The following is a 72,089-nucleotide window of genomic DNA, read 5'->3' as shown; positions in this document are numbered from 1 at the left end:
CTTAACAATGTGGAATAACCTCTTTAAGTAGGTTTTATATTATTTACCTAAAACCTGGTAAATTACTGAACAAACTTGTCATAGAGATTGATAGGTTTCTAAAAAGAAATGAGAAATAAAACAATAGCTTTATTTGAAAAACTAAAATCATAATTTTTATTTCCTGAAATCCTACTGATGTAACTTGCATAATAATTTGTAACACAGTGTATATATACAGATGTAATGATACAGATAAAAGATTTAGACACATTATTTTTTTCCATATTTTTTTAGTTGTTAAAAGTCAAAAAGAAAGTAACCAATCAGGTATTATTAAAGAAAGTAAAAGAAAAAAATGATGTTCTAACAAAATTAATTATTTGCACAGATCGCAAGCCCAGTTAAGAGTGTTTTGCCTTCTCAAAGTCAGGAGGACTCATGTTAAGGCATTTCACATGAAACCAGCGTTGGCATGCATGACATTCAATCTAAAAAAATAAAAAAATAATTGTTTTATATATATATATATATATATATATATATATATATATATATATATATACTTTTATATATATATATATATATATATATATATATATATATATATATACTTTTATATATATATATATATATATATATATATATATATATAAAATGATCGAACATTTGGTATATATAAAAGTATATATATATATATAAAAGTATATATATATATATATACTTATATATATATATATATATATACTTTTATATATACCAAGGGGTTGTGTCAAACCGCAAAAAGCACAACACTCATCCTTTCTGAAAACTAAAAAGTGTATAAATATTAAAATAGTAACAGGGTTAGAGAAGACAATAACAGTTTCATGGTGTCTTTTTTTCCCCATTCATGTCCATTCACCTGACACTGTCAGGATTTCCCCAGCCATCTTCTGACGCAGTTCCTTCATGTTGGTCATAGAAGAATCAATGTCCAAGTGGGAGGGAACTTTAGGGAAACTATTGATAATCTCCCATGCCATCTTTGAACAATAGTTGTAAGTGTAAAAATGAATGGTATTTAGTGTCTCAACTATAAGGTTGATTTTCGAAAATCATTTTATAAAAAAGAAATACCTGCATAAAACACACCACAGCTGTATCCATCCTGCTGGATTGTATGCTTCATTGTGGCCCCTCTCCACTCAATTTCCACCCACTCTCTTTTTTTCCTAGCCTCATTTTGAAGTATTGACTTGATAAATATATGACACAGTTAGAGGTAATACAGTTAAAGTGATTGGAAGTAATTAGAGCTTGGCTTAATTTGACCGATTGCAGCTTGCTCAGAGTCCTTCTCTTCATCAGTTCCTTGTGGATTAATAATAAAAATCTGACTGGAAGATGCATGTAGATACTGGAAAAAAGAGAGAAACCCATTTAACATTTCAGTTCAGCTTTGACCACATAGCCATAATAAAGGACTTATTGGTATTTTGAAAGCTTTCACCAAAAACTTCCAGTGGTTATCATCCACATTCAGGAAACTGATAACTGCATCATACTTTCCAAAGTCCACCTGAAATGTTCGATCATTTCACATTAGTAAATCTTTTTAAACGTGTTTTCAAATATTCAATGTATAACAGTACAATGATACCTTCCGCAGACTCGGTCTACATACTGCATCTCTCTCTTTTGTCATGATCACTTGAGTATAATGGTTGAGGAGGTAAATGCTACTGTCTTTTCCCATTAAGTTGAGTACGGTTTGAAAGTAGCATTCAATTATCTTGATGAAAAGAGCAAATATATGAAACATGCATATTAGACAAAGGTAACTGACAGCTTTTCAGATGTGCACAATATTTATGGTGTACTTTGGTGATTTAAATCATGCCAATTTTAAATGATAATAGCTCATGAATATTCTTGCCTCTCCCACAAGCCACATGTGAGGTTGCAGAGTTTTGAACTCTGAGTGATGGACGGTGTACGTGGTGGTCTTTTCTGCCGACGACACAACAGCAACCACCACTTCAGTGTCTTTTTTGGACCAAAGGTATTCGATCTGCAAATAATATTTTTATTGTAAGAAAGATGTTAAATTCATTACAATTATTTTACAAAATATAATATGAAGTAATACCTCAGTAGTTATGTCCTCAGATGTTTGTTCGGGTTTATCAGGCTCAGTATTGTCCTTGTATTTTGGCTCATGTTTTCCTTTGGTTGACAGGTCCATTGGTGTATCTGGAATGACTTTGATGTTTTGGCTGGTATTGATGCTGATGTCTTTGTTTTTTGGACTTAGTGATGGCTTTGGCAGTATATAAGGTGGGTCAAAGTATTTTGTCCTACATTTGTGATGTTTTCTAGATGTTTTCTTTGCCCATTCTTCTTTCTGGCAGAAGTTTTGGATTGTTGGCTGACTGTGCTGATTTTAGAAAACCCGGCTTAGATCCCCCAGAAGCACTCCACTCCAGAGGGGGAAAATGCTCATGTAGGTGTTCATGAGGACGTCGATAAGCTCTGGACAGTGTTGCTACCAAGGTTTAGGCTCTTGACCCTTTCCAAAATGGCACTAAACACTGATTTGAATGGTGATGTATCACACACAGAGGTTGCAATTTGTGGTGTTTCTGTGGCCTCTTGCATTGTTTCTGACTCATTGATTTTTATTGTTGTCTTCATTATTCTCAGGTCCAGCGAAGCTTTGGCTGCATTCACCACATCGGTTTCCTCTGACGATGTTAAGAGCACACACATATCCTCAAATACTGCCATTGCCTCCTCTAGATGTGTGCTGTTTAACAAGGCAAAGCAGTAGGTAGCGTACTCTTTTACAGCCTTGCTGTCTGTCTTTTTTGAAAATGCCTGGCACATATTTGCCTTCGTAATATGTGAAGAGCAAAGATGTAAAACACTGAATTGATGATCACCACTGTTTACTGTGTTTGAAACAATTCGGTGTGCTCTCAGCAGATAAGTCAAAATGCTTTCTTTGTTGAATGCCAGAAGGACACTTGACCAAGGGCCCTTAATGTTTCCATTAGCCAATATGTCAAGGTAGGAATTGAGTGCTGATTTGTTAGGAGCTCACTCACAGGAAGTGGTGGCATGTTTTTTTCCCATTCCCGGCAGTACAAGAGCATAGTAGAGCACTTTCTTGGGCTGACCAGGAATGCGTGAGGTGACACTACCAGTGGCATCCAAGTGAAGCGTTACTGTTTTTCAATGTGCAAACCACATTGTGTGTACATGTGTACAACAAATGGGTCCACCTGCAGTTGTTGTAGGTAACCAGCAGTCTCAGCACCTTCAGATGTAGCACATTCTTTAATTATTATTTGTGTAAGCACCAGCTCCATGATTATATCATCATGTAGCCTGGTGCTTTTTTTTAATTCACTGGATATAACCCTTAACACGTCTTTAGTAAAGCATCTCGAGATATTGCCTGCCACAATCTCTTCTGATGGTGATTTTCTTAGGGCTTGATAGTAGTAATTGCTCACACCATGTTGAATGCTTTTAGCAATTTTTCCCCTTAGGAAATATTTGGCCTGTCTGAATTTTTTGTCACTTGTTTTGTGTGTTATGTCTCCTTTACGGGCTACAAAGACAGTAATTGTCTTTTTTAATTTTTTGGGAGAGTTTTTTATTGTAAAAGTAAAGACTGCTGCACAGCCTTTAAAGGTGCAGGTGGCACGTGCTCTAAAAAAAGGCAGGGATCGTTTCCGACTATTTTTGCATTTAACATGTTGGTACTTAAAGCACAGCACACAACAAGGACTGATCTTTGTGAATTCTTTGTACAGGATATTTGTCCGTGGTCTCTGGAGTTGGTTTGAACCATGCAGTGGCTTTATTTTTTCCCACCTCTCCCATTTTATTTCGAAACTGATTTTTTTTGGGCCAGGTGTTGTGGCCCTCCACTCTTTGTTGTTTCTGTCATGTTCATGTTCATTTTTATTTTCATGTTCATTTTCCAGTTCCTGTTTTTCTTCCTCTTAATTTTCAGAATATGTGAACACTGAAACCAAGTCACTCTCCTTACCTTCTGACTTAAAATCCACACCATTTGTATTTATTTCGGAGTTACATGTATGTTCATCATCATTTTCAGTACACTTTTGTTCTTCTAAAACAATGTGTACTTCTGTCTGGTCATTTTGTTGTTGTCTTGTCTCATCCTGCTGATGGACATCTTGTCCATCTAAAAATGTAATCATTATTATTAGTAGTAGTAGTATTTCAGTATAATTCTACCAATTGTAATGTTTTAAACCTACACTACCATTCAAAAGTTTGGGGTTAGTAGGAATTTGTATTTTTTTTATTGTTTACACAACTGTTTTCAACATAATAATAAATGTTTCTTGAGCTGTATATTAGAATGGTTTTCTGAAGGATGATGTGACACTGAAGACTGGAGTTATGATGCTGAAAATTCAGATTTGATCTTATAAATCAAATAAATGCAGCCTTAGTGAGCATAAGAGACTTAAGCGAGACATAAGAGAGCATAAAATCTTAGCAATCCCAAACTTTTGAAAGGCAGTGGATGTAGTTGCATTATATTTGCTGCATTAAGGAAAGTACACATCATATTACTTGTAAATGGGTATTTCACACAAAAATGAAAATTGTAAACATTTAATAGTAGGGAAAAAAATATGGAAGTCATTGCCAACAACTGTGGTTACCAACATTCTTCAAAATATCTTCTTTTGTTTTCAACAGAAGAAATAAACTCATACAGGTCTGGAACAACTTAAGATTGAGTAAATGATGACAGTCATTTTTGGCAGAACTAGCCCTTTAACATTGGATAAATAAAGGGCATTTCTGAGTTGGTAAATGTATACAAAATGCGAGTGATAGAGTGGATCTATGTTTGTCAATCCATCTGAAGTGCTTCAACCAAGATTGCTGCTTTTTTCCATTTAATTTGAACATCCATTTGTGTTGGAAATGCAAAACCACCAGTTTTGTATTTATATTTGGCTTGGTGTAACCACAGTGGCCATGTTTGTGTCGTGATGCACAACACATTTTAGTTACAAACACATTTATGGAAACCACAGTATCTTACAAAAACAGATCTCTACAGCAGTGGCGTGCACAGACGTGGAGTGGGGGTGCTGGGTTTCCCGCCCAGTGGAAATTGTTGGAAGTTTACAGCAAATTGCAGTTGTTGCAGATAGCCAGCAGTCTCTGGACAATCAGTAGTAGTACATTCTTTACCTTCCCCCTAGGTTTAAATCGTGTACGGCATTGTGACTGAAAGGGCACTTTTTACTATTAGTGATTAAAGGGAGGGATTCAAGTTTCTGTCCTGAAATGGTCTGCTTACAAACTATATAGTATGCTTCCTCATCCTAAAAACATAGAAACCCTCACATTATAAATTGACATTAAAAGTCACTTTTGATCAATTAATTTGGATATAATGTCTAAGTAACAACACTGCAAGTTCTTGTACCGGTATGCTGTATTTTTTTAAGTGTTTGGGACTATCCTGAGCTGCAGGTTTACCTTACATTGAGATATACCTAAAATGTGTTGTGTGTCATGACACAAAGTCAGCCACTGGGGTTAAACAAAGTAAAACACTGGTGGTTCTGCAATACCAAATACATAGAGGTAATTGTGCAACACACTTTACAATTTTGGACCTCTTGATTAACAATGACCCATATACAAGTATTTGCCAATAAAATAGCCTCAAGCTCACCACACCTGTAATACCCCTAGTCATTCTTTCAAAACTTGCTTTCATTATTTTACTTTTTTATATATACATACATACTCATTGTTTCTCAACACAAGAATATTGTAACTTGTAATGAGAAAATTTGATTTAATCACACACGATCATGGTTAAAATTAATGTATTTGTAGTAAGTTTATGTATAAGACAATGATGGTAACACTTGATTATAAAAAACTATCGGCAAAGCAATTTAACTCTCACTTACCTTTACAAAGGACTTCAGTACGTATACCTCGCCTGTTGCTCTTCCATATCATGCTCAACCATTTGCACAGTTTGTCATTTGTCTTTTGAAAAATATCTATAGCCAGGTTTGACCAGGTTTCTGAACAGATTTTTTCTTTTTTGCTGATTTTGTTCAATATAAATGCTTTGATAATAGCATCTCTCCCACCAGCATCTGTCCATACATCTTTGTTTTTTAATTTGCTTCCTTTTTTATATCTACCCATGTTTGTTACAGAGCATGTGTGACAACAAAAGCTTATCCTTTTAACATTTCAATTTATATGTGCTATTATGACATACTGCCTCCTACAGGTGTGGGGAACAATGTAATTCCAATTTGATATATATATATATATATATATATATATATATATATATATATACATACACTGTTACTAAAACCAATATCCAGATATTCTTGTAGAATCCAGTTACAACACACACCCTTTGAAGTTGAGTTAAAACACTTTATTTATTTTCAATGAGCTTATGTATTTGTTTGAATATCAATAGCATACCTTGTGCTGTGATTCTGTAAATAAATACAACATCAAAATGTTCTTGTAGAACAACACACACCCTTTGAAGAAAACTGTCTGAATTTTGAAATAAATGTATTATCAGGTTTGAGTTTAATTCAATAGCATTTATCCTGGATTTCAAATGAAAAAGCCGCCTGTGTGTAAATCATCTTTATGGTCCAAGCAACAAGTCACACCCTTTGAAGTTGAGATAGAAAACTTTATGAATTTTCAAAAGAATGAATTTTTAAATTTGAATATCAAACTCGGTCAAAACAACTGCAACATGTTCCTCTAGGGGGCAGTAATACCACACACTCTTTAGGAGGCTTTGCGAGATTTTGTACCATTTTTGCTGTCAATAACACGTGTTGTGCTGTAGTTTTATGAATAACAAAAACACACATTTGTTCTTCTATTAACCAGTAACAACACACACCCTTTGAAGTTGAGTTAAAACACTTTATTTATTGTCAATGAGCTTATGTCTTTCTTTGAATATCAGTATAGCATATATTGTGCTGTGATGTGAATGTTCAAAATGTTCTTCTAGGAACCAGCAACAACATACACAATCTATATTCAGAAAAAGGTCTATATGTATTTTACACAAATTTATTTGCACATCTGAATCTCAGTAGCATTGTATTTGCATCATTTATAACAGCTAAACCAACTGAAAGCAGTTATTTAGTTATTTTAACAAAACACACTATTTGAATTGAATTTTGGGATTGAATATTAAGGTTTATACTCAATTTAAAACCTCTTTGTCTTAATAACATTAGGCTACTATTACAACACATTCTATTCTTCCCAATGTATAACATTTACGGTGTTTTTACCTGGTAAGATTGTGTGTGTGTGTAGTTTAAACACAGTTTTTAAGAGTAAGGCATGGATGGAACAATTGAGCGTTTTTCCTCTTCGTTTTGTACTTTGTAGATGGTCCCTATCTGCTGTTTTACATTACAAAATGTATAGGTTGTGATACAGTAAAGCCGATTAAAACACATAAACTACACTGCGTGTTCTCGTCTACGTTTTAAAACAGTTCGAACACAAACTGTTTCATTCTTATGCCAAATCGTTATTGATGTATTGAATTGTTTCGGAGCTGAATCTCTGACAAATGTCAAACATCAAAACAACTTTAGATCGGTATTTCATGAGCCTGTAAAAACTTGATTTATTGACACACTATTTATGGTGTAGCCATTTAGATTGCAAATGTGTATTTGTTAGTTTATATGTTAATGGACATTTGTATACAATTTGCAGTCACATGTCTAATGTTTATTTGTTTGTTTGCTTTATTCAGCTCTTACGGTGTTTTGGAAATTAAATTCTTTAACATCAGTTCCTGAGAGTCAATTGCATCTGTTCAGCCGGGAATGCTACAGCGCTATATAAATGAAGAAGACTTGACTTGACAACCAGTAACTGACTTACATGTACATACTGGTACCGCAGCTCTTTCACTCAATCAGAGTTCCTCTCAAATGGTACCCTGTAAATTTGCTTCATTGTCATCTGATGCTTCTTCAATATCCGTTCTATTGTGGAGACGCTTATAGAGCTGACATTTTGGAATATGGCATTGTCTTGTAGGATAGCAGCGTTGATCTGTCTCAATGTAATGGCATTATTTGGCAACACCATGTTACAGATCTCTTGTTCTTGTTGTTCATTGAGAAGTTTTCCTCTGCCACCCGTGCAAGGTTGTCGTCCAATCCTAGACATAGAATTCAAAGGACAACACTCCATTCGTATTGTATACCTTATATATTCCTTACAGAATTAGTTACCCATGTAATTGTATTGTTTTACTTACTAAAATTTACAAGAAAGAATTGTGGTAAAGTTACTGTATCATAACATCCCATTGAGGTTAGATATTACTGTAGGCCTATCTCTCTCTCTCTCTCTCTCTCTCTCTCTCTCTCTCACACACACACACACACACACACACACACACACACACACACAACTAAATTAATAGGTAAATGTGTAAATAAATATATTTCTTGCTCTATGCAGTGTCCTGTCCTATACAACATATAATTCCATCATTGACTGACTACATACCTGTTTTCCCTGCGAAAGGTTTGGATGATGGAGGAGACTGTAGAGCGAGGCACATTAGGCTGCACTCAGTGACCTGACTCCGCCATTGTGAGGCCATGGTTGATGACATGGTCTATAATTGTGGCCCGAATTGAATCCGGGACAGCATGGTGTCTTTGTGCTCCTCGGCCTCTTCCCCCTATTCCACCATCCAGGTGCCTCCATGTTCAGAAATTGTACTGGTCCTGTGTAACCCCTCCACCCGGGTCCTACTCGCCCCGCTCTGTGCGGGCCTCGAACCCGGGTCTCCGGTGTGAGAGTCAGGCACTCTAACAAGGAGGCTAAAGACTGCAGCCTCTAGTGCCTATTGAGATCAGAGGAGTGAGGTTTACTCCCACAGCCACTACTAGCTGGCCTCTGTTACACTCACCCCCCTAAACCTCACTCCCATCCGGGTCACGGCACCAATGTAACGGTCCTCTATGGATCGTTCTCACTGTGTTGTGTATGTGGATCTGCATCTGCACATGGGGAAACCAAGCTGAATCAGGATAGACATGTCAACATCACGGACAGAGACGTAAACAGCCCACAGCAGTTATCAGGAGTTCTGCTCTTTTTTTTATTACACTTATTCAACTGTGATCGTATAGTGGAATGGTTATTTTTTTAACAACGTGAAGTACAGTGCTATTTCACAGTAAAATGTTAAATAAAATAAATTAAATTCAATCTTCAGCTTAAGGCATTTTTGCTGAAAACACAGTATATAAAACAGTACAGTGTCTTCAACACCGGAATATTAACATTTATACATTTTTCACTTAACAAAAGATAACATCATATTCAATATCAGTTACCTGCACATGGGGAAACCAAGCTAAATCAGGATAGGCATGTCGACATCACAGACAGAGACATAAACAGCCCTACACAACGCACAGTAAGTCGGACGGAGGAATAGCATTAGAAGCCATGCAAAATAAGCTACATTTAGCAATCAGCTCTCAGCCTTAAAGGAGAACTCCGGCACAAAATGATCCTTTGGTCTAATTACACATTGTTACCTAGTCAACCGTTATCTGAGATTTGTTTTCATGATTATCGATTGTAAATAGTTTTATCTCTAAAAACAGTTTAGCCTATAACGCTTGTACATAGGGCATAGAGTAATGACAAATAAAAATCGCTTGTTAATACCACTAACAAGACTCAAAATAGCCCCACACTAACACAGTAGCATAATGAGGGTCCCTACCTTCAAACCGAAGCATTGAGAACTTTGACAGTGTCCAGACAGTTTAATAAGAAGATATTTTATACATACAGTCAACTTCGCGTATACAGGCAGAAGCCATCTTTGAAAAACAGTCTCTACCAGTCGATCCAAGTGCGCTGAACTGTGTAGAATCTCACATCGCACCATTAGTTTTTGATGCACTTCCTCGATTGGATAGCACAACCCCAGCTAACGCTGCTCTTCCATGGTGCACCTGTGGGAACTGCAGGGAAATGGCCACAGATGCTGAAAGGAAATGCTGTGGCCAGGGGCCGGACTACTGCATCAGTAAATTGGCACATTTTGATCTGTATTGTCTGGAAGATGGTTATTTGCATATCCACAGAGTTTTCAGAAATGATGTGTTGATGGTAGCTGAAGTTAGAGAGCCAGGAGATGATAATAGACAATTTAGGTATGCTGCTTATCGTCAATACATCTTTTGGCAGCATGGGTCACTGGGTCAGGGTAACCGTCGTGTTATTCCCAGCTGCTGTATATGGAGAATAAGGGAAAAATACCCCGACCCCCAGGGCCAGTACACTGGCTTTGTACACGTTAGAGTGGTATCAAATGGTGGGTACAGTTTACTTCCAGTAATTTATTGTTGTATATATGGTTTTACAAATAGTTTTTTTATTTGTTCTGTTTTTTTATTTGTTTGTTTGTAAAGAGCCTTCCTTCTTTTTTTCAATAAAAAAAAGTTTATTCAGAATAACAATGCTATGCTTTTTACGATGTAGAGAAACAGTAACATAAATGGTATAATTGTGGAAGTTTGAGTTTAAATTAAGTCCGACTACGCCACCCGGAAATGGTCCGGGAACCCACAGAGAAATTCAGGTACACAAAGCATGCAGATACGTAGTGGCTGAGTCCGATAACAGACAATGATGATGGTATAAAACAATTTATTCAGAAACACCATTTAATAAAATACAACACAATCTTTACTAATAAATCACTAAATCGTATAAGCATCACCCACACACACACACCTACCACTTCAGAACCTGGGGAATTTGTCCTAACTATCAGATCAACACAGCAACCACTCGTGCTCTCTCACAACACTCCACTCGCTGTGAACACTGCAGACTGTCAATCAAACCACCACCACACCCAAAAGACTTCAGGTACCACGGGAACCCCAGATCCTGAAGGGAGAAGACAAGAACAATCAATATAACAGAAATAAACAAAAGCACACACTTTCCACATGAAACTGTCACATTGAAGCGTATAATCACACACGGCCAAAAAGGCCTGTCCTTCTCTCAATGACAACACCAGCTAATCGGTTGATGTTCGTGGACCGTGATCAGCACAATAGCGGGCGATAGTTGGTCATTCTCCCCATTTCTTGACAAACATACAAAACCAAAAATAACAAAAAAAAGAAAATCAATTAAACAAAAAGACAGAAAATGCAAAACCCAAACGAAACACTCATAATAACATACAAATATAAGGGCGACACATAGATCTTCGTCACTGTAAGGTTACCCCCAGCCCACTATCACAGCAGCAATTTATATTGGATCCTGGCCGGCTGGGTTTCTCGGTAAAATAAAAAATAACTCACGCCGCGCAGTGCACTCAATGACGTGCAAAAAGGCTCGCAATGATAGCGTTCACTCCCCGTGTCTGTCGTTCTCCTCAGCCACACTGCAAGTTAAGCGAGTCCCAAATCACCCTTCCTGATCCAAACATTCAAGATGCACTTGCCACCAAAAAGCCCTTACCTCCTGAACCAAAACAGGCGCCCCAGAATGACGTCACTTCCCGGACCCGGAATAGCACGCTTGCCTAGATGTCCGTCGCATCTCTTTTTATATACACGGACACTCCATATTTGGGAATTAACCCTATGATGGCTGATTACATCACCACATAATGATAAAGGTTACACAGTATAAATAGATAACTAGACTCAGCTACTCTGTACTGTTGAAACTGTTTAGTCTGAAATTGTTGATCAGCAGCTTGTGACACAAAAGGTTACATGGCAATGAACATGGTCAGGGTTGTGAGGCTCTGGGAAATGGGCTTCACGGGTCTTCAGTCTGGAATGCTGATACTGAGGAGAGCAAAATAACTTAAGTTAGTTTATTTAAAACTTGGATGTGTTATGCATGACATCTGACTTGGTGTGTGGCATATAGCCCAAGGTGCAAAATAAATAAATTGCCATTCAACCTACCAAGACCTCTCCTGACTTGGGTGTGCAGGAGTTCCTCAATGGTTGGTGCCGACACAGGGGGAAGTGGGCTGGACCTTCTGGGGTCATCAGGTCGTAGTGTCCTCCGTCTGGGCATCCCCTTACCAGCTAATCTCTTTTGAAGGATCATAGTAGTAATGGGCGATAGAAACGATATGCAATATAAACGATACAAAATTGGCCTATTTTGTATAGATTTTAATTCTATCGCGATAATGCATGTTGATGACGCAATCTACCCGCGAAATTTAGAGCCACAAGCTGCAACGCATCATCGTATTGTTATCTTGAGTAAATATGGCTAAAATTTAAATTAAGCTGGTGAAAAAAACCGGTGCAACATCCATTATTTGGACTTGGTTTTAAGCTGGATTTAAGCCGTCCGACGAACAGCAGCAAACTCTGTAGAGTGTGTGGGGCAACAGTTCCAGCTACGTCTGTTTCACATAACGTTATTCTGTTTGCAGTGCGTACATTTTTCCACACCCATGTTAACAGGTTAGAGCTTTCACACGCGGATGCGGTCCATCAATGCGTTCCAGGGGCAGTGCGTATACGGCAGTGCAGCGATCGTCTATTTCTGCTGTGCTGCACACGCTGAATTAAAGTGACAGCGCATGCTTCGTGGTCAGAATGAACACGGATTGACCTGAAAATATAGTAATCTCATATAAATGCATTTAATACAATTTTACTACTATTTTTCACAGTCATTTCCACAGCCAAAAAGACACCAGTTTTTCCTGTTCTCTGCATCTTGGGTGGCATTTAAGAACCAAGGACTTGCTAACTAACTAGGCCTAAGTGTAGTGCCTTTTAGAATGGTTTGCTTTGCACTAAAGGAAAGAAACCCAATACTTTAAGCTTTTTCTTTGTTAAAGTCTCTGCAGCTAGTGTACTTGAAACATAATGTAGCGTTTATGCCTCGGACTTTGGGTCCGGATGAATTAACTCAAATGATCTATAGGGAATTTTAATAACTAATCATGAATATGATTAATATTTGCATATTACAGTTACATTAAATTATCGAAATTGAAAATGTATAGATTCTATGAATATATGAATAATCGATCACAACGTCTTATAATTCCTCATTCATATATCAATAATCTAATTTAACTTCGAGTATGAGATAACCTTTAAGGGAAACCCATGTAATGATCAAAGAGGTGTTTGTCCTGCAAAACCATCAAAGATCAACCCATCAATCTCTCAACAAAGTTATCCCTTATTATAAACTCCAAGAAATATTAACCTTCTGGTCGTGAACATTAATTTTCCGGGGTTTATAAAATTAAACTACTTAATGTAGTTAATAGCGCGGTAGCTCTTAGTTCGTAAACCTCATTGACTCGTATTTTTACAAGCACTTTCACAGAAACAGTTGAATATATTGTTTTAATAAATGCAAACTACAGAATATAACGGAATACACATAGTGATTATAGGTTTTATACGTCTATGTACAGTTACTTACATGTAGACAAACAAGACGAATAACAGATGATGAGAGAAGGAGAGTTATAGAGAGTTGGGGAGGGGCGCGCGCCGGTGCACGCGCTGAGATTGTAAGGTGAGAGAAAATGATCAGAGTTGACCATTATAGAACAACAACATTCACAGACCTTTGAGAGAGAGCCAACACGAAACAAACCTTAAAACATTAAAACTCATTAGAGTTGATACTTGCAAAGTTCGTTGTGTGAGTGTGGCTGAGACCAGCCCGCGTGTGCTCGCGGAGCAGAGCGCGCGTTCTCGTGCTGAGGCGCGTTTCCTCGTGAAGCTTCGGAGCAAGGCGCGTGCTCGTTGCCAGAGCACGTTTTCGTGGGAGCTTTGAAGGCTAGTTGAAAGTGAAGTTGCTGAAGGAATTCAGGCTTCGTTCGAAACGAACCAAGGAGAATTTGTAAATGAAACAAAAGAAACTGAGTAAAGAAAATAAAAGCAGGGAACTCCGTGAGGGAGTTTAGATCGGAGACGTCACATGATGAGCAGTGATGAAGGCAGGGAGCAGAGAGCAAGAGAGAGCAGGAAGAGCTTTGCTCTTTCCTTTAAAGACTGTATGGGTCACTCCTTCGTTCGGCGCGTTGTCCAATCACCTTCAGTGATCTGGGAGCGGGAGAATCTTCTTTGTCCTGCCAGAAGACCCCAGTCTGTGTAGTTTATGACAGAGCTTTGCCTTAGTCATTTCTATGACTAAAAAGGATTCATCTAGTAATAATCATATCATTGCAGTCTATTATCGAGATTCAACTCCGTTAGGTCTCAAGATTTAAAATGGTATCAAACACATTCAGGTTGGATTATATGATAACGAAGTTACATAAGATATACAGATTAGAAGCATTTAGATTTTGATTAATACACATTAAAACTTACATTAAATCCCAAACTGTCATGACATATAAATGGCAGCACATAATACATTTGGTAATGTTTTAAATATGATTCGTTTGAAGAAAAGTCTCTTGTGTGTGTGTGCGTATCTCTCTGGAGACGTGGGTGTTCTGTCACGTGTGTTCCTTGGAATTTTTGGGGTGTCGTGTTACGTGTCTCTTTGTGTGTGTGTAATGGAGAAAGAGACAGAGACCTCTTGTTTGTTCACACAACGAATGAAGTGTTTGCAAGAAATCACGATTCACTAAATTTGATAAGCACCTGTCCGGATGTCAATGTTGCTACAATAATCTGCGACATTATGTTGTATAATTACAGTTTTCCACAATAAATGTTCTCAAAACTACATACAACGTTTCTTTCTTTCTTTAAAAAAAAAAAAATCCATGTTCTGAAATGGTTCTATTATAGTTGATATATCGTGATATATATCGTTATCGCAAGAGCTGCAATGTATATCGTAATATGGATTTTAGGCCATATCGCCCAGCCCTAGATCATAGCTTGCAGTTCTGGGATGTAGCCATACATCTTGGATGCCTTCAGAGTGTAAAGCATATACCTGCGAGCATTCTTCTTGTACAGCCTCCTGTACCTGAAATAAAGGCAGAAAGGGGAGGGAAGAAGACATTTACATTCCAAGGGCCATGCTTTATAGTGTTTCAATGGTGTTGTATAATTGTTCAAAACAATAGCATGTAGAAATGAGCAAGTGACTTACTGTTTGCTTCCATCAGATTTGCACAACTTTGGGCAACTTTCCTTGTGGTAATTATAGTCCATCGCTGCAAGGAGCATCCTGGCCTCAAAGACAGGAGGGCTAAATGCTGTGCGCTTGCTAGTGTACATTAAAATATGGTTCTGGAAGGACTCCAGATCAGCAGTGGACCTGTGGGGGGTGGGTGAGAAGAGACATTTTGTGGGATTTTGAAAATCACTTTCTATCTACAGTATGTGTACATACTCATTAAATTACCTAAAGTTTAGATATTTGTGGACCTCATTAAGCCACAGCTTGTTTGTAACGATGCTCTTCAGGGCCTAATGTGCCATGGAGCCTCACTCAAGCCACTGTTGAGTTCCACCAGATTCCAAGTCTGCATGCTGGCAGCCTCCCAGCACCCACCTGTGTTCATTTGTCACATGATGTAGGAGCCCAAGCCACAGCTCCTAGAAATAATATAAAAATATAATGTACATACAAAAACAAGCATGCACATTGTACATAACTCATTATTATGCTGTTTATAATTCATAATATGCATCATATTATGCATATGATGATGCTGTTTGTAAGTACTGTAATCTAAGTGGGTCACATGATTGACCACAATGACACCTCTGGGTAGCTACCTGATGAATAAGCCAATATCCAACATCAAGGAACCACCCTAACTTATTCTCTTTGCCAACAAGCCATGTCTAATAAGACTCCATGTTAGTTTCAGACAATATTCTTTTTAGATGACAACTATTTTCCAAATCATAACAACTTACAATGAACTCTTGGTAAGAATCTGCTGTTTTGCAGCACCACCAAAAGTGGTTGACAACATCTTTCAGCCAACTGCTCAAACTGGACTGACCCTTGACCTGTGAAGCCTGGGATAGACATAACACTAATCATTATTACATAGCTCAAATTAGGGTAGATTGCCATGCAGAAAATCAAGCAATAGAAATGACAGCTGAACTTACAGCATGGATCCTTTCTTGGCCCCATGCCACATATCCAAGCTGTGCTGCAGCCCAAGGTCTTTGTACTTTCCTTTGTCTTATTTGGAAAAATAACATGTACAATTAGTACAGTAATGCCCCCCCACAAGGGGTGGAACGGTACACAGAAGTCACGGTTCGGTTCATACCTCGGTTCAGACATCATGGTTCGGTACGAGTTCGGTACAATGGAGGGAAAAGCAAAACAAAAATGCAGAATTGTTGTTATTGTGCATGTCTCAGTCTGTACCACCTACAGTCTCTCTCCCCTGAGCAGCTGCAACAGCCTGAAGTGTGTAAAGTAAGATGTAAATGTCACGGGGTGACAAATAATCCCCGGAACTGATTCCACCAGAGAAGTGTTCCCGCCGGGGCACTTTCAGTGTAACACTGTCCCCGGGCCGGTGTGTGTGTCTGTAGTCATGACAACTAAACGGCAGATTGGCAACAGGTGTGGGGACTTCACTTTGAGTGCCTGATTGAGGTGGTGCCAGTGTTTGGAGAGGATAAAACACAAGGGGAAGAGAAGGCTAGGTGTTCTCTCTCCGTGTTGGTTTGTTGTTTCTTTGTCTTCCCCCGTCGATCTGGTGTGGTTCTCTCCCGTTGGGAAATGTTTGTAGAGTGTTGCAGCTGAAGGATTATCGTGAAAGAAGAGGAGTGTCGCTTGTGGGATCCGAGGGCAGTTTTGAAGAGTGGAATTCGTCGCCTGGACTGGAAAAGAGTGAGATGAGTGATTGACAAATTGAATCTCATAAACGCATGTTTTCTACACTAAATTGGATACTGGTTTGGAGTGCTCGGATCACGTTGTATACATTGCACTGAGTGAAATATACTGATTCCTTGTCGATCTCTTGCCTCCTCCTTGACCATTGGAAACCGCGAAGTGAAGCCCGCTTGTAGTGGTGAGGAAATTATTCACCACATCTGTCCCAACTCTGACGATCATCGGCTCTTCAGATCGAGACCTCTGGGTGAGTGTTGGCCTTATTTTGCACTTGAAGAGTGGATTTGTAGTGCTGGAATTGACGTTTCCCATCATGTTGCATGTTTGGAGTTGGACTGTTGTGTTTGTGTGGATGATTTATCCTTTATCGCCGTGCACTCCCCATGTGTCATGCTGGTCTACCGTTCATCATAAGAGCCTAGTAAGATCGATCGTAGTCACCTGTTGGATGTCAGAAGGAAAAGCCCCCGTGTGCACACTACACGTGAGAACTGTTTATCTCTGCTTGAAGTTTTATGCTGTCTGTTCCAGTGAAAGCCCCGCTCAGCTTGTGACTCTGTCTCCTGCCGCCCATGTGAGAGCTGTTCACCTCTATTTGAAGTGTTGATTCCGTCTGTTCCAGTGAAGGCCCGCTCAGCTTGTGACTCTGTCCCGGCAGCACACGTAAGAACTGTTTACCTCTGCTTGAAGTTGTTATGCTGTCTGCCCCAGCGAAAGCCCTGCTCAGCTGGTGACTCCGTCTCCTGCCACCCATGTGAGAGTTGTTCATCTCTATTTTACGTGTTGATTCTGTCTGTCCCAGTGGAAGCCCCGCTCAGCTTGTGACTCTGTCTCCTGCCACCCATGTGAGAGCGTTCACCTCGATTTGAAGTGTTGATTCTGTCTGTTCCAGTGAAGGCCCGCTCAGCTCGTGACTCTGTCCCTGCAACACACGTGAGAACGGTTTACCTCTGCTTGAAGTGTTATGCTGTCAGCCCCAGCGAAAGCCCTGCTCAGCTTGTGACTTGAGTCTGTTGCAGCCCTGAAACCCACCTGTATGGTGTGAAGTGCCCGCCCGTTACAACCCAGGTGAGAACCGTACGTCTCTGCTGGAGGTTCTGATCCGGCCTGTTCAAAAACAGTTCTGCTCCGCCGACGACCCTGAGGTTGCTGTGGCCCGGAGGCCCTTGTGTGGTGTTCGTCCTTTACCACTGTGAGTCTGGCACCAGTGCCAGAAGGAAGTGAGCTCCGACCGTCTACTCACCTGGGATACCCACCTGTTCGTCACTCACCACTGTGAGTCTGGCACCAGCGCCAGAAGGAAGTGAGCCCTGTCCTACCTACTCACCTGCGATACCTACCTGTCCATAACTTACCACGGTGTTGCCTTGGATTCCTGGGAAGAGGAAGGAAGAGGATTTTAGATAGGATTTTCAAATTGCTTTTAGACATTAAATAAAGTTGTTATTCTTTTATTCCTGTCTCCTGCCTCCTCCTTTGACGCGCTCCTCAGGGTGATCCTGGTCCAGGGGTGGCCCACCTCGACCTGTGACATAAACATTAACCCCCTGGGGTCGGCAATCACGCCGGCGTGATTTGGGCGATTTTTTTTTTTTTTACATAGCAGCTAAATAAACTTAAAATACTCCGTCAAATATGGTCATACAGACTTAATAAATATGAAAAAATAATCTGTGAGATGTCTACTTTTGTATGTGTCCACTTACAATCAAAACAAAACGTGCTTTTGTAAAATAAAGAAATTAAACAGGGTGTGCTTTCTGCCTCTCCGTCTCGTGAACTTTTTTTTTTTCTTGAGCACGTCTCTAAACAAAACTCAGCGAATACTTGTCACACATTTGTGAGCTCTATATATTTATAAACATTTAAGTGTGTAGTTTTAAATTATCTGATTCAAAACGAAAACAAATATTCTCTGTTTAAGTAATTTGTATAAAACCAACAAGATATCCAAGTTATCTAATCCTTCCTCATTAGTTTTAATGTGACCACACCCACACGCGCAAAACATATAGAGATGCAAATCGTCCACGCGTCGCGCGAACGCCCCCATTACCTCAACAACAAAGCGCCGCCAAAATTCATCAGTCCTGCAGTCGTCGAGTTTGGAAGACATGCTGTGAGATTATTGGATTTACTGAAGAAGAACGCGATTTGAAGACAAGAAAGATTTTAAGGTAAGAAATCATTCTGAATTATATTAGTTTGTATTGTTGCATAAACTTCACATTGCAGTCGAACTGTTGCTCGATGCTTCAGTGAATGCTCTGTCGCGGCATTGAACATTTTATCTTATTATGTAGGTAGCCAATGTGCCTGATGCTTTCACTTGATGCAACGTTCGTTTTTGTGATTAAAATACATGTAAAATATTACCATAACATCTGTCTCCCTGTGTGCGGAAATTTGTTTATGTAGCCGTGACAACGAGACACGTGCATGCGCGCCAAGAGCCTTGTTGCTCTGCGCGCTGATGCGCTCATCTGTTGACATTTCCGAATAATTTCCACACAAACAAACGTACATGTGTAATTAGTATGAGAAAAATATATATTTATGCCTATCGGACGCGGGCCGGGCTCGGACAGAAAAATCCGCAAAACGCCCCAAACATAGGCTTCATGTTTTTACTCCAATCTCATTTCATAACGTCATATCGATGTAAACATTTGAAGTAACATATGATAATAAATATATTTTTCTCTAGTGTAGTGTTACTGAAGTGTTCCTTTTTAACGATGCCTGCTATAGCCTACTATTGTTATTATTTTATGCAGTCCTGCACGTATGCCTGGTGTTCATTTTATATATATATATGTATATATATATATATATATATATATATATGTGTGTGTGTGTGTGTGTGTGTATATGTGTGTGTGTATTTTATAAATTTTAAAAAGCAATTTTAACCAGAATAAATCTAAAATGTATTCCCAAAATCGTGCAGCCCTAGTTTCTCTTGATATCAGCATGTTCACAGGTTGTTGTTTTTTTTTTTTTAGGTATAGTCCTGCTGACTTCAACATGAGCAGAACATGGTAAAGTGAAAAATCAAACATCTGGGAAATTACAGGTATGTAGGCTACTATGTTTCAGGAATGGCACAAAGGTGTGTGACTGGTTAAAGGTATAGCGGAGGATTTTCTTCTTCCGGGTGGGTAGTGTATACTATTGGTCCACCTAAGTGTCAATCATTCTGGTGATATGTTTACGTAAGGCCGTTCACACGCTGGCGTGCGCTAAAAGCACATGTTGGGCTTCCCACTGATGCCGCAGTCGCGAAGATTCTACTAGACAGGTAAAGTTTGTCATGCTATTTGGAGAAATCGATTTAAAATCACTGCTAGTAGGCGTTCCCTCTCGGTCGGGAGCAAATAGAAATTGGAGAGGGCGGGTCTTTTCTAAAAGTAGGAAAGATCCTCCGCAATACCTTTAAGTCTCTGTCTTTAGTTCAGTGTGTTAAATAATGTGCTTTTTTGCATTTGTTGTGTATCTTTGGATTATGTTGTGTTGTAAATAAATCCAAACAATCAAAAAGCCGTTCTTTTTAAAATCTCCTCATTCTTTGTTCACAGTTCCTCATAGGCCCTGAGAGCTCCTAATAGGGCCATTATGGGAGGCTCTTTGTCTCTCTCAAGTGTGAAACACTCAATATTCATGGGTGGTTAACGCCTACTCGCATAAAGCTTTCTTACACAAGTCATGTCATACAAATTTTAAATCAATATATTGTCTGATCTGAATGAGTAGTCAGGATGATTTTCACATAGTTTTGGAGCAAATATTCTAGGCTACGTGATACAATTTTCAAAAGTCTTGTGAATAAATAATCAGTTTGGGTTTCATAACCTCATTTCAGTTACTTTTTTTTTTGTCATTTTCACAAACCACGCATAAATGTTATCATCTCAAATCTACAAACTTTTACATACATGCTGCTGACATATTATTGTAGCAGAGTTTGTGCTGAATGCAGTGTAATAAGATTTTAGCCATGAAAATGTCACAAGTAACAGAAATAAGCACAATTATCAGAGCATGTCAGAACACCTCCAGGACCCACAAAACCCCTCAGACCCCTGAGGGTTAAACAATAAGTACCCCAGATCATCTCCAGACTCCATCTGTAACTTGTAAACAAAATTAGACAATCAGCCATAAAACTGAAAATACAGCATCTCTTATTTATGTGCGGATGCACGAGTGCGAAGGTGCGCAAAAATGTCATTGCGGTGTGGGCGGGCTTTTTTGTAACAGCGCGCGCGGCTCCGCATATTTTATTTTTTAAGTTATAAGGTTTGAACAAAGCAAACGAGGAACTAAAGAAAAAAATATTTGGAGTTTATTATTATTTAAAGAGTTAAGTATCTTTAAATCTGTTTTGTTCCAATGATTCTCACATACAGTAGCCTAATTGGTTAAAATCATTCTGTTGACGTGTGTCCAGTTATAAATCTGAAGGGGTTGTTTCGCCTCATATTATGTCTGTTGTGATGCATTCATAATAAATTAATGCTGCTGTTTATGCTTCATTTGTTGTTTGCTCATCTGGATATAATTGTATATATGTATGTACATATGTTCGTTTAGTTTAATTAGGTTGGAGTGCCGTGGAAAAAAAAACACTACAAAGGGGTGCCATGCTTTCAAAAAGTTTGGGAACCACTGGTTTAGAGGACAATTACACCGAGTCGCACCCTGTCGTTTCAGAGAATAGTACACCGGCGAGCGTGAAGTAAATGCCTCGTCCATTTGGGGAGGCGCGCGCGCAGTCATCGTAGGCTCGCGCTGCGGATGCAGGCGAAAGTATAAACAAACCTAGCTTAAAGGAGAACTCCAGCCCCACACTAACACAGTAGCATAATGAGGGTCCCTACATGCAAACCGAAGCATTGAGAACTGTGTAAGTGTCCAGACAGTTTAATAAGAAGATATTTTATACATACAGTCAACTTCACGTATATAAGCAGAATCCATCTTTGAAAAACAGACTCTATCAATCGATCTACGAACCACCGATCCAAATGCGCTGGACCATATGAGATTCTACACAGTTCAGCGCATTTTGATCGGCGGTTCGTAGATCGATTGATAGAGTCTGTTTTTCAAAGATGGATTCTGCTTATATACGTGAAGTTGACTGTATGTATAAAATATCTTCTTATTAAACTGTCTGGACACTTACACAGTTCTCAATGCTTCGGTTTGCATGTAGGGACCCTCATTATGCTACCGTGTTAGTGTGGGGCTATTTTAAGCCTTGTTAGTGGTATTAACAAGCGATTTTTATTTGTCATTACTCCATGCCCCATATACTAGCGTTATACTAGCTTTATAGGCTAAACTGTTTTTAGAGATAAAACTATTTACATTCGATAATCATGAAAACAAATCTCAGATAACGGTTGACTAGGTAACAATGTGTAATTAGACCAAAGGTTCATTTTGCACCGGAGTTCTCCTTTAAGGCGGGGCTACAGATTAGGTGTCCATAAAGAACCAGTGTATGTAACAGTAGTTCCGCATTACATTCATTAATTTGCACGCAAGTTTTATTTATTTTTATACCGTGTATTCTCAGTGTAAATTCATGCACCGAACCGTGACGCCCGTACCGTTTCGGTTCAATACGAATACATGTACCGTTCCACCCCTACCCCCCACCCCTCCAAAAAAGTTGTTCTAATTCTACAAGTAACGCACAATTTCAGTGCCAACTTACTCAATAGTGCAGAGATCTGGACATGGGCATCAGTGCAGACCTCCACTAGTTTCACTTCATTCAAAAGAGTGTCGACTGTCCGCACAAATGCCTCTCTCTCCATGATCACAGAATTTCGCCCAGTCTCCCTTTTGTCCACAGTGATGACAGAGATGATTTCCCTGGATTCGTTCTCCATGGCAGTGTATGTACAGTACTGGGCGCAATGTCCAGGGCTGTCCATTCTTCCATCCGCTATTCAATTTGTAAACAAGAATCAATGATTTTCACAGAACATCAAATTGACATATCAACATACTATTCTAGCCTAAATTAATAAAACGTGTACATTACCTACTATTACCACATCTCTGTCTGTTAGGCGATGTATTGCCTCAGCCCTCCTCTCCTTCCAAAAGTCCTTCACAGTGTCTACAACGTACGTTTCCTGAATTTTGAAAAAGGAACTACGGTCCACCATCCCCATGTTCATAAACTGAAACAGAAGCGAGACTTTGGCGTTGTTGCTTCCTGAGAGTAGGATGTTGCTTGCCACCATGAAGTCCCCTGCCAGCATCCCGTACCTCACAGTGGGCTGTGAGCTCTATCTCCATACAGCGTGGCCAACAGGGCAGGTCTGACAATAAATGGGACACAACTTAGGCTATTTAGCGTGATCAAATACAAACATAGAATTGCTTCCACTAAGTGGAACTACAACTCTGGTAGCTTAATTGAGTTTCACAAAACCACTGTCAACGTATTACCATTGCCTCCAACACCAATCTACACTTATTTGCAATGTAGTATGATTATAACACCTACCCATTCCATGATGCTTGCTGTACCCCTGCGCGTAATGGAAACTTCAAATGGAGGGCGACACTGACACTCCACTTGGCTGACGTCAAGTGTATGGGAATTTTTGGACCGGAAGCACAAGGAATGTTGCAAGCTGCTTCAAACAGTCCTCATAAGTGATGGAGGTAAGGTTAGGGTTAATGGAGGCTCTACATCCGGGATGTCATGTACTGTCTCACTGGCATCTATCACAGGCAGATTGTCAAGGCATGGTGGTGTCTGCAATGCTCCACCCAACCTAAAGACATGAAAGATATATTTCTCAATTACAGATAGAAAGCCAATCAGATGAATAAAATAAAAATGGCAAATACAGAGAGGGGGTTATCTTTGAGATACTACAGGGACCAGGAATTCTCTAAAACACTCACATCTTTTATCTTTATGTGTTTACGTATTTCATTGAATTAATGTCCGAAGATGTATTGTGAACAATCTTTGAGGATCCAATGGTAACGAGGGACATAGTAATGATGAGGAGATTGAAGCAGATGACAGACTAACACCTTCACTGTCACCCCAATCAATTCTGGCAAATTTGATAGAAAATTATATTGGTTAACCCTCTGGGGTCGGCAAACGCGCGGGTGCGTTTTGCTGTTTTTTTTTTTTACATAGCAGCAACTTAGACTTAAAATACTCCGCCATATATGGCCATACAGACTTAATAAATATGAAAAAATAATCTGTGAGATGTCTACTTTTGTATGTGTCCACTTACAATCTAAACAAAACGTTGTGCTTTTGTAAAATAAAGAAAATAAACAGGGTGTGCTTTCTGCCTCTCCGTCTCGTGAACTTTTTTTTCTTGAGCACGTCCCTAAACATAAACAAAACTCAGCGAATACTTGTCACACATTTATGAGCTCTATATCTTTATAATCATTTAAGTGTGTAGTTTTAAATGACCTGATTCAAAAAGAAAACAAATATTCTCTGTTTAAGTCATTTGTATAAAACCAACAAGATATCCAGTTTCTCAAACCCCTGCGCACTTCTCTTATACTGTGTTTATTCTTACAGTGATTTTCTGCAGTTAAACTAACGCTTCATTTTTTGTGTGATGTACAATAAACTTAATTGAGCTCATCAGTATATTTTGGTCATCATTTAGACGGGGTCTACTACAGCAGGCTTGTGTTAATAGTGGAGCAGATGGCAATGACATATAAGTTATAAACGTAATTCAAATAAACATTTATATCTCTATTCAGCATATATTCTCTAGCTCTGTGGGCATTATTGTCCGACTCGAACACAGTTACTGTGAGTTTCTGTTTTAATATTATCATCTTTCTGTGAGATGAGATTGTCCTGGCTCTGAGGGCGCTGGTTAGGCTCCGCCCCCTGTGCGTGGAACCGCATCTCATTAACTTTTAAAGGAGACCAGCTAAAACGGTGGGTTTTTCTCAGCCCAAAAAAAATTACAATTTAAACATGCTGTAAAAAATGATCTGTGCGGTATTTTGAGCTAAAACTTCACATACACAGTCTGGGGACATCAGAGACTTATTTTACATCTTGTGAAAAGGGGCATAATAGGGCTTTAACTCACTTGATGTGGCGCTGCTGTGTTGTTCATTCGAAACATTGCAGAAACAGAAGCTCAGTGTCAAGAAGATCTTGGTTAAGTTAAAACAGTAACCAACCTGCCCACAAAGAATGTCAAGTCAAGGTCAAGGTAACTTTATTATCCCCGAGGGGCAATTTCAGGGAGTTAATGTATTTTCAGAAAATGTATTTTCAGAAAATGTATTTTCAGAAAATGTATTTTCTGCGCTGCTTTTCCATTATGTTCTATGTAAACATTGGCTGGACAGACATATTTGACCGTTTATTTACCAGGATTTATAAACACAAACACAGCTGAACAAGAAAATTAAAGGTTTCAGAATGACTTGAAAAGTGCAGCCAGGTGAGTTGGATTTAACAGGACAGTGGGTCTCCAGGAGCCTTGGTGTCAAGCAACTGAAATGAAAGCTGACCATGACTGCAACAATAAATAAGAACAAATAAGTGATTTTGTTACAAAGAAAATTATAATATAAATGAAGTTCCAAGTGCCAAACCAAAGTGAATAACCTACATTTTATGGAATCAACATCAATTTATAAAGTCACCTTCTATGATGCTCTCAACTTACAAGTTGTATTTAACAACATTCAAGATGACTTAAGGAAATTAGGGAATTCAATAAAAAATTATGTTAAGATTGCCACACCTCAGAATATCTTTTTATGCTTGACAAAATGGTGCTCGAACAAATAATTTTATCTTAACCAAGGTTTACAGAGTAACAATTGCATAGTATGTAAATAGTACAGTTATTTATAAACCATACAGTTAATCAAAATGATTCAACCCCTATTGCAAATCAGTTTTATTGGTACTTTCAGCTGTTTGCAATGAACAAATCAAACTAAATTAATTAAAATAGCTCAACATAATTAATGTTTCAAGTGGTTTCCCCAAATTCAACAGAAAATTCTACTTTTATTGACTTCTGCGGTCTCAAACTTATTTAACTCCCTGAATAGAATCCCACACAACAGCACAAGTTTTCACAGCACAGTTTTCTCACTGCTTTTATTTTGTTACTGAAAGGAAAATGCACTGCACAAATTTACATATTCATTTAAAAGCCACTGGGGATGTTCACCAAGTCTGCTGCCACTAAGCAAAGACCGGAAAATAACTTTGCCATGAGTATATCACCGTTATGAATGCCAGTGCGGACGTGAGCATTTTACGTTCATTTTGAAATTAGCGATTTAAGAGCTCCAAACGGTGATACCGGCTGATTAACCGGTTGGAAAATATCCTCACTGTCACATTCACAACATGTCTGAAACTCATTCCACACTGATGACATACAAAAACGTTCTCTCATGAGTGTTTGCTCATACTTCAAGGTTACATATCTGAAACTCTTTGAACAGAGATCCTATATGAACGGCTTTCTCCAGTGTGAGTTTTCATGTGCATGTTAAAGTTTCCTTTTCGGTTGAAACTTTGTCCACACTGTTGGCAGGTGAAAGGCTTCTCTCCAGTGTGAATCCCCATGTGCCTTTTAAAGTTTCCTTTTACAGTGAAACTTATTCCACACTCTTCACAGGTGTAAGGGCTTTCTCCAGTGTGAACTACCATGTGCATGTTAAGGTTTCCTTTTCGGTTGAAACTCTTTCCACACTGTTTGCAGGTGAAAGGCTTCTCTCCAGTGTGAACAACCATGTGGACTTCTAGGTTTCCATGTTGACTGAAACACTTTCCACACTGAGGGCATGTGTAGGGTTTCTCTCCAGAGTGAGATCTCATGTGGACTTTAAGATCTCCATGTTGATCAAAACTCTTTCCACACTGTTTGCAGGTGTAAGGGTTCTCTGCAGTGTGAACTCTCATGTGGACTTCAAGGTTTTCATGTTGACTGAAACTCTTTCTACACTGAGGGCATGTGTAGGGTTTCTCTCCAGAGTGAGATCTCATGTGGTCTTTAAGGTTTCCATGTTGATCAAAACTATTTCCACATTGTTTGCCGGTGTAAGGCTTCTCTCCAATGTGAATTCTCACGTGGTTTTTAAGGTTTCCTTTTCGGTTGAATTGCTTTCCACACTGTTGGCAGGTGTACGGCTTCTTTCCCATGTGAACTTCCATGTGAACTTCAAGGTTTTTATGCTGACTGAAACTCTTTCCACACAGTTCACAGGTGTAATGCTTCCCTTTATTGTGAATACCCATGTGGTTATTGAGGTGTCCTTTTTGGCGGAATCTCATTCCACACAGTGGGCAGATGCATGGCTTATTTCCCTTGTGATCTTCCATGTGGACTTTAAGGTCATGAAGTTGATCAAAACTCTTTTCACAATGATAGCAGCTGTAACCCTTCTCTTTATTGTGAATGCTCATGTGACTGTTAAGGCTTGCTTTTCGAGTGAATCTGTCTCCACAGTGTTGGCAGATGAAATTACTTTTAGATTCTGTCTTTTGAGCTTTTTCTTGTGATGGAATCGTTTCAGTCTGTGAGCAACTAAAAGACTTTATTTCAGTTGTGAAATCATGAAGATTCTCAAATTGATCTTTCTCTTCCGTTTCATTCAGTACTTGATTCTCCTCTTTCAGCGCCATCAGGTCTAAGGCAAACAAGACAAATAAAAGTTAACGGCAGTTTAATGGCACAAAGCAACCGACATTAAAACATGTAAAACATTAAATCCAACATTTAACTAGATTCTATACCCACTTAAAAAAGGTTTTAAATGTGTAGTGACAGATAGATTAGACACAATTATTTACTATATTTGATAAACAACCCACAATACCCCTCACCCGACAAGCACACTACAAGTTAGACTTCAACTCCGTAAACCCCAAACCAGGTACTGGCTACCAGGTACAGGTACAAAAAAAAAAATATCATAATTTCTACACTTGAGAAATGGATAAATATATCCAAGTTTTCCATCTCTAGATTTTTCTTTTGTATAGTTTTTGCCTATGAATTGATTCACACTCTTTTGAAATGTTTTAGAATTGCTTTCCGTAGTTAAAATATCACATGTAAAGCATGTTTAGCATTTATGAGCTGCAATTTTCATTTTCTGAATGTGCATTTACATAGTAATGAATAACAGAGTTATCAAAATACAATTATAAGATTCTTGAAAGTTTTTTCCTCAACTAATCCAACTTATGCAAAACACCCACTAGAAGACAAAGGATCACTAATATTCCTTTTAAAAGTATAATTTCTTATTCACTTACTGCCTAAGGGAGTCGCACCTTCACTCTTAAAAGGTTGACTGAGTACGAGATCAATGAGCTTTTGGGAATTCAGGGGAAAAATTTTCCAGGCTGCGGCCTTGTCTTTTTCAATCATCAAAGACCTGTATTAACCTGGTTCTCTTTCTCAGCAATACAACATCAGCGAAGGTCAACGGAAGCCTGAAGAACTTGTTTTAGGACACTCTTTTAAAGGGGTCATGACATGTTTTTTTTAATTTTATTATTATGTTCCCTTAGGTGCAATTATAGTATTACTATAGTTTTTTTTTTACAAAAAACTTTTAAAATGTAGGGATTTATGACCTTTTCCCACCCTGTTTCTCATCCTCTGATTCAAACAGTCTGTTTTGGGGGTGTTTCCCCTTTAAGAGTTCAGTGTTAACGCCCACTGTTATGATTGGCTAACGTCAGTGCCTATGCATCAATTATTAACGCCCCCAGCCAGAACATTTGCGGATTCAGCGTATTTAAAAAGTAGTTTAAAGTTTTAAATACATTACTTACAGTTTGCGTCGTTGTTGTTGAGCCCAGAATAGTCGGAACGAACTTATCTTTGAGCAACAGTTTTCTGGCAAAGCCAGCATCATTTTGGGATTTGTTCTCAAAACAGTCATCCTTCAAATGTATAGAACAAAAGCTTAAACTAACACTGCCGTGACTGAGACGTCCGCAAAAAATAAAGTGCATCCATTTTTCCCTGATGTCTGGATCTTTCGCAGCGTATTCAAAGATGTTGTTTGTCCAGAGCCAGGAACAGCACATCTGCGTGGCATCGTAATTTCCCTGTACACAGACCCACGTACTCGCTGTCCGTCGACTGAACACTTGTGAGGCGCGGCAAAGATACGAAATGAGCGTAGTTGTCTTGCGCTTAAAGCGTAGTTGTCTTGTGCCTGGAGGCGGTCTGTCTATATGCAAACGCTGGTACGTCACTTCGTACCGTGACGTCACTTCTTACCATGGATCCAGAACGAGCTGTATTTAGAGCTTGATTAAATAAATGATTCGTTTATAATGGGGAGGAAGTCTTAAGCTATGAAACTTGCAGGACGTTTTAATGGTACAAAGACCTCTTATATACCAAAAGATCAAGGCAAATTTGGTTTCTCATGTCATGACCCCTTTAACACTTGAGACATGCAAGTATCAGACTATATCTTATTATTTGATCCATTAAGTATCACCTACCTCTTTTAACAAAGGTGTTAGAATGAAGAAACTGTTGTTTTCTTAAGTCTGTTGGTTTGCTGAATATCAAATACTGTCTTAACTTCACTCTTTTATTCTTTACTCTACTTCAGTCTAAACCGTCCTACACTAAACCCAAACTGTATGCTTGTGTATTTATGTTAGAAAAGTTTAATGTTTAGTGCAGTTAATAAAGTCTTTGTTTGAATCACTTTAGGTTGTTCATTGGTTTGCACCTAAATGGTGTCCCTAACCATGCTGCTCAACGTTTAATGTATTAATTTTGTCGTTGCTTGCTATATCCAGCAAACTAAACTATCAGATTGAATGGGGATCTTTCTTTTCTCAAAGTAAATTTAGTTATCTTAACAAAAAAAAATAAGGAAGAAAATGAATGCCAAATGTTTTTGAAACAAAATAGAATGAAGGCACATCGGAGAAAGAAACAGCGGAGACAGACGACTGAGCGATCGGATTTAGTGAGCTCACGCCGGTGCCGATCCTGTGTGCCTCACTTTCTCCACAAGGAGAGATTTCTCCTGATTTTAACCCGCACAGACTAGTGCCCCTCGTGTGAAGCGAGTGGCCTTGTCTCGTTCAATGGATCTGAAGAGGAACTTCACAATGACACGATGTCATTGGCGGCTTTTTGACGCAAAGGATTGGTCTGGCTCATTGGATGACCCTGCCGCCATCTAGAGACCAGAGTGATGGCAGAGCTTGACTGGACACAGAGTTATTCCATGTTCTTTCTAATGCCTTCGAGGAGCTCAGACTCGCCTACCCCTGAGGAACCCACACGCGGCCGTCTGGATGAATGGTTTCTGGCGCCAGCACTATTCATTCCCGAAGTTCACAATATACTTACTTAAAGCAGAACTCCGGTCAATTTTAACATTGAGCTCAATTTTTAGTAAATTTGGAGTGCTGTCAATACAGAGATCAACGACAAAAATCCTATTTTTAAAATTTGCACCCTATTGACTTGAATGGGGCAAGTTTTAAACCTGCTTTTATCCTCTTAACATCCTTGATGGGTCATTACAAGTGCCCAGCCATGTTGAGTGATTCCTTCAGAGTGAACACGGTAAATCTGACTGCAGTAGATGTGAGAGATATGAATAAAAATTATGTTAATTCAACAAGCGCACAGACCTGTATTTAGTTCCTGTTTTCGGTCGAAGTCCACAGTAGTCGACTGTCGAGTTCACGCGCGTGATCATAGGTAACCAAGCAACAGTGGCGACTCAGACTGTCAGCCGAAGACGGTGCTGTGTGGTGTTTTGAGAATATCAGCGATGATGGGTATTTGTAAAAAAAAAAAAAAATCATCTTAGTTACCTATGATCACGCAAGTGAACTCGACAGTCGACTACTGTGGACTTCGACTGAAAACAGGAAGTAAATACAGGTATGTGCGCTTGTGAAAGATATTAATAAAAATGATGTTAATTCAACATCTAATGCAGTCAGATTCACCGTGTTCACTCTGAAGGAATCACTCAACATGGCTGGGCACTTGTAATGAAACAAAGAATATTCTAATAGGTTGTGCAATTATTGTATTTAAAAAAAATCCCCATGTTTTCGGTTCTGATGTAGTGGTGACACGTTCATGAAACCAGAGGGTGGCGAGATGCCAATAACTCATCTCAGACAACAGAAGAACACACTTTCTCACAGAGCATGTGAGCGGTAATATTTCCTCCAGAGCAGAGCGTCTTTATGAGGACTCAGGGCCGCTCGCTCAGAATGACATGCTGGTTAGAAAATGTGTGAAATAAGTAGGGCTGCCCATGCACAACTAAAGTTTTTTTCTAGTCGACTAGTAATTCATTTAAGCCATTAGTCTAATCACATATTACACGCACCGTCGCCTCCGTGTCCTGATTATATTGTCTGCTATATTTGCTTCTTGTTGATTAAATCCAGGCAATTGGTTGATGAAACATTGATTAAAATTAAGATACAATTTAAACAAAACGAAAATCACTTTAGAGAAAGGCTTTCTACAAAACTAAAATTAATTAAGTGGTCAAAATCATGTCTGACCCACTCCAAATGTCTCCCGATATATTGGGCATCTTATGATCCTATCTTACTCATACGGTTCCTTTTTCATATAATCAACATAGATGGATTAAAAAAAAACCTAAACATACCTTTCATAATTACTTTTTTTTTAAGTCAACCCACTTCGCTTACATGCTCTGGTGTGTAGCCTATACATGCATGCGTTTTTTTATAATAATCGAATAATACCCAGCGATCTTGGAATATTATTTTTGCTTGAAATGCATTTTAGTTTCGTTTTCAAATTAGTGCCAATTCAGGGCAGATTTTCTTTATATTCAGATATTCTTCAAAAATATCATTAATTTCTGTAGAGCTGGACATTTTAATAAGGATCAATTGACTAAATTCAGCTCTGAGAATGAAACCAACCTGATTGATCCTCGGTATCTTCATGTTTCACACTGAATGTTTCTTCAATCTTCATGTCTTCCTTCTCCTCTTTACTAAACGCCATCTTTGTTTGTTCCTCAACATCTTCTTGTTTCACACTGAATGTTTCTTCAATCTTCAAGTCTTTACTCTCCTCTTTAATAAATGCCATCTTTATAATGGCGAGTCACATGGATCTCAGTCACTTCACCAGGGGTTTTTCTGTGTTTGTCCTGTTTAAGATGAAAATAATTAAAAATAATGAACAGAAAGAAAAATAAATCCACACTAAATCTCTGAGTGTCTCAATCAGCTCTAGTTCAATAGTTCAGTGCACTGGCAAGAGAGTCAGTCAGAGTGAAAGTTAATAGACTTGTCTTTCCTGCTTTTGGATTGCTTAGGGAGAAATAAAATAAAAAAAATATTATTGATCTCCCTGTATTTACACCATTATATTAGAACTTAACTAGAAGATAACATCCCTGTTTTCTCAAGCGCAGCTATATAATTCTTTTTTTAAACTAAATTAATAACTTTTTTACAACAAAAAAATTAACCATCACTGAACTTAAGCTGGACTACGACACTATTTTCATCTAGACCTATTGTACAGTAGCAACAAACTTTGTTGCAGTATTTCCCTGTTATCACAGTAAAGCTGCTTTGAAAAAATCTGCATTGTAAAACGCGCTATATAAATAAAGGTGACTTGACTTACCTGATTAGACAAAAAAAAAAAAACACTCAAAACTAAACATAAATTAATAAAAGAACAAAAATCATACAAACTAAATTTGTATTTAGTTGCCTATCTAAATTTGTACACTGATTCACGATAAAGGGAGCAAAATGATACGCACTTAAGTACAACGCTCATCCGTATTTTTATATACACAATTAATGTTACATTTCCAGTAATTAATTCATTTCATTGTATAAACTGTTTGAACAGGTTGCTTTGATTTAAACACTTTACTGGAGGGCCACTGTCCTGCAGAGTTTAGTTCCAACCCTAATCAAACACACCTGAATCAGTTCATCAATCTCTTCAGGATCGCTTGAAAATACAAAGGCAGGTGTGCTGAAGCAGGTTGGAACTAAACTCTGCAGGACAGTGGCCCTCCAGGAGCAGGATTGAAGACCAGTGCTTTAAATGATTAAAAAAACAAACCTTTCCTCAGTCGAATCTCATCAGATGCAGGAGCGTGGCGCAGCTCTATGACATCACATCGCCACACCAAAATAAAAGTCCTGTCTGCACGCTTCAACTTGAGTTGCATATAGAAAAACACATTAAAATATTAATTTAATAAATTAATGCTATCAATACCATCAAGATTTTGTTCTCTCTCCAAGAGCTGCTTACCAAAATATAAGCCAGCGTGGATGATATTCAGAGAACAATAAAGTCAATAATCTTGGTCTTCATATTATTTATAAAGGATTGTAAAAACAAATTTGTAGATCAAACTGTCTGATTTCAACGTGTGATCTAACTATTAGATATATTCATCTTATTCCATCTCAATATCTCCACAATATTGGTGCATTAAATAAAATAAAATTTCAACTTTATTTGGTTAAAGTGTATGACTGTAAAGGATATTAATGTTCTTGGAACATCCTTATGATGTTATCTGTACTTAAACCATAGTCTGTCTGAATACTGGATTTTGATTGTCTGGAAGGTGTGTAAAAAAAAGCCTTTAACGCAGAGGTAGTTTCAGTCATTTTAATCACCGACTGTTCTACCTGATGTGATCTATAAACATAGGAAACCATACTAACATACAGTAACAGTTGCATACAGAGTGAGAACACTATTGTAAACATTTGATATTTACTTGGCTAAATGGATGATTTTTGCGTGTAATTTCACTTATTTGGTGAATATGGCAATTTATTTGGAGGAAATAGAGAAGATATCGTTAAATGAGAAATGTAACAACAACAAAAAGAAAGAACACCAGCAGAGCTCAAGCAGATAGAAGAGAGAGTTTGTAGGGTGCCTTTCTGTCACTTTGGGTGATTGATTTATGACCCTTAAGCCCCACCCCTTTTTCCCACGCATGCCCCTCCCACCGTGGGAAAATTCCCACGCATGCCCCTCCCACCGTGGGGTATTCCCACGCTGGTCCCTCCTCTTATGGGCGTGAACTGAAAGCGTGGGAGAATCCCACCTGAGAAGTTTCTGTATGGAACATCTGTTTGTGTACCTGTTATGGCCGTCTGTTTTAATTACAGTGTATGGATCCTTAGCTGTGTATGTGTGTTTTTGAGGTGTTAATGTTGGAAAATGATGAAAAAACATTCCAAAACAACGTATTTTAAGCTTTTTAAGAAGGATGACAGAAAACAGAGATGAGATCATGTTTTTTATTAAAGAAAGGGTTTTACACATTTACATTTGAAAAAAGTTGTACTTTCACCCGTTAGTAAAATGTTAAAAAGGTTTAATAGCATTTTCTAAAACTATATCAAGCAAACGGTTCTATTTTCTAATATAGCCTACATTAAACAAAACAAAAAAGTCTTATGTTTTTTACATATGTTAAAAAAGTTTAGCTATTCACAAAACACATGGATTTAAAAGTCATTAAAACGTTGTATAAAGTTAAAATACACATATGTTTCCACACATTCGTAAAACTGTTGCATTTTACATAAGTCAACTTGCTGTTTCAAACACATCATAATATTAAACCATATAAGCAACATGTTAAAAAACTGCATGTATCAAAATATTAAGTTTTTACAGTTCCGTTTGTTAAAGAAGAACACAAGTTTTTTAACCAACCCCAAAGTTTAAAGATGTGTAAAAAGATTCCCATGTGTGTAATCTCATGGGAGCTCAGTGAATCGCGTGTGGTCACACCAGAGGTCTGTTGGGAATGACAGAATTGAAAGGTGTCCACTGACTCGCTCAGGCCACTCCTACCAAACACACCCCTCAAAGCTGAGAGGTTGAGAGGCCGTGGTTTAAATTACAGGTAGATATCTATACGAAATAAGATGCACCGGTGTTTTGTCAAAAATAAGATTATACTATGCATCATCTTTATACTTGAATTCCTTTTTAACTGTTTTTAATTGTCCTAGCTTTTATTTTTATTCCTTTCTCTATTTTTTAGGGTTGTGTGTGTGTGTGTGTGTGTGTGTGTGTGTGTGTGTGTGTGTGTGTGTGTGTGTGTGTGTGTGTGTGTGTGTGTGTGTGTGTGTGTTTTTGAGGTGTAAATGTTCGAAAATGATGAAAAATATTCAAAACAAATATTTTAAGCTTTTAAGATGTATAGTATAAGGATGGCAGAAAAACAGAGAAGGGATCATGGTTTTTATTAAACAAATAGTCTTACGTTTTTACATACGTTTAAAAGTTGTACTTTTCACAATTAAATAATGTTTAAACTCATTAAGACAATGTATAAAAGGTAAAATACAACGAAATGGTACTCACGTCTGTAAAATCGCTAAAAAAAACAAGTTAAAACGTTTAAATAGGATTTTCTTAAAGTTATCAAAATGTGTTAGCATGTATTAAATTATATCGAGCAATCAATCTATTTTCTAATATACATTTCAAAGATGTACTTTTCACAATTACATTGTGTTTAAAAATATATTTTCAAAATATATTTCAATATATTTAACAGTGTTTCACATATATGTGAATATATTGCATTTCTGTATGGGGGATGTTAAAAATTGGTAAAGAATTTCAAAACAGTGTGTGTCAGAGTCGGTAGAAATGTCTGCATATGTCTCTCTGACACCTATCGCAGGTGCTGTCTGCACCATCTAATCTACTACACCAAAAGAAAACATTTACAAGAGTAGCGAATGTGCGTTTGTACGTTGAAATCTATGTTATTCAATTAAAAAATGCTACGAAACAAAGACAAGAAAACACCTTTCTATAAGTGAACCTCAAAATATGTGCATGGAGCAAATGGGTCCACGTACAATGATTTATCAGAAAATTACTTTTGTCACTTTGTTTGAAGAAAAAACTTAAATCAGCTGGTGCTATAACTATTGAAGTTATTACATCCTGAATACGGTAATGACCTGTTTTATGTGACATTTAGGCCTATATCCTCTTTCAAAATTAACTCAATACATTTGAATACGCTAAAGGTCTATAACCGAACTTTAACATCTTAATATTTGGTAAAGTTAACTTTAGCCCTGCACAAAATGAAATACATACTATCTACTTTCTAAATGCTTGTTACGACTCTTGTTGCGAACAGACCACCATGCATATCTTTTGACCTTGTAATACTTAATCAAAATTTTGTATTCGGTGTGGTGATCTACACGTTGTGTATGTCACTAACAACAGTTACACCCACTCTTTACGACGTCATGACGTGTGGAGTTGTATATCTGACCTGACAATCTCACAGATATAGGCTACGCAGAGCTCAACTGACCTCCGGACAGAGCTGACCTAACAGGCCCCGTGCAAAGACCGGTGTGGACACCTGTGGTACTGCAACATCTCATCGATCAAAGGTTGAAGGGATATGGTTGTTACATGGATAGCCAAAGACCGCATCAACATTCCTGTATGTCTGAGCATGACACGAATTGCACTTCTTCGACTAACAATGTGGAGGATCTGACGCTAAAAAAAAACCTTCAGAGCGTTAACACAGACGACTTGGACGATTGTCCAAGGACTCAACCACATGACATTCCAGGAACTATCCGTATCTTTCAACATCGAATTGGAGACAAAGTTTATACCATCCATGAAGTTTTGTTCTAAGGACTTGTGAAATGGAAGAACGGAGTCCGTTGAGTTCTGAAGATGCTGCACACAAGCCAACGGTGTACGAGTGTGCCGCGAGCAAAGAGTGTCGTTTAAGGGATACCATAGACTGTATGTTTAATGATTATTTCAGAGGACAGATGATTGACTTGATGCATAAGATCATCGATGCTGTGCGTGATTCGAAGAACGATTGTACCAAGCGTGTAACAAATCTCAAAAATGAAATGATCGTAAGAGGCTTGGTTGGCTCATGGCCTGATGTTATGATTGTATGTCTTAATGCCAATGAGCCGATCTGTGTAATTCTCAGAAAAGTTCTGGGTGTGGTGTTTGATTGTAGTGACGAATTTGGAGTTCTCTGTATGTGTACATTTGTAGCAGATCTATGCGCGTCACTGTTTTCAAAAAATGAGAAAATCTGTGACGTCTGTGAAATAGTTGAAACTCTAGTTAGCTACATCCTAGAGCAAAACAAGATAGGCTGCCGAAAATTTATTTTATGGTCAGACAAACTCTAATGTAGTTACTATTGTTTTACTTTTACTTATTGCTTCTTTAACGCTTCAATGTGTGAATATACAGTAAAATGCTTCAATGTATGAATATACTGTATAACACATGTGTGAATATACCATATATCCCACAATATATTGTTGAAATAAATTGATTTAAAAAAAATCTTTTCCTTTGTGGTCATGTCTGAGCTCATAAAAATGTAACATTTTATCATATTACAAAACGTATTCTTGGCGCTTATTAGGGACGGGGTTTGGTAAAAATGTAACGATTCGTTAGTATTGCAATGTTTGAGCCGCGATTCAATATTATTGCGATTCTTAACATATTGCGAAAAGATGATCCTACTAGCCTACTAATAATGCAATATACAACCATAGGCTGTGAAAATATAGTATAGGTCTACAACAATGAGTTGTGGGGCATCATGAATGTTAATCACATTGACTGATTTGCTGAAATTAAAAACAGGGGTGAGTGGCATCCAATAAGATTGCCATTTGTGCATTCGTTCCGACCCACTACCGGAGAAGTCGGCAACTCTTCTGCTTGTTCTTAAAAAGCTGAATAATAACGGATGAACTCAGTAATTTTGACAGAAAAATACAAACAAGAATATCGTTTACATGTAGCGCGTCGATTGTGTGTGTGTGTGGTATGTTAGACTCTCTCTCTGCGTGCGTGAGAGAAACGCAATGTTAATACTCTGTGTGATTCCACATCATAGATAGAGGGAAAGTTGCACTAAACAAAGTATCAATATAGTAAAACATTCTCAAACAGAAAACTATCACTTAAATTCTTAATTGTCATTTATTCCTATAAACACTGAATGTTGACGGCTCTCAAAGAAAAGCCTTCACCTAAAACACATACAGTCCAACATACAAAATGTGAAACAGGGTCATAATTTCCAAACTTGTGTGTATTATAAACGATGCTTTTCACCCCTCTTTTCTTAGTGATTTGGTCTTTTGAATCTTACACGGGTGTGTGCATGTGAGATTCCTGTATAAAGGTTATGTTTTAAAGTTAGTCCATAGGCTTTACAAGAGTGAGATACTTTGAGTCATATGACAAAATATTACAACCAAAGATTTAAGCACAACTATTTACACACAGAATATCTAGATTGTGTACATTCCATTATCTCTTTGTTTGGGGTTAGAGAACATCCTCAGCTCCTTAGCTCATATGTTTCTTTAATTTGTGCAGGATGTTATACAGTAGGTATTGGTAACAAACAAACAACCAAAAACTTTAAAGCAACATGGACCCATAATATTAATATATAAAATATGATATAATTAGTTTGAAAATGACTTCCATAATATTTTCTTTTAGTAAAGCTGCCTGGATCACCCAAAGATCTCACAAAGATAGCTTTCTCGAACATTGCATGTTTGCACTATGCCTAAAACTTAGAAATCAACATGCATTTCCTGCAGTTGTTAAACGCCTAAAAAATGAAATGAAATGTAAGTTTGTCAGAAGAAAAAGGATTGGTCATACATTTAAAAAAGTCTTCTAGTGAAGATGTTGTGTTTGTCACAAACACATCCAAAGAGCTTTTATACGTGTGAGGAAACCTCTAGCAACAATACTGATCACAGAAATAATGCAGGTCATCAGATTGTTTTAAAGAAATTAAAACATAAATAAAAGGTGAATCTTTATTTAAAGAAGATAGATTGCTGCTTTTTCAACACACATAAATGTTCAAAATCGTTTGTATCTTTGACTACTTCTAATCCATACTTTGATGCATCATGGTTTTAGGTCTGTAAAAAATACATAATAAAAAAGAAATAACTGACTAGGGTTAAATGAAATATCCTAGTTTGGTGTCTTGTTTTAGTGTAATAACAGTTTTTGTAAAGCAAAGAGTAGAGTTCTATTAATGTTTTTAAAATAGTTTTCATCCATTTCTTGTAGAGAGAACTAAAAGTTTACCAAAGCTCACAATGCCATTCAGAGTGCACAAGAGATGCTTTCTCGTTATCTAGGCATAACACAGCATGGTACAAAGTGATGCTCTCTCTGTATGATGTCGATCTAATAGTGAATTAGTAACTAAATTAAATTAAATGTAAAACATTTTAAACGTTGTTTTGATTAAGTACTTTTACCCCGATTTAAGTCTGTAGCAATAGGGAATGTGAAGGTACGTCACGCAGTGTTGCATTATGGGACGTGGCCGCCATATTTACAGGCACCGATCTCTGTTTACCTTTTCGCGATCGTTGATGACATTTAATAATGGGTGTGTTAGGCTAAAAAGATACACAATTGAAGAAGAACGGGAAAAAATGGAGAAGTTGAAAGAAAAAGAGAAGGGACCCTACCGGGAGAAACTAAATGCCACTGCCAAAAACGTTATTTGGACAAACTGGGATTACGGATTAAATGCTAAATATTCAGCTGAAGTTATGTTATTTTAAAGAGTCATAAGCAGTGGGTTTGAGCAGTTGCATTTCAATTAAAAAAAAGGATTTGTTATAATCGTCAACATTGTTTAAAAAATATAATTTAGAATTGTCTGGTATCTTTGAAAGTCGTTCGTGAAAGACATTCTAGGCCTATAACTTGTTTTAAATTATTTAACGTTGACTTTTTTTGTTTTTAACGTTTCTTTTAAATATGTAGCCTATGTGAAGGAAAGCATTCTAACTTTAAAAATTGACACCTTTGTATTTTAACTTTTTACAGCGTTTAAAAAATATTTAAGTTTTACGTGAAAGTGTTACACCCCCTGTGAAAACTGTTTACCACTTATGTTTCACGTTTTTAAAAGTTTAAAGCACATCGGTGTGTGCTTGCGTGCGTGCGTGTGTGCGAACTTCTGTGACAAAGTTATTTGTTATAAAACTGTAAAAATACTAAGTTCATGAGAGCGATTGAAGATCGCTATCGTTGCATTCCGTCTTATGTTTATTTTGTTAATTATGTTTGCACTTTGATCGGCTAAATGTCACGTGATCCTCCCTTGTTATTTATCTGTACAGTATTTAATGTTATATCTGCATTTTGTGTAGACTTCGACTGTGTTTCAGGGAGCATGTAGGCTAAGGGCATGAACCGGATAAACATGCCCTTAGCCTACATGCTCCCTGAAACATGTGGAGCCACATCGGGTCCGTGTGTGTGTGTGTGTGTGTGTGTTTTTGAGGTGTAAATGTTGGAAAATGATGAAAAACATTCCAAAACAACGTATTTTAAGCTTTTTTAACATGTTGCTTATATGGTTTAATATTATGATGTGTTTGAAACAGCAAGTTGACTTATGTAAAATGCAACAGTTTTACGAATGTGTGGAAACATATGTGTATTTTAACTTTATACAACGTTTTAATGACTTTTAAATCCATGTGTTTTGTGAATAGCTAAACTTTTTTAACATATGTAAAAAACATAAGACTTTTTTGTTTTGTTTAATGTAGGCTATATTAGAAAATAGAACCGTTTGCTTGATATAGTTTTAGAAAATGCTATTAAACCTTTTTAACATTTTACTAACGGGTGAAAGTACAACTTTTTTCAAATGTAAATGTGTAAAACCCTTTCTTTAATAAAAAACATGATCTCATCTCTGTTTTCTGTCATCCTTCTTAAAAAGCTTAAAATACGTTGTTTTGGAATGTTTTTTCATCATTTTCCAACATTAACACCTCAAAAACACACATACACAGCTAAGGATCCATACACTGTAATTAAAACAGACGGCCATAACAGGTACACAAACAGATGTTCCATACAGAAACTTCTCAGGTGGGATTCTCCCACGCTTTCAGTTCACGCCCATAAGAGGAGGGACCAGCGTGGGAATACCCCACGGTGGGAGGGGCATGCGTGGGAATTTTCCCACGGTGGGAGGGGCATGCGTGGGAAAAAGGGGTGGGGCTTAAGGGTCATAAATCAATCACCCAAAGTGACAGAAAGGCACCCTACAAACTCTCTCTGATAGAAGACGACAATGATGAGGTTAATACAAAAAAGACAACTAAATGGACAATTAACACAAAGGGCCCTATTTTAACGATTTGAAACGCAAGTATCAAACGCGAAACTCAAGTAACTTTGTGGGCGGATCCTGGCGCTGTTGCTATTATACCAGCGGGATAAATTACTCTTGCGCACGACGCAAATCTAAAATAGGATGGTCTGAAGTAGCTTCATTACTCATAGGTGTGGTTTGGGCGTAACATGAAATAAACCAATCAGAGCATCCTCTCACATTCCCTTTAAGAGCAGGCGCGCTTGTTCCATGGCAGATTGCTATAATTATAACGGCGAATTTGCCAGGCGCACGCCAAGAGCGGTTCACAGCCGAGGAGACCGGCGTTCTCGTCAGGGCCGTAAGACAGAGAAGTGACAATGTATGGGGATGATGGGAGAAACCCACCCAAATTAGCTTCGGTTAAACAGGCGTATAATAATTAGGGTAAATGTGTAAGCTAGATTTATGCCTATTTTTTCACATCTTCACGGACACAACAATGATTTCCCTCGCGTGTTAATATTTTTCCTTGTAATAATGTATGATTTGTAAAAATGAAAACGGCTGCGTATGTTTAGATTAGAGAATCAAAGTGTTGGCGCGTTGTTTACACGCTACATTATGGCCAACCACGCGCCCTTAAAATAGCATATGACTAACGCGCAACGCGCCACTGTCTTTAGACTGGGTTTTTCCTGGTCAGTGGCGGAATTGCTTTCTAAAACTGGAAAATAGCACCAGGGAACTTTTGCGCCGGAACACGCCTCCTCTTTTCGCTGAACCGCCCCCGGGAGCACAAGTTCATTCCCTAATTTACCGCCATGTGTCTGTCGAGTGTTATGGAAATTTTACATTTAGATGTGTTTCTTTTGCTTTTGTATGGGTACAACTTGTATTAACGTTGAACTTTCATTTACTCATAAGCATTTAAAGGAATATAATCAAAAGCACATTATTAAAGATATAAAACTAAGCTTTTTAGAAATGTTTAAGTTAGAACAAGATTGAAGGAACAAAATGTTCACTGTTCAAATGTTCATAGTTCACTGAAGACTATGTGTGAAAATGTGTGCGCAGCTTTGATCGAACTAAAGATAGACGAGATGTGTGAAACAGAGCAGGGGCTGAGAGAGGGGGTTTTTGGGCAGACATGACGTTGCTCAGACCAGTTAGAATTTGGGTTGGACATGAGCTAATGAGCTAAGACATCTCCATTTAAGGTAACGAGGATTTTTACACAGGGTGTGTTAGGGTATATAACCTTGGCGAAAGGGACTAGCCTTCGCCTTCTCATGTCAGATGCTCTCTGCGTGAGAATGCCATGGGCCTTCTCATACTTAGACACTGTCTGTATGTTGAACGCTTATTTCATGCATGAAATAAAATACTTTGTTTAATCTCTTGAGAATCGACTTTGTCTCCTTCATCCAGGTTTTAATATTGAGGTAATTTTCCACAACACGAGCGAAAAGTCCGCTATGCGCGGGTGCAAAATAGGAATGATACATGCGTCGGTGTACAAAGTCAATTGCGCTGGGTGCAAGATAGGGCCCAATGTCTGTTTGTATCAGAGGCAAAAAACAACAACAAAAATGCTGCTATTGAGACCTACTCTGCTTCTCTTCTTAATGAGACATTGTTTTATGCCTCTGTTCAGACTACTGTTAGTGTTGCCAGTCTCATGTGTCTCAGAGCAGCTATTAACCGTCACATCACGAAAGACAACATCATAATTGATAAAGTCATCAATCAAGCAGTCATTAAATCAATTATAAAGCGCCTACAGGACGCTTAAATGTTCTCAGTGTTGAGAGAAAACGTACTTAGAACAACAATCTGGGGATGTCCTTATGTTATAAATACTTGCTGAATGTTTTCATAATGTTATGACAGTCTGAGACCAACATTCATGGAACATCCTTATGGTGTTATTTATTTGTACTTGATGAATGTTCTCATAATGTTGAGAGTAAATGTTCTGAGAACAACTTCTTTGCCAGATGGAAAGAAATGGAGAATAGATAGTCAAGTGGATCACCATTACAAGCATGATGGCTGACAGTCATTCATAGATATTCATAGAATATATATATAAAAATAATAATCCATTGATCAAATTTTGCTATAAAGAGCTGAAAATATTGAGATGGCTTGGTTACGACACTGACTTTGCTCCTAATAAGGCAGACAAAATATTATTTTTATGGACTACTCAAGGTCTTATTGTACTGTTCTTTAATGTCTCAGGGAGTGTGGTGTTCTTCTGTCATCTTGTTCCCTTAACCCTTTAGGCGCCAGAGGTTTTTTCCTAAAACGTTCGATTTTGACATCTTAATTTCAAAAGGCTATATCTTAAAAGTGATAAAAGATAAGAGACTTTTTGTAAATGAGAGAAAAATTAAAGGTATAGCGGAGGATTTTCTTTTTCCGGGTGGGTAGCCTATACTATTGGTCCACTTTACTTACTTTACTTACTTTACTTTATTGGTTTATAGTAATGTGGACAACCTCTTTTAATGAAAAGAGCAGATTTAGCCTCTACGGCTAATTTCCAGCTGTAGTCCCCAGCCAGTTGTTAATTGGCATACATCAATATATACATTACAATTAAAACAAGGCTTAAGCAAGAGCTTAGACAAACAGACAAGGTGGTACAAAATTGAGACAGGCAAGCAAGCACAAATTACAAAGATATAAAAGCAGGTCAAGCAATAAAATAGAGAAAATTGACAAAAAAGATAATCATGCAAAGACCACATGAAACACATATAGGACATAGCATTGAAACAGTCAGCAGAGATCAAGTGGCAGAAGCATGATCATGTCACATCTAGTGCGCACATCACATCTAGCATATTAATGTGTGCAGGTGTAATTGTTGATTAGCCAATTTTTAAGGTGTACAGTAAAAGTCGAATACATATGTATGTTTTTAATTGTAATGGGCAATGAGTTCCAGTTATGTATTGCAGTAAATGAAAATGATAATTGACCAAATGTACTTTTTCTGAGTGGGATTACTAGATCGCCACGTGTGGTGCTTCTGGTATTATGACTGCTGTTATTGCGTTGGATTATAAATGAATTGAAAGGAGGCAGAGCGGTATTATGTAAAATTTTGTAAACCAGACAAATATTTTTGTATTTAATTACATTTTCCCAGCTCAGCAGTTTATATTTTTTTAAGATTATACAATGGTGTAAACTGTTGGGCTTCTGGTCCAAAATTTTAAGAGTTTTTTTATAAATAGTTGCTAGTGGCTTAAGTGTTGAACTGTTAGTTTGTCCCCAGCTTGTCAGACAATATGTTAGATGTGACATAATCATTGCATCCATAAATAACTTAGCAGCATTAAAAGTAAGGGCACTTCTAATATATCTAAAATTAGCTAAACTAAACTTGACTCTATTGCAGACTTTCTTAATAAACCACCTAAGTGTCAATCATTCTGGTGATATGTTTACGTAAGGCCGTTCACGCGCTGGCGTGCGCTAAAAGCACAGGTTGGGCTTCCCACTGATGCCGCAGTCGTGAATATTCTACTAGACAGGTAAAGTTTGTCATGCTATTTGGAGAAATCCATTTAAAATCACTGCTAGTAGGCGTTCCCTCTCGGAAGCAAATAGAGTGTTGCGCATGTGCATTTTTTTTTTTTAAATGGAGAGGGCGGGTCTTTTCTAAAATTAGGAAAGATCCTCCGCTATACCTTTAAGGATGACCCAAAGTTTATGTAGGGATTAAATTTTCCCATCTAATTTGCATATTATGATGTCATATGGTGGCAACCATCTTGGATTATAGAATTTTCATGAAAAGTCACATGTTTTTAATGATAAAATGCAGCACTTCTTTCCCCCCAAAATGTCCCTCACCTTCTGTATGCTATATTGCACAATACTGAATGCTCAGGTAAATAGTAAGTAGTAAACAAACTGTGTAAATCATTACTAATAAATGGTAGTAACAAACCGAATGCATGTAGCGGTTGGCCTTTTGCTGTAGAGATTTTACTACATACAGCACTCTGATTCCATGTATGGGGCACATATATATTATTCATATGATACACAAACACAAGTAGACAAGACCTGTTTAGTTCAAAAGCTCACTCGCCACGGCAAGGCACAGATCATGAGTGAGATGACGAGACAAGACGAGAGAAAAAAAATTGTGTGTGGTTTTTGTTGATGTTTTTTTGGTTGTTTTTTAGCTGACAAAGACGCACACATCACAAGGACATGAACACAAAAAATAACACATATTGTACACTACTAAATGGTCAAGGAAATAGATAGTAAATCAACAGTGTAAATCATTACTAATAAATGGCAGACAAAAAAAAAAAAAAAAAAAAACAGGCCTTTTGCTGTAGAGATAATGACTCCCTATCCATCCAGGTGACTTTTCTTGTAGTGTTTCATGGTGTGGTACCTCTCATTGCAAGGCACAACACAAAGACCCACCCCACACTGCCTGCACATGTATTTTGTCTGACGGCGGCCTGATTATAGGGCGGGTCCAATCAGAACAAACTACACCATCTGGGTAACCATCAGCCTGGCATATAAAGTGGCGCTCAGTGAGTCTCTGTGGCAAGTCTCCCAGTGAGGACGACTTTCGGCCTTTGTTGCTCTCTTTCCTGGAGAAGCCTTCCAGTAAAGCAGTGATGACATCCTGCATGAAGACTTGCAGGGGCTTGTGAGGAGCAGCAGTGCAGCGGCAGTAAATGATGTGGGCATTCACCATGCTTACACTGAGAATGGCATTGAAAACCCTGTTGTACCATTTCCTTGACCTATGGGGAAAGACATAGGTCTTCATTCTCTGTCTGCTGTGTCGACACCCCCCATGAACTAATTGAACGACCACAAACAGGCCTATTTATCTCCCTATAGCCACTATCAGTGTGTTTGGTCCTGATGCCCTTTCTGACACATGTGTTGGAATGCAGTGTAGAGAGCATTGTGAGGCGCTTTGTATCATGCCACGTACAAGCTAGCATTTTCCCCTTCCTCATGAAGACTGGGTCATCTCCCTTGCTCAACGGTAACTGTTCACGGGTGAGGCCCTGTCATTTCATCCAATGACAGCTGCTTAGATAGACCATACATTGCTGAAAATAAATTTGGTAATACGGGGGATTACCAAATTGATGATTGGGCGGATTTTGAATAGCATGTCATACCCTGGCTGACCCCTGTCAACACACTCCTCATTATTGGTGAAGTGAAGGAAAGAAAATCATCTCAAATCTATTCCTTGACATCACCTTGCCAAATACAGGTGTTGCTGTTGGCCAATATTCGGCCCAATAATCCTCCAACTCTGACTTCTCTACCAGACCCATACTCAAATGCAGAGAAAAGCATTTGATTTCATTTCACTGACAGTTACGTCAAGACCATTGATGAAATCTGCAGTGTGGATGGAGTTGATGGGAGGCTAAAAACTGATGGGTGTAGCAATTTGTCTCAATTACAAGTAAATTCCAGAAATCATCAGAGAGAAAGAGTGATAGAAAATCTAGGGGCGAATTGACATTGGTGAGTTCTCTTTCCCACAGATATCCAATTGGCTGATCAAAGGGCGTGATCCAACTTTGGTACTCATCCTCATTGGCCAAGTACTCAAAGCCGGCATTCCCATCAGCTTTCTGTTCAATGTTCAATTTAATGAATCAATCAATAATACTATTGATTAGCATTACCAAACATGGACGTTTTATTATTATTTTAATTTAATACTGTGAAGCTGCTTTGATACAATCTGTATTGTGAAAAGCGCTATACAAATATTCTTGACTTGACTTTCGATAGACTATGCATAATAGCCCCTCTGCCCTGTGTCACACCGCCTCTGCTCCTGCTACGAGCAGCGCGGCCAGATCGGCCTCGTGCGCACAGCTCGGACTACTGTCATTGTCATTGCGACTCCTCACTCTGCCCCCTAACTGTCCTATGAATACTGCGACCTCGTCTAACATACCCAGTGGCATTAGACAAAGTCTCCACCACAATACTGTCAAAAGACAAAAGCTACATGGCTAGCGCGGTAAAAATCTCCCGCCTCGTTCCCCACAGCACTAACACGCCTGCTAACTTCGCGATGAACACTCCGACCCCGGGAAACATTGTTCCCACCACTGACATTGGGCAAAGGATTCACCGTTTGTGCTTGGTGTAGGGCTATACTTTCACATATGTCATATGTCTTTGCGTCGTTATATCATTGATATCGCGATGACATTTTTTTATCATGTACAAATTTATACCGGTATTATCGTGGACGGTATGATATGGCACACCCCTACTAGGAAATACAAAAAATACCCAAACCCATTTAATGGTAAAAATTTCATTGATTTTCAACAAATAAAAAAAAAGATATAATACAGATACAAATGATAAAGCTTGGGTTGCTGAATATTCAATCCCTTACATCAAAAGCACTTATTGTTAACGATATGATTACAGATTATAATCTAGATGTGCTGTGTTTGACAGAAACCTGGCTAAAACCAAACAATTACATTAATCTAAAGAGTCCACCCCCCAAGATTACAGTTATAAAAACGAGCCACGTCTGAAAGGAAAAGAGGGAGGTGTTGCTGTAATTTATAGTAATATCTTTAGATAATATCATGCTTAAATGTAACGTTATCTAGTGTAAATGTTAAATCGCGCTTGACATTTGTGCTTGCTACTATATATAGGCCACCATACAGACTTTATCCAAGAATTTGCTGATTTTCTATCAGAGTTAGTACTGGCTTCAGATAAAGTCCTAATTGTTGGTGATTTTAATATACATGTAGATAACGAAAAAGATGCACTGGGATTGGCATTTAAAGAAATTCTGACAACACGTGTCAGGATCTACTCATTGTCGTAATCATACTCTAGATCCAATACTATGACAAGGAATCAATGTTGATGCCGTTGAAATACTGCAGCAGAGCGATGACATCTCAGATCATTATCTAGTCTCGTGTATACTTCATTTAGCCAAGGTTGCAAAGCCAACTCCGTGTTACAAATATGTTAGAACTCTCACTTCTGCCACAAAAGATTGCTTTATTAGTAATATCCCTGATCAGTTTCATGTCCTCAGCATCCCAGATAACATAGAACTCGATATTGTGACAAACTTTTGACTCTTTTCCAGCACTTTTGACACAGTTTCTCCATTGCGCTTAAAGATTAAAGAAAATAGTCCAACACCGTGGTACAATGAGCACACTCAGGCCCTTAAGAGAGCAGTAAGAAAAATAGAGCATATCTGGAAGAAAATGCTGTGGAGAGAGCACGATTATGTACAGAAAGACCTTACAAACGGCTAGAACGGCTTTCTCCCGTGTGAGTTTTAATGTGCATGTTAAAGTTTCCTTTTCGGTTGAAACTTTGTCCACACTGTTGGCAGGTGAAAGGCTTCTCTCCAGTGTGAATCCCCATGTGCCTTTTAAAGTTTCCTTTTACAGTGAAACTTATTCCACACTCTTCGCAGGTGTAAGGGCTTTCTCCAGTGTGAACTACCATGTGCATGTTAAGGTTTCCTTTTCGGTTGAAACTCTTTCCACACTGTTTGCAGGTGAAAGGCTTCTCTCCAGTGTGAATTCTCATATGGACTTCAAGGCTTCCATGTTGACTGAAACACTTTCCACACTGACGGCATTTGTATGGTTTCTCTCCAGTGTGGGATCTCATGTGGACTTTAAGGTTTCCATGTTGATCAAAACTCTTTCCACAATGTTTGCAGGTGTAAGGGTTCTCTGCGGTGTGAACTCTCATGTGGACTTCAAGGTTTTCATGTTGACTGAAACTCTTTCCACACTGAGGGCATGTGTAGGGTTTCTCTCCAGAGTGAGATCTCATGTGCCTCTTAAGGTTTCCATGTTGATAAAAACTCTTTCCACATTGTTTGCAGGTGTAAGGCTTCTCTTTAGTGTGAATTTTCACGTGGTTATTAAGGTTTCCTTTTCGGTTGAATCGCTTTCCACACTGTTGGCAGGCGTACGGCTTCTTTCCCATGTGAACTTCCATGTGAACTTCAAGGTTTTTATGCTGACTGAAACTCTTTTCACACAGTTCGCAGGTGTAATGCTTCTCTTTATTGTGAATCCCCATGTGGTTATTGAGATGTCCTTTTTGGCGGAATCTCATTCCACACAGTGGGCAGATGCATGGCTTATTTCCCTTGTGATCTTCCATGTGGACTTTAAGGTCATGAAGTTGATCAAAACTCTTTTCACAATGATAGCAGCTGTAACCCTTCTCTTTATTGTGAATGCTCATGTGACTGTTAAGGCTTGCTTTTCGAGTGAATCTGTCTCCACAGTGTTGGCAGATGAAATTAATTTGAGCTTTTTCTTGTGATGGAATCGTTTCAGTCTGTGAGCAACTAAAAGACTTTATTTCAGTTGTGAAATCATGAAGATTCTCATATTGATCTTTCTCTTCCGTTTCATTCAGTACTTGATTGTCCTCTTTCAGCGCCATCAGGTCTAAGGCAAACAAGACAAATAAAAGTTAACCCCAATTTAATGGCACAAAGCAACCGACATTAAACCATTTATACTGTACATGAAAAACATTAAAACCAACATTAAGTAAATTCTATACCCACTTGAAAAATGTGTTGAATGTGTAGTGACAGATAGATTAGACACACAATTATTTACAATATTTGATAAATAACCCGCAATACCCCTCACCCGACAAGCACACTACAAGTTAGACTTCAACTCCGTAAACCCCAAACCAGGTACTGGCTACCATAGCAGCAAAAACACATCATCATTTCTACACTTCAGTATTGTTTTTGCCTATGGATTAATTCACACTCTTTTGAAATAATTAAAATATCACATGTAACTTCCAGTTATGGCGTCAAAGTGAGAGGTTGCAGTTTCAAACCCTCGTGCAATAATTGTAATCGAATCCTCTTCAAACCCACACACATCACTTATAATCATCACAATAATGGTGTCGAAAAAAGAGCAAAGGTCAAGGGAAATTGGATCCTGAAACACAAAATGTGCCCAGACCCTGAGAGTCCTAACGAACACGATGAGACGGGGGAAGAAGATGGAGGAAAAGTCTCTGATGTTAGGAATCCTAGTAATGCTGATATAATGGAGGCAATTAAAGGAATGGAAAAACGAGTCGGTGTTAAGATCGACAAAGTTCTTTCGGCAATAACAGAGGTTACAAAGAGAATGACGGAAGCGGAGGAACATATATCAGGGGCTGAGGACAAGATTGTTCAATTAAAGAATAGAGCCGAGTTGCTGGAAACGCAGGTGAAATCGATGTCGGATAAAGTGGATGATCTGGAATGCAGAAGGAGAAATAATCTAAGATTGGTCGGTCTTCCAGAGAAGGATGAGGGAATGGATACATGTGCTTTCCTGGAAAAGTGGCTGCCAGAGATTTTGGAACTGGATTCATTCCACACTTCATTTATCATAGAGAGTGCTCATTGGATACCCAGCTCTAGTCAGAGTCGCAGTTTTTGTCCAATTCCATTGACTTGTACCTCACAGCACGTCCAATACAAGTCAATGGAGTTGGACAAAAACTACGATAAAACCGGTTGGAAAGCATCTTTTGCAGCTATTTTTGTGTGAGCATATCAGTGAACACCCCTGACCACTCGGTGAGTTTCACGTCTTTGTAAACGAAAGTTTAATTTGTTTTAGGAAGGATTATTCCAGTGCACCTATGTAGCCATTGTGGAGGTGGGGATGGGGGGGGGGGGGGGGTCCTAACGCGACTTTAAGGGATCATGTTTATGTATTTATGCTCTGAAAAATCCATTATCTACAAAAAATTAACTAATCATACTTAGTATAATTATTCACACTGCACAGGGCTTAAAGTTTTCCGGCATCATGCCAGATCTCCAGCGTGTGGCATTTGGCTGCAGAAAAGAAAATCCTACATAAAAAAATAAAGGGTTCATGAGTTTGCCTACCAATGGTATGAGAGGAACACAGCCTTCACTCTCAACCAAACTAACATTACAAGCCAATCAGAAGTAGAATGGGGCGGGTCTTGGTTGCTGCTGGTTCTCAACCACACTTTTTCCAAGTCTTACTAAGCATAGATGCCGGAGTGGAGACATAAAGTTGGAGAGTAGCAAGCAAATAATGCAGCAGGATGGAGAGTAAGTTTATGAAGCCTGGGGAAGACATCCTAATTGATAAAGGACTTAAAAATAAATGGCGCTGGGGGTGGATAGAAGGAATAGGCAGGGCATTTTGGTAGCTGTTGTAAGAAATTAAGAGAACGTGGTGCTTGCTTCTGCACGTTGTGCTCGAGAAAGCTAATGTATGCAACTCGCGGTAAAAAAGTGCTACCGTTCCCCGAATTAGACCCCCGTCACAGAGCAGCTGTCCGCGCTCTCCAACACACAACACGACTACCGGGAGCAGCAACCAGAGCTGATGTAACGGCGTCAATGACTGACCGTGTTTATGACTTGAAAATACGCATGTGCACGGTCATTGCAGAACACGATTTATCATTCTCGATCTCTCAACAGCTTGTGAATCTGTGTAAAATAATAGCTGAAGATAAAAATGCTTTGACAAAACTGTCCATTTCAAATCAGCATGGGACTCAGGGTGGGACGAGACGCTTATCTCACGAGACGAGACACGAGATTGGGTTCATGAGAACGAGATAAGATTTTTGCAAAATTTTTCAGAAATCTTCAATGACAAAATTCATGACTGGAAAAATAGTATGCAGGTGCCTTATAAATTTATCCTGTATGATTTCACATGAGTCTCTTCAGACCTTACTGTACATTTATGAGCTTCCAGAACTTCTGATAGAGGCTGTGTGTGACCTCCAAACTGTACTCCTTTACACAATTGAACATAGAAATAAAAGGAGTATAAATAACAAAAATTAATAACAGTTTTCTCTTAGTCTTATTAAGGTCAAACAATAAGTGCAAGTGGAACCATAATCAAAGTTAGCGCACAGACTCTTTATAATTGTTGTGAAATTGCGGTTTTATTTTGCAAAAGAAAAAAGTAGTCTAAAAAGTAGTCCGGAAGTTAGAGGGTTAATCCGGTGAGTTTTAAAAAATTGTTCTTGCGTTCTGATTATAATTTCAGAAACGGAGACTCCCTTGTCTGTTGTCCTTAAAGGCTATGTTGCAGGTTAGAGTACCCAGTGAGCCAAAGTATAGAACAATAATGTAGGAACTATATTTAAATATAAACATATACTTATAAAGCGCTATTTAGGCTTCTGGAGTCGTTTTTGTGAGAAAATTTTACTTCCGCATTTGAAAACCGCCAAACCGGAAGTGACGTAACGGCAGGGAGAGCGGTCAAAGTAAACAATAGGAAAGCAATGGATCGCAATGACAGTTCGGACGCTGTGGAAATTGTAGCCTAAATGTTTACGCGTATGACAGACATCAGCCATATAATTATGAGCCTGATATGAAGCCAAGAGAGTAGACAGGCCAGGATTAGACAAAACAACGGTCAGAGGAGACACATTGAGCTGTGGTGTGAGGAGAACAGGGCAGGGGTCTCGGTGAGAGAACAGTGTTAGTTTATAGATGTATTCACGTTAGCCGACGATGTGTATAACACTATGCTCAGATCACTAACGTTATATTGTACAGATTATTATGTATCAGGCAATCGCAAAGCTAGTATTTAGACCCTTACCTGCATGTGTCGTGTATGTCAGCCATTAGGAGACAGTTTCCAGAGAAAGAGGGACATTATAAAGGCTTTGAATGGCCCCATTTGGTGATAATGAATAAAAAAATAATCACAATCACAACTTTCTTACTGTATAAAAACTTTCTATGTAGAAACACAAACATTAAAATTCGGAGTACAGATTGAAAATGAACATAATGCATTATATTTATAATAATAATAATAAGTGTCGGCTGCAGATTAATAACAAGCACATAAATGCATTACATTACAAGTTTATGGAGGATATGTTAATTAATTAAATTAAGACGAGGCAAATTTTGTAAAACAAATGTACAAAGTGATCTCTGACGGATCCGTGAGCGTCATGTTTCCCGCCGGCGGCCGAACCACATGCTGACGGCGGACCGGGCGACCCGATGAAGGAGCTGGGACAGTGTGCACATATCGCCATCATCATATAACGTTAACTCATCATATCGCCGGGATTATAATCATGCGGTCTATAGTGAACTCTACACACTACCGCGTCAAAGCAGATGCAGAAGCGAAGGCCGTCTCTTACCCTGCACAAAACGCACACGGGAGATAGCAACGTCCTTTTTCTTGTTCGGAAACCTGTGGACTCGATGTCCTGAATTATCACGATAATGATTAATTGAAATACAATAACCACAGAAAACACACTGAATCACGACCGCTTCAACTGAATACCAGCCTACTCTGCACTGAGCGAACGCAGCGCCCGGCAAACGACTACCCATTGTGACGTAATATGACGCGATGGTGAAAAAAAGCGTTTTTTCAACACGGTCAAGGAAACTGTCACGTTTTCTACTAAATCTGTGCCCTTATGTCTGGAAAAACTATTTTTAATCCTGCATTTACTTTTCATATGGTATTTTCATACAAGGTTATATATTAATTCTGGAAAAAAAAAAAAAAATGCAATATGCCCTTTAAAGCCTTGAACACACCAAGCCCAGTTTTTGTGCGTCGGCCGACTAAGTTTTCTCCGTGTGTTTTCTTTGTGTTCCGCACCATCAGCTGAATTTGGTCCTTGTCGGCTTTGTTTCGGCCGTTTTTACATGTTGAATCGGCATCGGGCTGTCGGTGAAAGAAGGAACTCTGATTGGCTGTTCAGCTGAACAAGTCAGTGCACGAGAATAATAGCAAAACAGTGAGCAAAGAAGTTAAAACGGTACAGATAGATATTAGCTGTTCTAATGTTACATCATCTTACTGGAGTGTTCATTGGTGAATATTTCAATATCAACATGAGCGGAGTGGAATAAACAAAGTGTGTAGCAGGATTGATATTCAAAACGGTAAGCACGCATTCCTTTGTTTACGGTTTGTGTATCTGCAGCCGGCAGCGTCAATTTCCCTTTTTGAAGGATGAATATATATGAATATATCTGCAGAAATAGACAGTTGTCACATTTACACACAGGCGCAGAACGCGCATTCTAGCTGACAGTCGGCTGTAGTTCTCTCGGTGTTCAAGTGCAGCTTTTTACCCCGACGCGAGGCGACAACACAGTCGGCTTTCATCAGCGCTAGTTCGTCGGCGTCGGCTTACGTTACAGTCTCTCAATATACGAAGTGCAAACCGAGACCAAAACAGAGACCAGAGCCACCACTACACAGTCCAGAGATGGGTATTGGGAGACAGACTAGCATTATATGTATGCAACCTAATTTGCGCGCATCAGGGAGCTTGTGTTTTACTTTCAGATTCGCAATCGCACATACTCTGGGTATAGAGGGAGAAGCATTGCTAAGCACACATTCTACAAGATAGGACATTTATACGACGCTCTGTTGAACAACGAATCTTCCGCCACCATCACGCGATCAGTGAACTTCGAGTCTTACTGCACTGTGTGCGACTGCAACTCATGCTGGATGAGCAGAGCAGACTTTTACATTCATTTCCAATGTTTAAAAAATAAAAATAAAATAAAAACCAGCAAAACGACAGTTGAGGCGAATGTGGAATATTCTAAGCTTATTTCACCCTCACGCTCCGTCATGGCGACATCGCGAGACAGCTTTTCACTCGACGGGAAATCTCGTCACATTTTAGTCTCGTGAGATCTCGTCACACCCCTATAGTAAATACACATGGCATAGTTTTCTGTAGTAAACAGTCTTTGTATACTTTCTATTTTAGATTAATTTCCTAGTACCGTAAAACTTCAAATAATAGCCCGGGCTTTTATTTTCCCAAATCGCCGAACTGCACCGGCTTGTATTTGAGACAGGCCTTTAATTTAGTGTTGATACTTCACCCTGTGCTGCAATATACATTTAGTTTTACATTCATTTACAGAAATCAGCTGGTTGAATGAAAATTGCTGATGTTATCGGATTTTCAGATGATATTCTTAATTCATTCAGTTAACGGATGCTCTGAGGTAAAGTGAATTCAGACTGCAGTGCAGACTAAGCAACAATTGTATTTAATTGTACAGTACAATCATAACATAGACATGATCTTAATTCCATTATGTCCTTAAACATAAAAATATTGCTGGCCATAAACTGACAAAGTGCACGTCCGGTGTACGATACCTCGAGTTGTCAGACGCGGCGCGGAGCTGCGCTTCTCGTCCGGTGTGCGATACCTCGAGTTGTCATAGACGCGGCGCGGAGCTTCTCGTCCAGTGTGCGATACCTCGAGTTGTCATAGACGCGGCGCGGAGCTTCTCGTCCAGTGTGCGATACCTCGAGTTGTCATAGACGCGGCGCGGAGCTTCTCGTCCGATGTGCGATACCTCGAGTTGTCATAGACGCAGCGCGGAGCTTCTCGTCCAGTGTGCGATACCTCGAGTTGTCATAGACGCGGCGCGGAGCTTCTCGTCCAGTGTGCGATACCTCGAGTTGTCATAGACGCGGCGCGGAGCTTCTCGTCCGGTGTGCGATACCTCGAGTTGTCATAGACGCGGCGCGGAGCTTCTCGTCCGGTGTGCGATACCTCGAGTTGTCATAGACGCGGCGCGGAGCTTCTCGTCCGGTGTGCGATACCTCGAGTTGTCATAGACGCGGCGCGGAGCTTCTCGTCCGGTGTGCGATACCTCGAGTTGTCATAGACGCGGCGCGGAGCTTCTCGTCCGGTGTGCGATACCTCGAGTTGTCATAGACGCGGCGCTGCGCTTCTCGTCCGGTGTGCGATACCTCGAGTTGTCATAGACGCGGCGCTGCGCTTCTCGTCCAGTGTGCGATACCTCGAGTTGTCATACACGCGGCGCGGAGCTGCGCTTCTCGTCCGGTGTGCGATACCTCGAGTTGTCAGACGCGGCGCGGAGCTGCGCTTCTCGTCCGGTGTGCGATACCTCGAGTTGTCATAGACGCGGCGCGGAGCTGCGCTTCTCGTCCGGTGTGCGATACCTCGAGTTGTCATAGACGCAGCGCTGCGCTTCTCGTCCGGTGTGCGATACCTCGAGTTGTCAGACGCGGCGCGGAGCTGCGCTTCTCGTCCGGTGTGCGATACCTCGAGTTGTCATAGACAGCGCGGAGCTGCGTTTCTCGTCCGGTGTGCGATACCTCGAGTTGTCATAGACAGCGCGGAGCTGCGCTTCTCGTCCGGTGTGCGATACCTCGAGTTGTCATAGACACGGCGCGGAGCTGCGCTTCTCGTCCGGTGTGCGATAACATTAACCTTGAGTTGTCATAGCGGCGCGCCGCTAACTCTCTCTGCCTGCCTTGCTTGGGCTCTCTTGCGTGCCCAATCTGCACCATAGAACTGGCTTAAACAGACGATCTGACAGGTTTTAGAAGATTAAATACAACCCGAAACTAAAAAACAGACCAGGCCTCTATTTGAGACCGGCCTTTATCCAAACCTGTAGCCACACCAGGCGTGTAAAAGAGACAGGCGTCTATTTGGGACTCGGCTATTATTTGAAGTTTTACGGTATTTAATTTACCATTATTTATTTTGAACAAAACTATTTCAGAAATGTCATCTTTTTGTAGGTCATCTTGTACCCTGTGTGATGGATTTTTTAAATGACTAAAAATAGTAAACTGTACATCAAACTAATCATGACTCTAAACATCTAAGCCTAACCTTACTTCTTTAAGCATTCTACAACTTGAACAAAATGTACTCTGAAGTTTGTGTCGAAATCAGTGGAAACTTCCGAGATGCTGGCTAGAAAATATCAAAAATATAACAGTCTAGAATGGTCTCATTACCTAGTAACATAAGGGATTGAATATGAAGAACCAATCAAATTGTGGGGAAATTATGTAATGTATTACGTAATTTTTGCCATGCTCCTATTCTATAAAAACTGTATTCCTTTAGCTGGTGGGATTCTCTCGGAAATTGGTCTGAAAACCATGATTAAAGCATATTCGAAGGCATTGTCTCAAGTCTGTCGGTTATTATTGCTGCGCAGCAAGTTAGTTAGTGGAACAAGTTATTTAGCGAAACACTAAAGACCTTATTACCGAGTGATAGTGTCGAAAGGGGGCGAGACGTCGTTCGACTCTTAGGTGTTGTTAGTTAGCGGTCAGGTAACTATAATTCTCAGGCATTTTATGCGGTAAGAATGGCTACGCTTATGCATCAACCTGCGCATTCAGAGGTGAACTCAACCGAGTATAATATTTTCAGGTGTCAAGGATACTCAAGCCAAGTCAGGTGCGTAGGGGAAAAATCTACCACATTATATAATATTGTCAAGGACAAAGCTAACCAGCAACACTTGATATCAAAAGCAACCTAAATGTTACGTGTGCACCTTATTGTAGTGAGTAACCATTCTTGGTTGTGCGGTTTCAAATAGCCCACCATAATCTGTAGTCAGAGCCTGTCCATGGCTAATGGCAATGGCAGACACATTACTAGTTAGTTTAAAGGGAAATCATTTTCAAATAAATGTTCTTTTTTTTTACCAAATAACCCCCAACCATTGTATTTGATTTATACAAAACAAGGATTTTGTTTAATACTGCTGTAAAATTAAGTAGAATGGTTTTCAATGTTTTTAAATTAGAAGTTGATTATGGGTTTAAAGTCACTTAATTGTAAAAGGCTACTTCTGTATTATTTTTCCTAATTTAATGCGTGTTGTAATAACAAATGGAAGTCTGATCTTCCCAGGTGGAAGGCAATATTAGCATTTGTCTGGTCACGTGATCTCAACATGTCTGAACACATGAGGTGACCCGAAAAAATAAAACCACCTTAATAAGGACACTCATTTGACATTCTACAAAAATATTATTCATTTCTGTAGAGCTGGACATTTTAATAAGGATCAAATGACTAAATTCAGCTTTGAGAATGAAACCAACCTGATTGATCCTCAGTATCTTCATGTTTCACACTGAATGTTTCTTCAATCTTCACATCTTCAATAAACGCAATCTTTGTTTGTTCCTCAGTTTCTTCTCGTTTCATACTGAATGTTTCTTCAATTTTCAAGTCTTTACTCTCCTCTTTAATAAACGCCATCTTTGTTTGTTCCTCAGTTTCTTCTAGTTTCACACTGAATGTTTCTTCAATCTTCAAGTCTTTACTCTCCACTTTAATAAATGCCATCTTTATAATAGTGAGTCGCGTGGATCTCAGTCGCTTCACCAGGAGTTGTTCTGTGTGTTTGTCCTGTTTAAGATGAGAATAATTAACAGAAAGAAAAATAAATCCACACTAAATCTCTGTGTGTTTCAATCAGCTCTAGTTCAGTAGTTCAGCGCACTGGTAAGAGAGTCAGTCAGAGTGAAAGTTAATGGACTATTCAACATTATTATTGATCTGCCTGTATTTACACCATTATGTGAGAATCTCCAGTGCAGCTAACACAGTATAAATAAATGAACTAAAATACGATTTTAATACAACTTTTTTACAACAAAAATGAACCATCACTGAACTTACTTAAGCTGGACTACGACGCTATTTTCTTCTAGATCTGCTGTACAGCAGAAACAAACTTTATTGCATTATTTTCCTATTATCACAGTAAAGCTGCTTTGAAACAATCTGCATTGTAAAAAGCACAATGTAAATAAAGGTGACTTGACTCACCTGATTAGATCAAAACTGAACATAAATTAATAGAAGTACAAAAATCACACAAACTAAGTTCATATTTAGTATCTAAATTTGTGCACTGATTCACGATAAAGGGAGCAGAATGAGACGCACATTTTACTCGTGCATGAATACACTTTACTAAAAACAACAACGTTCATCCGTGTTTATATATACACAATGTTACATTTACCAGTACTTAATTCATTTCATTGTATAAACTGTTTGAACGAGTTGCTTTGATTTAAACACTTTAAATGAATAAAAACACAAACCTGTCTTCAGTCGAATCTCATCAGATGCAGGAGCACGGCGCAGCTCTATGACATCACATCAACACACCAAAATAAAAGTCCTGCCTGCACGCTGAGGCTCAACACTTGTTGAGTTGCATACAGAAAAACACATTAAAATATTAATTTAACGCATGAATCAGAGATTCCAAATGCTATCAATACCATCAAGATTTTTTTTTTTCTCTCCAAGAGCTGCTTACCAAAATATAAGCCAGCGTGAATGATATTCAGAGAACAATAAAGTCAATAATCTTGGTCTTCATATTATTTATAAAGGATTGTAAAAAAAACAACAACAACTTTACAATATTTTAAACTCTTTAGGAATTTGTAGATCAAAATGTCTGATTTCAACGTGTGATCTAAGTATTAGATATTCATCTTATTCCATCTCAATAAAACTGTAAAGGATATTACATTGCTTTTGTCTGCCTGAATGGAGTACTTAAAATGGTTACTGCGTGTTCCGGTTAAAAATGTAGGGTAGGGCGAAGAACTCAATATTTTATAAATAAATTTTTTTATTCTGTAAATGGTGTTTGACTTAGTCTTTGCACATGTGCTTTGTAAACGTCACATGTGACTTTTCAATGTGATTACACAATGTGTTGTACCCCATTGAAGTCCACTATATGGAGAAAAATCCTGGAATGTTTTCCTCAAAAACTTTAATGTTCTTGGAATATATGATGTTGTCTTAAACCATAGTCTGTCTGAATACTGGATTCTGATTGTCTGGAAGATGTGTAAAAAAAAAGCCTTTAACGCAGAGGTAGTTTCAGTCATTTTAATCAACCACTGTTCTACCTGATGTGATCTATAAACATAGGTAAGCATTAGGGTTGCCACCTTCAGTGTGGCAAAATAAGGGAGCCATCTACTCTGCAGCCATCTACTAAAGTGATATTTAGGGCCCAAGCCTTGAAAAGGCGAAGGCCCTATTGTTTTCCATGGGATTATTATTCTTCTTCTTCTTTATTATTATTATTATATTACTACCTTTTGGGCACTTTTGGGGGCCTTAACGTGCTCAAAAACTCTTGAAACTTTGCACAAATGTCAGAACCCGCGGCCATTAGGGCCCGACTGAAGCTGGGACCCGGGCGTGGCAGGGGGGCTCGCCAGCGCCCCCTGGAATGGGATTCAAAAACATGTCCATATCTCAAACACGCTTGCATGTAATAATATGAAACTCGGTACACGTATAGATCTCATCGGGCCGAACAACTTTCGTGCTCTAAGTTTTACGCCAGTCCAACAGGAAGTCGGTTATTATGGGCTGTATGGAAACGCATGTTCTGGCATTTGAAACACTTGTCCTAGAGAATTCATCGGATGACCACAAAACTCGGTGTGCATGAAGTCAAGACATGGAGGATGATAAATTGCGAGGGGATTTTTGATATCTCGAACGGTTTGGCCGTGGCGAGGAAACGAATTTATGGCGAATATTGGAAACAGGAAGTGTGTTATAACATCCTCATACATTAACTGATCTTGATGAAACTTCAGCAGTGTGTTCGCTGTAAGAGGCCGATCACATGGATGTGACTATTGTGAGTCAAAGTTATAGCGCCACCAACTGGCAGCAGGAAGTGTGTCACTTTCAAAATGCTTTGAAATCACCCTCTTATTTTTACCCGATTTGCTTCAAACTTCATCTGTATAATGTAAACACACGACAGATGTAGACCTGTGAAAGGATTATTGATATCTTAAATACTGTTGCCATGGCAACGCATCAAACTTTAATATTCTTTTTTAAAGTTTTTGAGACTCTTAGCATACTTGAAATTGCATGAAACTCGACAGACACTTTACATTTATTGCCTAGTACACTTGTGCGAAGTTTCAGAAACGGGCGTGGTAAGGGGCTCAGTAGCGCCACCTTTAGTCAAAAATGGGGTATTAGTTTTACCTACAGTAACCAAACTTGGTACGTATATTCTTCTCTTCGATCCGGACAACTTTCTAATTTACACTCATTAGCCCCGACCAACAGGAAGTCAGATATTTTGGTTTGAATGGGAGAAGATCTGAGAATTTTGCCAGTCTCTCTCAGTGTCTGTGTGTGTGTGAGAGGAGGGGGGCTCTATGTTAACCCTTTCTCTGCTGTGTGCGACTTCTCGGGCACTTATGGGGCCCTTGACGTGCTCAAAAACTCTTCAAACTTTGCACACAGGTCAGAACCCACGGCCATCAGGGCCGGGCTGAAGCTGGTACCTGGGCGTGGCATGGGGGCTCGACAGCGCCCCCTGGAATGGGATTCGAACACTTGTCCATATATCAAACACGCTTACATGAATAAGTATGAAACTCGGTACACATTTAGATATCATCGGGCCGAACAACTTTCGTGCTCTAAGTTTTACGCCAGTCCAACAGGAAGTCGGCTATTATGGGTTGTATGAAAATGCATGCCCCTGACAGCCCCCCCCCCCCCCCCCCTTTTCTGTTTGTGTTTGGAGGGGAGCAGAAAGACTCACACTGATACAAGCTCTAAAGCAGACTTCTTCTCGACAGTCAAAGCGGGGTTACGTTATTGCCCGTCGTGCACAGGAACCCGAAAGGCAACGGGGTGGCGGCTTTTTATATATATATATATATATACATATATATAAATATAGCTGCAAGCAGCGATGGAGGGCCCAAGCCGGTGGCAGCGCCAGCCCGGTGCCTTTAGTGTAACTAAAGGCACCAGGGTGGCGGTGCCACCGGCTTGGGCCCGTAATCGCTGCTTGCAGCTATATTTTTAGGGCCCAAGCCTTGAAAAGGCGAAGGCCCTATTGTTTTCCTCCGGATTATTCTTCTCTATTATTATTATTATTATATTACTACCTTTTGGGCACTTTTGGGGGCCTTAACGTGCTCAAAAACTCTTGAAACTTTGCACAAATGTCAGAACCCGCGGCCATTAGAGCCGGACTGAAGCTGGTACCCGGGCGTGGCAGGGGGGCTCGACAGCGCCCCCTGGAACGGGGTCCGAAAACTTGGTCCATAAATCAAACACGCTTGCGTGTAATAATATGAAACTCGGTACACTTATAGATCTCATCGGTTCATATATCCTTCATGCTCTGACTTTTTACCCCAGCCCAACAGGAAGTCGGCTATTTGGCGTAGTTTAAAAAACACATGCAATGGAATTTAAAGTACTCCTCCTAGACGATTCAACCAATCACCACGAAACTCGGTGTGCATGAAGTCAAGACATGGAGGATGATAAATTGCGAGGGGATTTTTGATATCTCGAACGGTTTGGCCGTGGCGAGGAAACGAATTTATGGCGAATATTGGAAACAGGAAGTGTGTTATAACATCCTCATACATTAACTGATCTTGATGAAACTTCAGCAGTGTGTTCGTTGTAAGAGGCCGATCACATGGATGTGACTATTGTGAGTCAAAGTTATAGCGCCACCAACTGGCAGCAGGAAGTGTGTCACTTTCAAAATGCTTTGAATTCACCCTCTTATTTTTACCCGATTTGCTTTAAACTTTATGTGTATAATGTAAACACACGGCAGATGTAGACCTGTGAAAGAATTATTGATATCTTAAATACTGTTGCCATGGCAACGCTTTAAACTTTTATATTCTTTTTGGGTGCATTTGAGGCTCTTAACATGCTTCAAATTGCATGAAACTCAACATGCATATCAGATTTATTAGGTACTAGGCATGTGTGAAGTTTCAGAAACGGGCGTGGTAAGGGGCTCAGTAGCGCCACCTTTAGTCAAAAATGGGGTATTAGTTTTACCTACAGTAACAAAAATCGGTATTTATATTTATCTCCCCGAGCCGGACAACTTTCTAATTTACAGTCATTAGCTCCGACCAACAGGAAGTCAGATATTTTGGTTTGAATGTGATTTGATGGGAATTTTGCCAGTCTCTCTCAGTGTCTGTGTGTGTGAGAGAGGAGGGGGGCTTTATTTTAACCCTTTCTCTGCTGTGTGGGACTTCTCGGGCACTTTTGGGGCCCTTAACGTGCTCGAAAACTCTTGAAACTTTGCACACAGGTCAGAACCTGCGGCCATCAGGGCTGGGCTGAAGCTGGTACCCGGGCGTGGCAGGGGGGCTCAACAGCGCCCCCTTTAACGGGGTCCGAAAACTTGGTCCCTATATCAAACTGAATATTGCATGAATTAGTATGAAACTCGGTACACATATAGATTTAATCGGGCCGAACAACTTTCGTGCTCTAAGTTTTACGCCAGCCCAACAGGAAGTCGGCTATTATGGGTTGTATGAAAACGCACGCCCCTGGAATTTGATATACTCCTCCAAGAAATTTAATTTGATCTTCACCAAACTCGGTCAGCATGAAGTCAAGACATTGAGGACGCTAAATTGCGGACGGATTTTTGAGATCTCGAACGGTTTGGCCATGGCGAGGAAACGAATTTATGGCGAGAAAAGAGAAACACGATGTGTTATAACGTCTTCATACATTAACTGATCTTGATGAAACTTCAGTAGTGTGTTTTTTGTAAGAGGCCGATCACATGGATGTAACTAATGTGAGTCAAAGTTATAGCGCCACCAACTGGCAGCAGGAAGTGTGTTACTTTCAAGATGCTTTTGACTAAAGTGGGGGGGTTATTTTTACCTACAGTCACAAAACTCGGTATGTATATTGTGCTTATCGAGCCGGACAACTTTCTCATTTACAGTCATTAGCTCCGACCAACAGGAAGTCAGATATTTTGGTTTGAATGTGGTTTTGTCTCTCTCCGACAGAGTTCCCCCTGCCATTCTGTGTGTGTGTGTGTGTGTGTGTGTGTGTGTGTGTGTGTGTGTGTGTGTGTGTCTGTCTGTCTGTCTGTCTGACACTCCCCCCCCGTGTGTGTCTGTGTGGGGAGGGGAGGGAGGGCACACACACAGACAGCCCCCCTGTCTCTGTGTGTGTGGGGAGGGGGGCAGAAAGACTCTATTAAAAATAGGTATATTGTGGCATCTAGTGTTTTATACTATGTATACATGTGTTTTTTCTTTTAAACAAGTGTTTTAAAGTACAGTAATTTCAATGAATATATATACCACACTTCATATTAATTTTTGGTCTTGTGTACTTACAATGGCTGCTGATTTCATGTGTCCGTTACCGTTAAGTCCATGAGACTGTAGGGTGTCTAATTTTTCATTTTAGGTTTCAGAAGGGTGCTCAAGCATACTTTGTGGTTGATATGTGCCCTCGATGCGCACTTTTGCAGAACCCACACTGATGCAAGCTCTAAAGCAGACTTCTTCTCGACAGTCAAAGCGGAGTTACGTTATTGCCCGTCGTGCACAGGAACCCTAAAGGCACCGGGGTGGCGGTTTATATATATATATATATATATATATATATAAATAAATATAGCTGCAAGCAGCGATGGAGGGCCCAAGCCGGTGGCACCGTATATTACTACCTTTTGGGCACTTTTGGGTCTCTTAACGTGCTCAAAAACTCTTGAAACTTTGCACAAATGTCAGAACCCGCGGCCATTAGAGCCGGACTGAAGCTGGGACCCGGGCGTGAAGGGGGGGCTCTACAGCGCCCCCTGGAACGCGGTCCGAAAACTTGGTCCATAAATCAAACACGCTTGCGTGGAATAATATGAAACTCGGTACACTTATAGATCTCACCGGTTCATATATCCTTCATGCTCTGACTTTTTACCCCAGCCCAACAGGAAGTCGGCTATTTGGCGTAGTTTAAAAAACACATGCAATGGAATTTAAAATACTCCTCCTAGAGAATTCAACCAATCACCACGAAACTCGGTCAGCATGAAGCCAAGACATGGAGGATGATAAATTGCGAGGGGATTTTTGATATCTCGAACGGTTTGGCCGTGGCGAGGAAACGAATTTATGGCGAATATTGGAAACAGGAAGTGTGTTATAACATCCTCATACATTAATTGATCTTGATGAAACTTCAGCAGTGTGTTCGTTGTAAGAGGCCGATCACATGGATGTGACTATTGTGAGTCAAAGTTATAGCGCCACCAACTGGCAGCAGGAAGTGTGTCACTTTCAAAATGCTTTGAATTCACCCTCTTATTTTTACCCGATTTGCTTCAAACTTCATCTGTATAATGTAAACACACGGCAGATGTAGACCTGTGAAAGGATTATTGATATCTTTAATACTGTCGCCATGGCAATGCTTTAAACTTTTATATTCTTTTTGGATGCATTTGAGGCTCTTAACATGCTTCAAATTGCATGAAACTCAACATGCATTTGACATTTATTGTGTAATAGACATGTGCGAAGTTTCAGAAACGGGCGTGGTAAGGGGCTCAGTAGCGCCACCTTTAGTCAAAAATGGGGTATTAGTTTTACCTACAGTAACAAAAATCGGTATCTATATTTATCTCCCCAATCCGGACAACTTTCTAATTGACAGTCATTAGCTCCGACCAACAGGAAGTCAGATATTTTGGTTTGAATGTGATTTGATGGGAATTTTGCCAGTCTCTCTCAGTGTCTGTGTGTGTGAGAGAGAAGGGGGGCTTTATTTTAACCCTTTCTCTGCTGTGTGGGACTTCTCGGGCACTTTTGGGGCCCTTAACGTGCTCAAAAACTCTTGAAACTTTGCACAAATGTCAGAACCCGCGGCCATCAGGGCCCGACTGAAGCTGGTACCCGGGCGTGGCAGGGGGGCTCGGCAGCGCCCCCTGGAATGGGATTCAAAAACATGTCCATATATCAAACACGCTTGCATGTAATAATATGAAACTCGGTACACATATAGATCTCATCGGGCCGAACAACTTTCGTGCTCTAAGTTTTACGCCAGTCCAACAGGAAGTCGGCTATTATGGGCTGTATGGAAACGCATGTTCTGGCATTTGAAACACTTCTCCCAGAGAATTCATCCGATGACCACGAAACTCGGTGTGCATGAAGTCAAGACATGGAGGATGCTAAATTGCGGACAGATTTTTGATATCTCGAACGGTTTGGCCGTGGCGAGGAAACGAATTTATGATTAAAAAAGGATGCATAAAGTGTGTTATAACTTAGTTATAGTTTTACCTACAGTTACAAAACTCAGCGTGTATATTGATCTTATCAAGCCGAACAACTTTCTAATTTACAGTCATTAGCTCCGACCAACAGAAAGTCAGATATTGTGGTTTGAATGTGAATTGTGTCTCTCTCTGTCTCTCTGCCATTCTGTGTGTGTGTGTCTGTCTGTGTGGGGTGGGGAGGGGAGGGGGGGATCTGTGTATGTGTGTGTGTGTGTGAGGAGGGGGGCTAGTTTAGTTTAACCCTTTCTCTGCTGTGTGGGACTTCTCGGGCACTTTTGGGGCCCTTAACGTGCTCGAAAACTCTTGAAACTTTGCACACAGGTCAGGGCACACACACAGACAGCCCCCCCTTTTTCTGTGTGTGTTTGGAGGGGAGCAGAAAGACTCACACTGATACAAGCTCTAAAGCAGACTTCTTCTCGACAGTCAAAGCGGGGTTACGTTATTGCCCGTCGTGCACAGGAACCCGAAAGGCAACGGGGTGGCGGCTTTTATATATATATATATATATATATATATATATATATATATATATATATATAATATAGCTGCAAGCAGCGATGGAGGGCCCAAGCCGGTGGCACCGCCACCTCGGTGCCTTTAGTGCAACTAAAGGCACCGGGGTGGCGGTGCCACCGCCTTGGGCCCGTAATCGCTGCTTGCAGCTATATTTTATTATTCTTCTTCTTTATTATTATTATTATTATTTTACTACCTTTTGGGCACTTTTGGGGGCCTTAACGTGCTCAAAAACTCTTGAAACTTTGCACACAGGTCAGAACCTGCGGCCATTAGGGCCGCGCTGAAGCTGGGACCCGGGCGTGGCAGGGGGGCTCGGCAGCGCCCCCTGGAATGGGATTCAAAAACATGTCCGTATATCAAACACGCTTGCATGTAATAATATGAAACTCGGTACACATATAGATCTCATCGGGCCGAACAACTTTCGTGCTCTAAGTTTTACGCCAGTCCAACAGGAAGTCGGCTATTATGGGCTGTATGGAAACGCATGTTCTGGCATTTGAAACACTTCTCCCAGAGAATTCATCCGATGACCACGAAACTCGGTCAGCATGAAGTCAAGACATGGAGGATGCTAAATTGCGGACGGATTTTTGATATCTCGAACGGTTTGGCCGTGGCGAGGAAACGAATTTATGATTAAAAAAGGATGCATAAAGTGTGTTATAACTTAGTTATAGTTTTACCTACAGTTACAAAACTCAGCGTGTATATTGATCTTATCAAGCCGAACAACTTTCTAATTTACAGTCATTAGCTCCGACCAACAGAAAGTCAGATATTGTGGTTTGAATGTGAATTGTGTCTCTCTCTGTCTCTCTGCCATTCTGTGTGTGTGTGTGTCTGTCTGTGTGGGGTGGGGAGGGGAGGGGAGGGGGGGATCTGTGTATGTGTGTGTGTGTGTGTGTGAGGAGGGGGGCTAGTTTAGTAATGATATGCTGCATTTTTATGTATATTTAAACATTATCAAAGTTAGGATGTCATTTTTTTAGTTTCAAAACTTATCTGTCTCTGTCTCCCTTTGGCTGTCATTACCCTCCCCTCACTCCCACAGTCTCACTTATTTATTTCTGTATCAAATAATATTACCATAAACAAAAAGTTTGAGTTTCTTTTTCAATCAATGTATTATGTGTAACTTAAAAATAAGCAGATTAAACAGATATGTTTGAGGGCAAGACATGAAAACGATGAAATATAATATAGTATTAGTAAAAGAGTGCAGTATAGGGTTGGATGAATCAGATAAATAACATATTTTGTTAAAAAAACATTTGGTTAAATAAAATCGAGTGATACACAGGGCTATATTGCCCTCTCGACAGTCAAAGCGGGTTACGTTATTGCCCGTCGTGCACAGGAACCCGAAAGGCAACGGGGTGGCGGCTTTATATATATATATATATATATATATATATATATATAAATAAATATAGCTGCAAGCAGCGATGGAGGGCCCAAGCCGGGGGCACCGCCACTCCGGTGCCTTTAGTGTAACTAAAGGCACCGGGGTGGCGGTGCCACCGGCTTGGGCCCGTAATCGCTGCTTGCAGCTATATTTTTTTTTACTTTTAAAACTGCATTTTCCAAAAGATGGGCAAAAATCTTACACTAAACCATGTCAAATTATCCATATCCATGAACGTTAGAAATGTGGGTATTTTATAAAGTGAATTTTACTTTAAAAAAAAAAAAAACTGTTTTTGTATAAAAAATATTTATTTCTTTATTTATATAGCCTAAATTAAAAAATCTATAATAAATCCTCCTAAAACTATAAATCCTAAAAAAAAACTATAATGTTGTTTCAAAATTACATTTTGTTGAAACAACACAAGTGTGACTTTCCCCCCACACTAACATATTAAACAGATATTATTTAAATGTATTTAATTTTTTTTGTAGATCTAGAAAGTGTTGTCAACCGTGCAAGTCTCACGCCATTTGGACAAATATAATTTTTTATTTATTTCAGCAAAAGTCATTTGGGGTCAGAGACCCGAACAGAGCACAAGGGGTTAAAAACGTGCAGGTTTACAGCGCATGTTCACGAGAACATATAACTATAACTATAGTCGCTATAGAAACAAAGACGCTGAAATGCAATCACGCAATGAGCTTCTCTACTACGAAATTGATTTCTTTATATTTGCTATTAGTATTATCCATACTGCTTATGTTTATAAATATAAACACAAATCCTTATGTTTTTATTCAACTATGTGTGGGCCTAGTGTAAAATACGGGACAAATCGCGTCCCTTATTGATTTGATACGGGACGCATCATCTTACTTGTAAATACGGGATGATTCCGTATTTTAAGGGACGGGTGGCAACCCTAGTAAGCATACTAACATACAGTAGCAGTTGCATACAGAGTGAGAACACTATTGTAAACATTTGATAGTTACTTGGCTAAATGGATGATTTTTGCGTGTAATTTCACTTATTTGGTGAATATGGCAATTTTGATAAATAGAGGAAATGGAGAAGATATCGTTAAATGAGAAATGTAACAACAACAAAAAGAATGAACACCAGCAGAGCTCAAGCAGATAGAAGACGACAATGATGAGGTTAATACAAAAAAGACAACTAAATGGACAATTAAGTCTGATTGTATCAGAGGCAGAAAAAATGCTGCTATTGAGACCTACTCTGCTTCTCTTCTTAATGAGACATTGTTTTACGTCTCTGTTCAGACTACTGTTAGTGTTGCCAGTCTCATGTGTCTCAGAGCAGCTGTTAACCGTCACATCACGAAAGACAACATCATAAGTGATAAAGTCATCAATCAAGCAGTCATTAAATCAATTATAAAGCGCCTACAGGACGCTTGAATGTTCTCAGTGTTGAGAGAAAACGTACTTAGAACAACAATCTGGGGATGTCCTTATGTTATAAATACTTGCTGAATGTTTTCATAATGTTATGACAGTCTGAGACCAACATGCATGGAACATCCTTATGGTGTTATTTATTTGTACTTCATGAATGTTCTCATAATGTTGAGAGTAAATGTTCTGAGAACAACTTCTTTGCCAGATGGAAAGAAATGGAGAATAGATAGTCAAGTGGATCACCATTACAAGCATGATGGCTGACAGTCATTCATAGATATTCATAGAATATATATATATATATAATAATCCATTGATAAAATTTTGCTATAAAGAGCTGAACATATTGAGATGGCTTGGATACGACACTGACTTTGCTCCTAATAAGGCAGACAAAATATTATTTTTATGGACTACTCAAGGTCTTATTGTACTGTTGTTTAATGTCTCAGGGAGTGTGGTGTTCTTCTGTCATCTTGTTCCCTTTACAATCTGAAAAAAATGTGTTCCTACTAATTGGAAAAGTGGACATCACTCCATTGAGACTTTAATTATAGAATCAACACTGTACAGAAAGGGTGGTGTGTGAAAAGTTGACAAGGAATGATGGAGCCTTCACGTGCTATGGTAATTATGGTAAATACCAAAAGCCGACGTGGAAAATGCACATGAACACCCCCTCATGTGGTATTTCATGTGGTATACCTCCACTGGGCAGCTCATAGAATATTTTGATGCACGAGTTGCCGAGATGAGATAACCTTTGACCTTTTCAAAATGGCGGAGAGCAACGCAAGAGTCGTGAATAAGCATTGTACACAACTAAACGTTTTTTTCCTACTGTTAGCGGGTAGTTTTTGTAGCCTATACAATGTTGTGTCAGTAACAATTGTAATATAATGCGTTAACACTCAGTGTCAGTTTTAAAAATACCGTTATATACCGAAAATATACAGCATATTATTTACCGTTTGAGTTTTGATAAATCATCTTCTTGCAGTAGCAGATGACTTTAGCAATCTAACATTGTTATAGCCAAATAACAGCTCTGGATCTGTGAGTCCATCTTTTCCCTACATTACGACAAGAAAAGCACTTGAACGCAACACACTGGTAAATACCAGTTCACAAGTGGAAAATATAATACTTTCCATAGCACGTGAAGGCTCCAGACCATGTAATCAGGTGAAAGACAAATAACTCGTAGTCTAACAAAACAGTCTTATATTTATGTAGTCATAGACAGTGTTGTGCAAGTTACTTCCAAACTGTAATACATTATATATTACTTGTTACTGTAATTTAATTAAAGTAATTCATTACCTTTCAAAATTACTGTTTCAGAATTGTAATGCGTTACATTACTCCTGTATTACTTTTGAATTACTTTCACCAAAATAACTATACAGAAGTAGAACTTAACATTCTCAAATGACTAGAGCTGTAACGATATGTGATATGAAACTGAAATCGTGACAATCAGATCCACGAACCTGCAGATTCGCGACACACCCCTTCCAACTCCCAGAGTTATCCTTCCCGTCCAGATCTTTAAATTACTATTAGTAGTATTTGAAGTTAACATTATAAAATACGTAGACCTATGTAGCCAGTGATGTGGCAATTAGTAGAGGGCGTGGCTAGTTTGTTTCATATTTATGAAGCCTTGTTTTACTAAATTAGGGAATTGTTTTTAATGCAGACGCAAACATTGTGGATGTGTAGGCCGTTGGTCACGCCCTTTCCTAAATTGGAAGTTAGTCCAGGATTGGTGGCTGTGTGGCAGGTAGGCCTAATTTTGAAGTTTTTATATAGTGTTCGTAATTGTCTTGATTTTAGATTTCTATTGAGATTAAAGTAACAAATGAGCTTTGTGGTTATTGTTGGGTATTGTTAACTGTGTTTTTGTTTTTGTATTAGGTTTACATTTATATTTACATTTATTCATTTAGCAGACATGCTAAGGTTTAGTTGATCGCTGTTCCTCTTGTGTTTATTTTGTTTTGATTTCCCCATCTAGCCAGTACCTGCATGTGCGTGCTGTATGCCTGCAGCGCAATGAATGTATAGATGTTGTGAATCGTACTGTTAGTGGGGTATTTTATTTAGATTTTTTTCTTCTTGTTTGTATATCACTTCCCAGCCTCATGTTGTCAGCCAACCCTTGTACTCTCTGTACTATTTTGACGCTTTAAAACGCATTAACTATTTATTTGCATGAGACTTAAGTTTGTAGTGGAATTGATTTCTTTGGTTGGATTTGAGTGTGCTATATTTTTATTTTATATGATTTTGGGGTTGTTTGTGTAATTTACTTTGTTTTATTTTGAATTGTTCTGTGTGACAAAGTTGGGATTGTACTGGGGTTTATAAGGGGTTGGCTGTTTATTAATATCCTTTGAGGAGGAATGAGTTTTTGCTCTACAATGTCTTTTCTTTTCTTTGATATTTATTTTAGTCCTATTGGTTTATTTGTCAATAAATCAGTTTTTTTGTGAGT

General features: G+C 39.1%; 2 protein-coding genes and 2 long non-coding RNA genes across 15 annotated transcripts; all 4 read right to left on the bottom strand.

The window, feature by feature from the left end:
- Positions 1 to 738: 738 nt before the first annotated feature.
- LOC307004356 lies at positions 739 to 5,503 on the bottom strand. Of its 2 annotated transcripts, none has more exons than XR_013799012.1 (6): positions 2,111 to 5,503; positions 1,622 to 2,032; positions 1,294 to 1,540; positions 1,099 to 1,216; positions 884 to 1,004; positions 739 to 790 (listed from the first exon to the last, which is right to left on the bottom strand). It is a non-coding gene; the product is annotated as an uncharacterized lncRNA (long non-coding RNA). The 2 variants fall into 2 exon arrangements; XR_013799013.1 differs by having other exon boundaries at positions 1,114 to 1,216.
- A 9,411-nt stretch (positions 5,504 to 14,914) lies between these two features.
- Positions 14,915 to 16,055, bottom strand: LOC307004568. 2 transcript variants are annotated; one of them, XR_013799062.1, is made up of 4 exons: positions 15,951 to 16,055; positions 15,430 to 15,623; positions 15,175 to 15,342; positions 14,915 to 15,048 (listed from the first exon to the last, which is right to left on the bottom strand). It is a non-coding gene; the product is annotated as an uncharacterized lncRNA (long non-coding RNA). The 2 variants fall into 2 exon arrangements; XR_013799061.1 differs by having other exon boundaries at positions 15,175 to 15,623.
- Positions 16,056 to 25,133: 9,078 nt separating this feature from the next.
- On the bottom strand, positions 25,134 to 59,436 carry LOC307004872 (uncharacterized protein). 6 transcript variants are annotated; one of them, XM_079624433.1, is made up of 5 exons: positions 32,592 to 32,896; positions 31,874 to 32,106; positions 30,584 to 30,699; positions 26,352 to 27,588; positions 25,243 to 26,211 (listed from the first exon to the last, which is right to left on the bottom strand). In XM_079624433.1, the coding sequence occupies exon 4, from the start codon at positions 27,581 to 27,583 to the stop codon at positions 26,375 to 26,377; it is 1,209 nt and encodes a 402-aa protein (XP_079480559.1). In that variant the 5' UTR covers positions 27,584 to 27,588; positions 30,584 to 30,699; positions 31,874 to 32,106; positions 32,592 to 32,896; the 3' UTR covers positions 25,243 to 26,211; positions 26,352 to 26,374. The 6 variants fall into 6 exon arrangements, with proteins under 6 accessions (XP_079480555.1, XP_079480559.1, XP_079480560.1 ...); XM_079624434.1 differs by having other exon boundaries at positions 32,734 to 32,896; XM_079624432.1 differs by lacking the exon at positions 30,584 to 30,699 and having other exon boundaries at positions 32,592 to 32,623; positions 32,734 to 32,895.
- LOC307004871 (uncharacterized protein) lies at positions 47,218 to 59,261 on the bottom strand. Of its 5 annotated transcripts, none has more exons than XM_079624428.1 (4): positions 59,178 to 59,257; positions 58,357 to 58,473; positions 58,164 to 58,270; positions 47,218 to 49,664 (listed from the first exon to the last, which is right to left on the bottom strand). In XM_079624428.1, exons 3-4 carry the CDS (start codon positions 58,267 to 58,269, stop codon positions 48,490 to 48,492), a joined length of 1,281 nt encoding a protein of 426 aa, XP_079480554.1. In that variant the 5' UTR covers position 58,270; positions 58,357 to 58,473; positions 59,178 to 59,257; the 3' UTR covers positions 47,218 to 48,489. The 5 variants fall into 5 exon arrangements, with proteins under 5 accessions (XP_079480554.1, XP_079480553.1, XP_079480550.1 ...); XM_079624427.1 differs by having other exon boundaries at positions 58,164 to 58,233; positions 58,321 to 58,478; positions 59,185 to 59,229; XM_079624424.1 differs by having other exon boundaries at positions 58,164 to 58,473; positions 59,178 to 59,261.
- Positions 59,437 to 72,089: the final 12,653 nt, after the last annotated feature.

The sequence above is a fragment of the Phoxinus phoxinus genome (genome assembly GCF_949152265.1).
Source record: "Phoxinus phoxinus genome assembly, chromosome: 9".
NCBI lineage: Eukaryota > Metazoa > Chordata > Actinopteri > Cypriniformes > Leuciscidae > Phoxinus > Phoxinus phoxinus.
This window is presented reverse-complemented; position numbering and strand designations above follow the sequence as displayed.

Excerpts from the sequence above, each read along its gene's own strand:
- LOC307004872 (XM_079624429.1), bottom strand. The coding sequence starts at position 32,045 with ATGGCATTTATTAAAGAGGAGAGTAAAGACTTGAAGATTGAAGAAACA. Across the intron at positions 27,589-31,873 it reads AGATACCGAGGATCAATCAG|ACCTGATGGCGCTGAAAGAG; the intron begins GTTGGTTTCATT and ends TGTTTGCCTTAG.
- LOC307004871 (XM_079624424.1), bottom strand. The coding sequence starts at position 58,410 with ATGGCATTTATTAAAGTGGAGAGTAAAGACTTGAAGATTGAAGAAACA. Across the intron at positions 49,665-58,163 it reads AGATACTGAGGATCAATCAG|ACCTGATGGCGCTGAAAGAG; the intron begins GTTGGTTTCATT and ends TGTTTGCCTTAG.